The sequence below is a fragment of the Eptesicus fuscus genome, chromosome 13 (genome assembly GCF_027574615.1).
Source record: "Eptesicus fuscus isolate TK198812 chromosome 13, DD_ASM_mEF_20220401, whole genome shotgun sequence".
Classification (NCBI taxonomy): domain Eukaryota; kingdom Metazoa; phylum Chordata; class Mammalia; order Chiroptera; family Vespertilionidae; genus Eptesicus; species Eptesicus fuscus.
Window position 1 is genome coordinate 54,622,995 of NC_072485.1, and position 63,517 is coordinate 54,686,511.

Below are 63,517 nucleotides of genomic sequence, written 5' to 3' on the forward strand. Positions count from 1 at the left end.
CACCCCGCCTTTCAGGCCCAATATAAGTCCCACTTCCCAAAATTCTCAAGGTGGAAGAAGATTCAAAGTGCATACATATTAGTTGTAACCTGGACCTCTGGACATTTTCAGCACTGGAAAAGGAATGGTTCCTCTCTTGAAGCTGCCCATTCTACTTCTCCAGCTCTCAGTATTATAAGGTCTTTTTTTAAATATTGGGTTGAAACTTGATCACTTATAGCATTTACTAAGTATTCCTAACTGTGGATTCTATAGTTTATGGGAATAAGTTTATTCCTTCCAAAACAACCCTTCAGTAGTTGAAAAGTGTTATCAGGTCTTCTAAATATTTAACATTCCCAGCTTTCCAATCATTTCTTACATGACAATATCCCAGTTCTTCTCTGTTCTGGTCAACCTTCTACACAGGCACTTTAGTTTACCTGAAAATGTGTTGCCTAGAACTGAACATAATACTCCTTTAGTTAAGATAACAGAATAGAGTAGAAACACTAACCTATTTGATCTCAACACTAAGTTTATATCTTACTACCTAAAATAGCATCAGATGTGTTTTTAAAATTGCCATACCACACTTTGATTCAACAGAGCAAGTAGTCAACTACAACTCAAAGAAATTTTCACATAAAATGGTCAGTACCTACCTAGACAGAGAATTGAGCTCAAATTGAAAAGTTGCTATTAATCAAATGTGACAATGGATATAAAAAGTACCTAGAAATTTAAAAGCTCTGTACAAACAAGAACAGTAGAATGTTGATAATTGTTAAAGCTGGATTATGTGTACATGAGGGTTCATTAAATTATCCTATTTTTATCTATGTGTGAAATTTCCTGTAAGTTTTTTTTTAAAAAAAGCTCTATATAAACCTTCAACAGCTACCCTTCTTACAGGAACTATGATCTTATCCCTATTTCTCCAGCTTCATCTTCCATCTTATCCTCTCTCCTCTTCTCCAACTACACAAAGCTATCTTTTGTTCCTCTTTCACTCTGCAAACTTCCTGTGCCTCCAGAATTTTAATATAGGCTGTTTCTTGAACCTCCCTCCATCTAACAAAATCCTATCTTCCTGGAAACTTAAGTTTAAATATTTCTTCTGTTAAGTCTGTCGCACCTCCAGCCTAGAAAAAAAAAAAAAAAACTAAGCAAACAGAAGGGGGTCATAAATGCTTACCAAAGTTAATGAAACAAATTCTTGAGGGCTTTGCTTGCCCAAGGTCACAGAGGTCTTAAAAGGTAGAGCTGAGACTAGCATCCACTTCTCCTGAGTCCAAAATCTAATCACCTTTCCATTTTGCTACAATCGAGTAGTAGGATCAAGAAAAAGTTTTCTCATCACCCTAGTACTGTATTCACTTTGCTAATGAACCAGCGTTTGCTGCTCACACCAAATCCAAATCACGGCATTCTCTTTTTCGCATGGGAGAGGAGGCAAAAGAGAAGAAAGAAAGCAAACGTTGAAGTTATTATGTGAAGGGAAAGTAGGAGATTGGGTCTTCCCACAAAAGAAGTAATAATCAGAGAACTCTTCACCGCAGACAGCAATGGCGACTCACTCAATTCACGCACTCAAGTATGCCTCGTACCCACGGGGGAGACAGTCCCTACAAGAAAACCTCCCCGCCTAGCGGAACTACTAACTTGAACAGCTAAACTCTAACACTGTCTTCCTATCTTAAGGGGCGGAGCCTCGGTAACCAATTCCCAAATCCAAGTCTCAGCCCTGCACCACCGCTATCTCCAGGACAGCGGCCCCCCGATTTGCAGCGGTTCACACCGTCCCTCCGGGCTGGGCGCCGGACACTCACCACACACTTAAGAGGCACCCTGCAGCTGGTCTCTCCTGTCGCCCCGCCCCTCACTCCTCCCCGCCCAGGCTTACGTCATCGCGGAGCGTCGCGGACTCGGGGACAGCGCAGTTAACGGTACTTCCTCGTCACGTGACGGGCTACGCCCCTGCTTCCGCGTGGTCCCTCCCCCCTCAGGCCGCCATCGCAATTACGCTCTCTGCGGCCTGCAGTTAGTGGGCCGCTGCTGGCCGAAGAGAAAGCGCCGACCGGGACCGGAGGAACTCTAGGCCAAAGGGGTGAGCCAGCCAGGATCCCGGGACCCTTCACCGCTGGAAGCCGGCGAGAGAAAATGAAACAGGCGGGTTTCGGCGGGGGAGGGAGGGAACCAGCGGAAGGTGTCATGGCGGCCGTGCTCTGGGGTCACGTGCTCCGCAGGCCCGCCTTGGCACTTCCGGTCACGTGCCCTCAGAGTTCTCGCAGCCAGCGATGGAGGCGAGACCCCCCAGTAACAGAGGCGGTGGCGGAGGCTGCGGCGGCTACTGGGTTTCAGACTCTTCCGGGCAGCGTCGCTAAGAAACGCAGCGGAACTCGGCCGGACCCATCCCACTTTCTCACTCCCTGCCCAGGGCCGTAGCTCCCACCTGGTAAGTTTAGACCAAAGAATGGGAATGGGTGGGTAGGTGAGTTGCTGACAGGCCTGGGGGCCGCTGGACGGCGCGGATTCTGCCCCTTTTTCCTGTGTCCCTGTCGCAGTCCCCACAACTCCCACGCCTGCATTCCGGGCAGCCCGTTATTATCCTGAAGCGGGGAAGAAGCGACCCTTAACATACTTGCCTCCAGGAAGCCTACCCCTCTACTGAGAGCAGGGACCAGAAGATTCACCCAAAGCCGGGACCGGACGGCTCATGAGAATGAAGGACGTGGAGGCCTCCCTCGCAAGGGAGCCCTTCCCGTTAGGAAATGAGCTGTTAAGTCTTTCGGTTTCTGTAAGAGAAAAAGCTTTCACCTCAGTGCCTGCAACACTGTGCTTCGCCTGTCAATCCTACCGCTTTTAAAACTTGAACTCGTGTGCCAGTCCACACACCCCTCCCAGTTTTGGACTGTGCCCGATTTGATCATCTTAAAAATAGACCACCAACACAGGGGAATACGTAATTATTGACTAAAGAACGTTTATCCAAATGACTCTCAAACATCCGTTTTAGGGCCTGTGAAATGGGGAAGGGGAGAGAGATTTTTTAAAGAGTAACCCTTTCCCCATTAGAAGATCCAATTTTAAAACATACAAAAGCATAGTGCTTTGACTCCAAAAAGAAGTGGAACAATTCCTCCCCATGAAATCTTACCAGGAATCCTAATATATAAAGCAAAGTCAAAACTAGAACAAATAAAATGTCACAGCTGGAGGGAAGATAACCTCTAGTATCAGGCCTATGGCTTGCAGAAAGACTGGGCTCTAGAGAGAACTTGTACCTTTTAGCAGACCTAAATCCCTCATTTGGAAAGAAGGAGATAATTTGGGGCCAGTAAACCTGTTCTGCTACCCTCAGTAAGCCAACATTTAGCATTGCAACAGATCGAAGGGTAATACTGAGTCTCTGCTAGGTAGTATTAAGTACATATGGTAGTACAAATGTAAAAAAAGAATCCATGCAAATGTAAAGACAGCTTTTTAAAAATACTAGGGAGATTGTTGCAAAGAGACAAGACTCGGTTAAAAGCAGTGAACCAAATGATCAGCTCCAGTCAGTTATGACTGCTTCCTGTGTGCACTGCCCTGGAGACATGTCTTCACCTACTGGTCTGTCTGTCCACCTTTTAGCCCTGTTTTTCTGTGCTGCTGGTTTTTTCCCCTACCATTGGAACGTTGCCCAGTGTGCCTTCTGCTTTCCTAGCATTCTGACCACTTTTTATCTCAGAGATACTGCTGCAAGAGGCATCTTGTGTACCCTTCCTCCTTCCTCTTTCCTACCACCCCTGGCAGTGTCAAGCATCCAATAGACCCTCATTTCCCCACTTTGATTGCCAACTGATTGTTCTCTCGACTTTGGTATTGTACTCTTGCATGCAGTATTTATGAGTTAATATGAGCATGTCTTTCGCTCTGTCTTAAATTTCTCTAGCATTTTCTCTTCCTCTCCTTGGACAAGTGCTCAGTCTTAAAATTGCTACATTAGTTATTCCCTCTTAATACTTGCTTTATGTGTGTAACTATCCTTAAAACAATACATTTAGGTTATTCTTTACATGCTTCTAAGGTCTTATTCCCTGTAATACTGAGTTGTTTAAAAAAAACTTGGATTGCCTAATGGCAAACAGCATTCCAAATCTCCATTTTGTATGCAGCAGGTATAGCAGCTCTTTTAGAGGGTGATAAGGAGTTTATATTTCACTTGTTACTTTTTTTTTTTTTTTGCCCCATTTACCTCTGCTATTGGAAAAGGGGATGTAGGTAATGGAAATGTAGAGATGCAGTAATTTAAAGATGTCTGCTGAATATTTTCAATTTCTTCCTATCCCTGTTTCCTTATAAGCCAGTTATTGGAATCTATGAAGAATGGTCCTCTGATTTGTGAGAAGAAAGTAATAGTGCTTCCTGGAATTTAGCCGCAGATGTATCTGCAAAGGTTTCTTGTGTCTTACCAAGATTGTATCCTTTTAATAACAAAGATCTTAAGTAGGTATCATAAATATTTATTAAACTCTTCCTATAGGCCAAAATAGGCTGCTGGGTGCTTGTATTGCACTGAACACAATACAGTAGTCTCTGCCCTTCTTTATGAAGCTTGAATTGTGTCAAGGAGAGATCAACATTAAAAGAATTACTTCAAAAATTAATTATAGTTGTGATAAGTGCTATAAAGAGAATAGGAGACCTTGCCTAATAACTTAGAGTAGGAAAAAAATGAGTAAAAGTTAGTTAATGGGAAGGAAGGAGAATGCAAAGGCTCAGTGCAAGGCATATACATTTAGCTTGAGGCAAGTAAATATTTCACTGAAAATGAATTAATGCCTTTACCGAAGGATATTGCTATTTAAAGAAGTCTCATGGCAGATTATTTCATAAAGTAAATCTTTTAAGTAAAATCAGATCTTCATCAAGCCAATTTGTTTAAATGTAACTACAATATTTCTCATAAATGAAATATTCTGTGGCTCTTATAGAACTCTACTGGGAAGTTTTTGCTACTGAAGGAACTACCTTCAAGAAAAGTATAGAAGCCAAAACCGGTTTGGCTCAGTGGATAGAGCGTCGGCCTGCGGACTGAAAGGTCCCAGGTTCGATTCCCGTCAAGGGCATGTATCTTGGTTGCGGGCACATCCCCACTAGGGGGTGTGCAGGAGGCAGCTGGTCGATGTTTCTCTCTCATCGATGTTTCTAGCTTTCTATCCCTCTCCCTTCCTCTCTGTAAAAAATCAATAAAATATATTTAAAAAAAAAAAAAGTATAGAAGTCAGAAGTTACTGTAGGATACCCCTACTGGTTCTATTAAACTTCCTGAAATTGGTCATAGTACAATTAAAATTGCTAACAGATAACCAGGAAAATTTGACAAGCAAACTTTATTCTCAAAGTTCCCCCTAAGTGGATTTTCATATAAATGGTTTTACATGCTTTATACCGGGTGGCGCAAAAGTTTGTTTACAGTTGTGAGTATGAAAAAGTTCATTATTATGTTATTATTATATTAATTTACATATGAACAACTGCAAAACTACTTTTGTCCCACGCTGTACATAGAAGCTGTGTTTTTCCCAATTGATTTAAATAGCTAATAAAGTCAATTCTATTCATCTAATTTTTCCTCCACTTCAGTTTATCTGTCTTAACTCATCTTTTTACCTTCCATCTCAGAAAAATTTTTTTACACCAAAGCTAACACTTATGTGTGCCTGTAACCCAGTTAACTGGAGACTTGCTCTATCAACTGTTCTTGCTCACTGCTTTTCCTCCATATATGAACATACTTAAAATTATCTTATAGTTATCTGCTTATCCTCCCTTCCCATCTTTCTCAGATTTTAATTCATACTTCCTAAAATTCGATTAGTGTGGTATACAGTCTAATTTTACATAGTTTATTAAAATGTTGATACTTACGTGTTTATTAAAATGAATATTAGAAAATGAATATTATTTAATGTTTCCATAGATGTAATAAATTTTCCTTTATGGATTAAATTTTTAAAGCTAAATAAAATAATTGATATACATATGTTACAGAAATTGAAAATTGTTTTAATTCTTACCTATACTAAGACACCTAACACTTTTCCATGTTTTCTTAATAAACATACATTTGATGGGGATACACTCACAAAGACATTTTTTTTTCTGCAAAGACATTTTTAAAAACTACTTTTCTCATTACAAAATATATATTTATTGTAGAAATCCAGAAAACAAAAGGTATGTTCAGATCTTCTGTAATCCTGTCACTGTAGGTAACCACTATTAAATTGGGTATATATCCATTCCTCCAATTCTAAATGTTCACAAAATAGCATAGTGGAACTCCAAGGCCAGTCTGACCCAGATTGAAACCCAGTTCTGCTACTCCTTGATGTATTGGGAAAGTACCTTGATTTCTCAGACCCAGTTTCCTTTATCCACAGAATGGAACTAATAATAGAACCTGTCTCAGGATTGTTAACTGGGAACTGAATGAGATAAAACCTATAAAGAATTTAGTCTAATACCTGGACATATTATTAAGAATTCAATAAAGCTTCTCTTGTTTGCTCAGGGCAAATTATGACACCTAGACATGTTCGCTTCTCAAAAATTATACTTTAAACTTCCCCTCCAGAGCTGGAAGAAGTAAATGCTTTAAAATTATATTTTAAATTGTTCCTTTGGGAATGAAAACTATTCATAACTTTAGAAATGGCATATATGTGGCATTTTTTATCACTATCAATCATGGGATCTTTCCTTAGAGTCCTTTTTGGCCTCATATCCAGACATTCACACTCAAGCCTCTAGCATTTGGGTTGGGCATTTAAGATTCCCAGGATTTAGAAGAAAGGTCGGAGGGCACCAGGCTGTTTCCTAGGTAACAAATTAGCCATATATACAAATGACTCTCCAAGATATGGAGAGCATTTGAAGACATTTGATTGATAAAAGATGGGGAAAGTAGCATCTGAAGTATTAAGTATTAAATTTTCAGTTTTGGGTTGTGGCACATTGCTATCATGGTGGCTGAGGAGAAGGACTCAGCTCTTTTGAGGCTTACAGAGCAGCAGCTCAGGCTTCTCTAACAAGGAGGAAACAACCAGCTGGAGGAGACCAGTCCCAGGGCCCTGGATCCTGCAAAGGCAGTGGGTGGTTGTGGGAACAAGACAGAGAAGTGGCTACCAGGACCCGTAAGCTATTTTGGAGCCTGACTGGCCCAGCCTTCCTCTACAGTCTGAGCAACAGACTAGGAGAGGCAGTGTTAAGACACCTGAGAAGCCTCCAAAGGAATTCAAAATGTGGAAGTCAAACTGCACCACCTTTGGAGACACACTACTGAGAGGAAACCTCCCCACCCAGAGCTGGATATGGCAATAAAATGGTCTAACATATATGACAGTGGTTCTCAACCTTTCTAATGCCACGACCTTTCAATACAGTTCCTCATGTTGTGGTGACCCCCAACCATAAAATTATTTTCATTGCTACTTCATAACTGTAATTTTGCTAGTGTTAATGAATCGTAATGTAAATATCTGTGTTTTCCAATGGTCTTAGGCTCTACAGCAGCGGGTCTCAACCTGTGGGTCGTGACCCACAGGTTGAGAACCGCCAGCAGGGTCGCCTAAGACCATCAGAAAACACAGATATTTACATTACGATTCAGTTATGAAGTAGCAACAAAAATAATTTTTTTTTATTTTATTGATTTTTTTACAGAGAGGAAGAGAGAAGGATAGAGAGTTAGAAACATCGATGAGAGAGAAACATCAGCTGCCTCCTGCACACCTCCTACTGGGGATGTGCCCGCAACCAAGGTACGTGCTCTTGACCAGAATCGAACCTGGGACCTTTCAGTCCACAGGCTGATCCTCTATCCACTGAGCCAAACCAGTTAGGGCAGTGAAAATAATTTTATGGTTGGGGGTCACCACAACATGAGGAACTGTATTAAAGGGTCATGGCATTAGAAAGGTTGAGAATCACTGATATGTGAGGACAATGGTGATGATATCCCAGGAAACAATAAGAAAGCTAGAAGGGAAGGAGATGGTGGAGTCAGATTAAAAAGATGAGCATACTTCTAAAAACCATATAATAGCCCTAGCCAGTTCACTCAGTGGTTAGACACTAACCGATAGTGTCAGCCTGTAGACTGAAAGATCTGGGTTCGAGTCTGATCAAAGGCATGTACCTAAGTTGCAGACTCGATCCCAGCCCCAGTTAGGGCACATGCAGGAGGCAACCAATTGATGTGTCTCTCTCACATTGATGTTTCTTTCCGTCTCCCCACTCCCACTTTCTCTTAAAAAAAAAAATCAATGGAGAGGAAAGGTGGGGGTAAGGAGGAGAGATCAACGAAAGGACCTCTATGAATGCATATAAGCCTAACCAAGACACACACCAGGGAGGTGAAGGCATGAGTGGAGGGGTGGGGGTGGGGGGGCAATGAGGGGATAAGGACACGTAATGTAATACCTTAATAAAGAAAAAACAAAAGAAAACACCACTTTAATTTTTAAAAATCCATGGGAAAAATATCCTTGGGTGAGGATTAACCAAATAAATAACACAAGGTAGAATCAGGAGAACCAACAGAGAAGAAAAAGTAGAAAACAGCAATGACAAGAATTTTTGCACTGTGAAACTTACCGAAATGGTTTTGTTTATTTGGAGGTTTTGGGGGGCAGAAAAGATGATACTGTAAATTATTGTAAAACATCATCTTCATGAAAGTGCATGTTAAGTATTTCATGAACTTTCCACTGTACAATTTATTTGTTCTTAAGAATTCATGGTGATTTGTGATTGTGAATTGGCATCACTTGAAAGCATTCTTGCTAACACAGAATTGGTGACATGCTTTAAGTTTTGTCACAGCCCTAGCTGGTTTGGCTCAGTGGATAGAGCATAGGCCTGCAAACTGAAGGGTCCCAGGTTCAATTCCGGTTAAGGGCATGTACCTTGGTTGCAGGCTCTTCCCCAGCCCAAGACCTGGTCGGGGCTCATGTAGGAGGCAACCAGTTGATGTGTTTTTCTCCCATTGATATTTCTCTGTCATTCCCTCTCTCTTCCATTCTCTCTAAAATTCATTGGAAAAAATATCCTCGGTGAGGATTAAAGAGAGAGTTTTGTCACATGTTGGCATGCCAATGTTCTGTGAGCCTTTAAAGTAAATATATTGTTATGTACTGTTAACTTGTAGGGTGCTACTCAGCAGTGTCTGTACAGGGTAAATAGATCATGAAAATTAAATTATTGAATATTGCTATTACTGCATAACATTAACATTTGAATATATCTGTGATAAGTACCCTTTTTGCCATGTGATTTTTTTTTTTCATTTTTAGAGAGAAAGAAGAAGGGAGATAGAGCAATTTGTTGTTCCACTTATTTTTTTTAAAATATATTTTATTGATTATTTTACAGAGAGGAATGGAGAGGGAGAGGGATAGAGAGTTAGAAACATCAATGAGAGAGAATCATCGATTCAGCTGCCTCCTACACACTCCCTACCCGGGATGTGCCTGCAATCAAGGTTCACGCCCCTGACTGGATTCGAACCTGGGACCCTTCAGTCCGCAGGCCGACGCTCTATCCACTGAGCCAAACCGGTTAGGACTGTTGTTCCACTTATTTATGCATTCATTGGCTGCTTCTTATATGTGCCTTGACTAGGGCTCAAACCCAAAACCTTGGCATACGTGGGCAATGCTCTAACCAACTGAGCTACCCAGCCAGGGCCACCATGTGATGTTTTAATAGTAGGTAATACCATTTAGGGAGTGATTCCTGTGTTCCAGGTGCATACATTATCTCTGTTCCTCAAACAGCCTAGTAAAGCAAGTGTTAGTAGCTTCATTTCATAAGGAGAGATTAACTTACCCAAGGTATCATAGCTAGTGAGTAGTGAACTCGGAATTTAACTCAGGACAATTGAACTACAAAACCACCTATCCAACAATCAAAATTTGGGAACTACAATTGGCATCTCTTCCAGGTACTCTACTGTGGTACTCAGTGGAGATTCCTCTCCTCGCCTCATTACTTGTCTTACTGTACTAGTTGTGTATTCCTTTATTGTGAAAACCCACTGTTTGCTCAAGATAAGGATCTTCTACAAAGAGATACCAAATGTAGCAAATGAAAATACACAAAATCCAGATAAGTTTGAATTTTAGATAGACAACAAATTATTTAATAAATGCAATATTTGGGAAATAGTTGCGCTAAAAATTGGTTTATCTGAAAATAAAATTTACCTGAGCATCTTATATTGTATCTGATAACCCTATTTCTCTATGCTTTCTCTTCACAGCTGCTATTTTAATACTTTTTACATAGTAATAATCAAGAAAACAGGATTGTAGTCAGGAAGATAATCTTTGATTTGACTATTACAGTCCAAAATGCAGTGCCATTATCTGTAACATTTTGAATAATAAAAAGGAGAAAAAATTTTTGACTCAGTTTTACTTTTTTCAAGCATACTGGAAGAAACCTAGACCAAGAATTAGGAAATGTGCATGTGGTTTCAGCTCTGGAAGTGGTTCTGGAATAGTCACAGAAAGCCTATGGCCCTTAGTTGTTTCAGTTGAAACAATTTGAACTAAATATTTATTAGACCCCAATTATTTATTGTAATTCTGAAGTTCTACAATTCTAAATATAGATTACATAAAAGACCTCATATTTGTAGTCAAATCATACATTTTAAGAGTTTTAAGAATATAACTGGGAAAAATAAAAATAAATTTTTTTAATAAAAATAATTTTTAAATAATCTGATTAGCATTTGTGGGAATGGTTTAAAAACTGCCAAATATTATAAACTTACGTAAATTCACACCTATGGTATGAAAAAAATGGAATTTGATTTTAAGGAATAATGCCATATAATTGTATTTTCAACTTTGAATGAGAGAAGTGATTTTTCCCCCTTCATTATTAGTTTAGGTTTTAGATTTGGAAGGGACTTCAGAAGTCAATAAATCAGATCGTAACTGAAATGTGAACTCTGTTTGTCTCCATTAGCACCTTCTAGCCATCATGGCAACTTCATCTGAAGAAGTCTTGCTGATTGTAAAGAAGGTGCGTCAAAAGAAGCAGGATGGAGCTCTATACCTTATGGCAGAAAGAATTGCTTGGGCACCTGAAGGCAAAGATAGATTTACCATCAGCCATATGTATGGAGATATTAAATGTAAGTCATATTTGTTAGTAATTTTAGAAGATTGCTTATAAAAATCTTTGTGGTTTTTTTATTTTAATGTTCCAAAAAATCAGCCACATAAAAATAATTACAAGTGGGATTACTGAATATATATTAGTCTATAAACTGCCTTTTGCACTTAAAAGAGTGTGTATATATGTAAAACGTTACATATGTAAATTTACCGCATGTAAAGATATCTATGTATATCTTTTTTTTAATATATTTTTATTGATTTCAGAGAGAAAGGGAATCAAGCCCATAATCCGGGCATGTGCTCTGACCGGGAATCAAACCGTAACCACCTGGTTCATAGGTCAATGCTCAAACTCTGAGCTACGCTGATTGGGCTATCTATACCTTCTCTTAAGCGTTGCATAATAATCCACCAAATGGGTGTACAATTATGTACTTAACCAGTCCTTTGTTGAAGGACATTTAGGAGGTTTCCAGAATTTGTTGTTGCAGATAGTTTGTATAGATCTGTGTACTAAACACCTTTGTGGGGTTGTATGTATGATGTATGGGATACATCTCTGCACTGGCTTTACTGATTCAAATGGTTCATGCACTTAAAATGTTGATAGATGATACCAGATTGCCCATTAATAAAATTGTATCATTTAAGCAAGTTGTCTAATTAATTTTTAGTTATGTGGCTATTGTCTGTTGAGAAGATATTCAATTTTATACTGACTATAGATGAAATACAGAGCACATTATTTCTATATTCTTTTTCTCTTTCCAAATTAGCAAGAATAACTTTGAAATATTACCCAAAAGGTTTGCTACTCTATGGCTCAATAGTAATTAGGTTTAAAAACACCAAGCGACGCCCTGGCTGGCTTGGCTCAGTGGATGGAGCGTCGGCCTGTGGACTGGGGGGTCCCGGGTTTGATTCCAGCCAGGGGCACATGCCTGGGTTGTGGGCTCAATCCCCAGTGGGGGTCATGCGGGAGGCAGCCAGTTGATGATTCTCTCTCATCATTGATGTCTCTATCTCTCTCACCTTCTTCCTTCCTCTCTGAAATCAATAAAGAAATAAATTTTAAAAAAACAACAACAAGCGAATCCTGAGATTGAGGACCTTTACTCTGAAAGGGAGTTCTGCAATTTACCTAGCTAAAGATCTTGAATAAGAGTGACTCCAAGGAAGTCTGGGCAACAAAGTCCTTGACAAATTGTGGTTATCTTAACTGTGACTATTAATATGGATTTATTTTTTTCATGGATATGAGATTCTTCACCTGGATAAAAATGTGCATAAATTTCAAGAAACATGACACCTCAAAAAATAGACAACTCTCAACTTAGAAGTGCTCAGTTTACAAATGTCCTTTGTGTACGAACAGTTACCCAAAGAATCTCTACTTGTTGCTGGAAATGGCCAAAATCTTCATCTTTCTCCAATGAAATAATTTAGAATCTTAATTTTCAAACGGAGATACTATTTAAAATCTATCATATTTCAGTACTGCCTAAACTATCCAGTCTGTCCACTATCCTGGTAGCATTACTTCCTTATAAAACTTTGTTTCTGTGGAAAAATGCCTCACCAAGTTCCTGATAATAGTCTTACAAACTATCATTTGTACTACAATAGACTCATAAATTAGGAACTTCCTGTATTAGCAGGCTAGCCCTTATAGATTTGTAAAATACACTCATTGTGATACCCCCAGTGTGCAATAAAGAATATGCCTACCTCCTATGTCTCCACAATTCTAGGCTATGGGGGAGGAGAACACATACCAAAACCTAGATCTGCTGCACCAGATCATTTTTCATTTTAAGTTGAATATTGATAGAATGCCCATTTCTGAAACTATTGAAAGTTATCCTATATAATAAAGAGGTAATATGCAAATTGACCGTCACTCCAACACACAAGATGGCCGCCCCCATGTGGTCAAAGATGGCTGCCCCCATGTGGACACAAGATGGCCAGCAGGGGAGGGCAGTTGTGGGAGATTAGGCCAGCAGGGGAGGGAAGTTAGGGGTGACTGGGCCTGCAGGGGAGGGCAGTTGGGGGCAATCGGGCCATCAGGGGAGCAGTTAGGCACCAATCAGGCTGGCAGGGGAGTGGTTAGGGGGTGATCAGGCTGGCAGGCAGAAGCAGTTAGGGGCAATCAGGCAGGCAGGCAGGTGAGCGGTTGGGAGCCAGCAGTCCTGGATTGTGAGAGGGATGTCCAACTGCCCGTTTAGGCCCAATCCCACTGGGATCAATCGGGCCTAAACAGGCAGTTGGACATCCCTCGAGGGGTCCCAGATTGGAGAAGGTGCAGGCTGGGCTGAGGGACACCCCTGCCCCTCCATGCACGAATTTCGTGCACTGGGCCTCTAGTCAATAATAGATACTAAGGTGAAATTTAGCAGTTAATCTTGTTTAAAAAAAAACTTCAGAAGTAGGCCTCTCAGAGGCAAGGGCTAAGCTAGAGCAAGGATAAAACAGTGACTGAGAAAAGAAGCCTAGGAGGAATTGGATACTGGACAGACTGGCTGACAGTGTAAATTGTTTCATATTGCTGCTTCTGGCAATAAGATATTTCATCTAAACTGTTGGTCTGGAAGCAGCATCTTCACTGAAAAAATTGGGCTGAGAATTCTAGGCAGCATGTTCATACTACCATGAGTCACCCACTTAATGGGACAAAGCCCCTTCAATCTGTTTCCTTTATAAAGACAAGCACCACTCGTTTTGGTTTTTTTTTAAAGATAGGTTTTTAAATATATTTTATTGATTTTTTACAGAGAGGAAGAGAGAGGGATAGAGAGTTAGAAACATCGATGAGAGAGAAACATTGATCAGCTGCCTCCTGCACACCCCCTACTGGCGATGTGCCCTTGACCGGAATCGAACCTGTGACTCTTGAGGCCGACGCTCTATCCACTGAGCCAAACCGGTTAGGGCAGCACCACTCTTTGAGAATACAAGTTCTCCATTATGTAGGTATATTGACATTCCCAGTCCCAATTTATTATGAAAATCTTCAAAGTTATAGAAAATTTTAAAGAATGGTACAACATATACTATATAACATATCCTGCCTAAATAGGACAGTTATTGCCCTAGCCAGATTGACTCAGTGGATAGAGCCTGCAGACTGAAGGGTAGGGAGTTGCAGGCTTGATCCTGTATCTGCGTGTGAGAGGCAACCAATCGATGTGTCTCTTTCACATCACTCTTTCTCTGTCTCTCCCCCTCCCACTCTCTCTAAAAATCAATGGGAGGGGAATAAAAATCAATGGAAAAATATCCTCGGATGAGGATTAACAAAAAAAAGTACGGTTATTAGTTTGCCATATTTGCATTATTGTTTATGTATACTTTGACTGCTTATAATATTATCACACCACCAAAATTTTAATATTCAGACCATTTTATATTTCACCTATTGTCCCAGTAATGTTTTTAGAATTGATTTTTTTAAACCAATATTCAATGTAGATTCATGTATATAGTTATAGCTTTTATATTTATACTAGAGGCCCGGTGCACGAAATTCGTGCACGGAGGGGGGTTGTCCCTCAGCCCAGCCTGTACCCTCTCCAATCTGGGACATCCCTCTCACAATCCAGGACTGCTGGCTCCCAACTGCTTGCCTGCCTGCCTTCCTGATTGCCCCTAACCGCTTCTGCCTGCCAGCCTGATCACCCCCTAACCACTCTGCTGCCAGGCTGTTTACCCCCAACTTCCCTCCTCTGCCGGCCTGGTCACCCCTAACTGCCCTCTCCTGCAGAGTTGATCACCTCCAACTGCCCTCCCTTGCAGGCCTGGTCCCTCTCAACTGCCCTCCCTTGCAGGCTGGGTGCCTCCCAACTGCCCTCTCCTGCTGGCCATCTTGTGGTGGCCATCTTGTGTCCACATGGGGGCAGGATCTTTGACCACATGGGGGCAGCTATATTGTGTGTTGCAGTGATGATCAATCTGCATAGTGCTCTTTTATTAGATAGGATAGAGGCCTGGTACAGGGGTGGGGGCCAGCTGGTTTGCCCTGAAGGGTGTCCCTGATCAGGATGGGGTTCCCTTGGGGCATGGGGCGGCCTGAGCGAGGGGCCTGTGGTGGTTTGCAGGTGGGCCACGTCCCCTGGCAACCCAAGCGGAGGCCCTGGTATCTGGAATTTATTTTCCTTCTACAATTGAAACTTTGTAGCCTGGAGCGGAGCCAAGCCTGGGACTCCCTCGAGGCCCACAGCCATTTGTGTTGGGGTTATAATTGAAACTTTGTTGCCTTAAGTGGGTGGGCCCGGCCAGGGTGTGCGGAAAGCTTTGCTTCCCCTATTGCTGGCGGCAACCCTGGCCTGCTCTCTCAAGCTTCATTCTGCCGCCATTTGTTTGAATTTGTTTACCTTCTATAATTGAAACTTTGTAGCTTGAGTGGAGGCTTAGGCCTGCAACAGCTGGCAGAAAGCTTGGCTTCCTCTGTTACCTAGGAAACCTTGCTCTCTGTGGCTGTAGCCATCTTGGTTTGGGTTAATTTGCATGCTCGTTCTGATTGGATGGTGGGCATGGCTTGTGGGTGTGGCTTGTGGGTGTGTTGGAGGTATGGTCAATTTGCATATTTGTCTATTATAAGATAGGATATATACATAGATATAAACACACACATACATATTTTCCTATATTATTGATTTCAGGGAAGAGGGATGAGAAATAGAAACATCAAAAATGAGAGAATGAATCATTGATTGGCTCTCTCCTGCACACCCCCCACTGGGGATCGAGCCCACAATCCAGGCATGTGCCCTGACCAGGAATTGAGCCATGACCTCCTGGTTCCTAGGTCCACGCTCAACCACACTGGCTGGGTGGTAATTGTAGTTCTTTAGTCTCTTCTCTGAGTATAGGGTTGTAGAATATCACATATTATGATTATGCCTAATTGTCTTAACTTGTAAGTGGTGGTGGTTACTTCCTATTCTATCACCTCAGAAAGCCTGTTGTGTCAGGTTGTCCTGCTTTGATCACTTGGTTAAAGTGGTGACACCAAATCTCTCAAATGTAAAATTTCATATCTTCCTTTGCAACTAGTAAGTAAACCATGGGTTGTGTTTTGGAATTTTTTGAATCATGACCAATTATCCTATCTAATAAAGAGGGAATATGCTAATTAACAGTCACACCCTCAAAGATGGCGGCACCCAGTCCCACCAGGACAGCAGGTGCACAGCAAGGCTGGGCCCACCCCCAGGCGGGCACGGCCGCTCCTCGCACCTGCCTCCGGAGTCCCCCAGTCCCCTCAGCCCCCCAGCCTCCCAGGGCCAGCCCAAGGCACAGGCAAGCCTCAGATGGCAGCTGCCCAGCCGCCCAGGGCCGCCCAAGGCTCAGGTAACCAGGGCCAGCTGAGGCTTGCGCTGCCAACAGAGGCAGCAGCAGAGGTGTGATGGGGCATTGCCTTCCCCTGATTGCCAGGTTGCCTCCCACCCCGAAGGGCTCCCAGACTGTGAGAGGGGGCAGGCCAGGCTGAGAGACCCCCCCCACTCCAGTGCCTGAATTTTCATGCACTGGGCCTCTAGTTTTTATTAATGATAATATTGATTGGAGGTAGCTGTTCAGGGTGGATTTGGGACTCCTATTGACTGTTTAAGAAGTTTTAAAGGTATCTGCCCCAGTTGAATGGAACTAAAAGCTCTTTAGTATCTAGAGGTGAAAGTGCCACACAAAAGGAATATTAAAGGAGGAAGCAGAGTGTTAGCAGTGTATTTGTTGAACTGTGCTCTGGATTATTTGAGAAGAGTGCATTTCTGCTAAGTAAGTAACCTGTTGTATGGCAGTTTCCACAATGTGTGTGTCATCTAATTAACCTCATATTTCCTTTTAGGCCAGAAAATCAGTCCAGAAGGAAAAGCTAAAATTCAGCTTCAGCTGGTTCTGCACGCAGGGGACACAACTAACTTCCATTTTTCCAATGAAAGCACAGCAGTCAAAGAGCGAGATGCAGTGAAAGACCTTCTTCAGCAGCTGCTGCCCAAATTTAAGAGGAAAGCTAATAAAGAACTTGAAGAGAAAAACAGGTGAAGGAGGGAAAGAATAGCCTTTTGAAAAACTAGGTTCTCTCCAGTCTCATAGAGTAATAGCTTGCTATTTATCATCCCTTGTACTTTGATAGTATAATATAGGAAAATATAGCTGTGGTATCTTTTTTTTTTAAATATATTTTATTGGTTTTTTTACAGAGAGGAAGGGAGAGGGATAGAGAGTTAGAAACATACATGATAGAGAAACATCGATCAGCTGCCTCCTGCACACCCTCAACTGGGGATGTGCCCACAACCAAGGTACATGCCCTTGACCGGAATTGAACCTGGGACCCTTCAGTCCGCAGGCTGACGCTCTATCCACTGAGCCAAACCGTTTAGGGCAAGCTGTGGTATCTTTACCTCTGTGTGTGTGTGGGGGGGGGGTTGTTTGTTGTTGTTGTTGTTGTTTTCAACTTTAGCTTCTTACTAGCTGTTTAGCTATGGGCAAATGAGAATGTATAAGCTCAGATGTTAATTAACTGCCTAAAGCCTAACATCTGATTAGGAACAGAACTGAGATTCAAAGGTGCTAAGATTCCTTAATTTCTTTTCTCAGATCTCTTCACAGAAAAGATACTAAATCATTAGAAGTGTGTTTGTAAATAAGAAACCTGAAGGAAATCATACTGTTAAAAAGTTGATTTTGTGATATCATTACTATGTTAGTACAGTTTTGGTAATATTATTATACTTAAAATCCTTTTATTCTTGAAAAAAAAGTTGAGAAAGCATGTAAAATGATGAGAATTTCTGATAAGATGAATTCCATCACCAATATCTTTCAGTCATCTGTGCTATGACTCCAAGAAGTCACCATGAAAAATTAGTTGCTGGAAAATCTTAAGCATACCTCCTCTTCTTCATTCGCCTTTATTTGTAAAAAAGAATACAGTGCAATACAAATACGGATACAATGACCTTTGTATTGCTGGGATATGGAAATGAATAAGACCATATCCATGCCCTCAAAGAGTTTTAGTCTTTGCTTCAAACTTCCATTTATATACACTTTATTTGTCCCTCCAAAAATGTGGGGTAGTTTTGGTTTTCTGTTTGGTTTTGTTTTGGCTTTTAATTACTAACAAATGAACTAAGTGGCTTGCTGCTGCTCAGTCATCACAAAATGAAAGTTGTGTGTTTCAGTATTTTGTGTTCAAGTCTTTAAAATTTTGCCTAAATGGTGTTTTGTTCTAGAAAGTTCAGTGTATTCAATATGTTCTATCCCCAGAATGCTGCAAGAAGATCCTGTTTTGTTTCAGCTTTATAAAGACCTTGTTGTGAGTCAAGTGATCAGTGCTGAGGAATTCTGGGCCAATCGTTTAAATGTGAACTCAACAGAAAGTTCTTCCACATCCAATCATAAGCAGGATGTTGGCATTTCTGCAGCATTTCTGGTATGTGACCCTTCTAGATTTCTGAAAAGGTGAGGGCGGAGGTTAAGGAAAACCCTGATTGTGTGTTAACAATGCCATTTCTTTGATAAATTTTAATATTTTCTTGTAAATTCATGGGCATTTCCATATTCATGGTATTCTTCTAAAATATTTTTAAATACATATAGTATTTTTTAAATTTGTATTTTTGCTATTTTTCTTGGTTTCTGGACTTGACCCTAACATGCTGGGAATCAAATGGACTTTTAAAAAAGAATCTTTTAGCAATTGGACTAATATTTATTTCCCCTAGTAATTTTAAATTTAGGGCTTTCTGATAACTTTTTTATGGTTGCTATATTTTACTTACAATAAAAGTTAAATGTGTAATAATTATCATAGTATAGAAAAAGTAAGGGTTTCAAAATGCATCTTAGAGAAAAATTGGGAGTACCTTACTTGTAGAATTAGAAAATGTCTCTCCTCTGGTGGAACCAAAACCGTATTTACACATTTAACAAAAATTTGAGTATACATTTGGCATCTTTCTGTGTGCTTAGTATTTAATTAATAAGGCCTTCCTTAAATAAACCAGTCAGATAATATTTGTTTATTTAGTAAGTAAAATATGTTATAGTTTTGGTAACTGTAGAAGTTTATGATAAAGCTCCCATACCTATCTGTTTTTGGCCACACATAAACATGCCTGTTTGACCATGTAGGATTTTCAAGGAAGCAGATTTTATAGGTCACTAAGATTATATGAAACCAGGCCAGGCTTCTTTGTCTCTCTGCAAAAGTAAAGGTGAGGGATTCCCTTTGCCTCTGTAATTCATTCAGAAACTCTGTTTTTCCACCTTTGTCCAGTGTCTGCTGTGTGTTTAACATCTTTCCCCACTATTTTAATGAATATATATTCATTATTTTAGGCTGATGTCCGGCCCCAAACAGATGGATGTAATGGTCTGAGATATAATTTAACCTCTGATATTATTGAGTCCATATTTAGGACCTATCCCGCAGGTAAGACGAATCACTTCTTTCAGATAGCTAAAATATTTATTTGTATGAATTCAGTAATATTTCAATGAAAAACAAAAAGTTTACTTTTTATTCCTGATCAAGTACAACAAAATATGTGAAGTACTGTACCTAGTTCCTGACAGTGGTAGATATTAAAGTTTTTAGTATATAGTGTATTGTCATCAATTCATTGGTATGACGACTTTCCCATTCTTTCCATCAGTAGCTCTTAAACTTGATTTATCTTTAACCATACCTGAGCAGATGACATCCTCCAGAGGAGAGGCATCAATAAATGAGTCTTTAGAGCACTAACTCAAATCATCCTTTATGCTTCCTCCAGGGTGACCTTTCTAACTTAGAAATCCTTTCCCTTGCAGAAACCATCCTAATAGGATCACCCCAGCCCTGATGATTTATGATGTGCAGCCAAGGTTGAGATCCGCTGCTTTAGTCATTTTTTAACCAACCAGTGCTCTCTTAAGCCATATACTGTTCTTCTCACTTTCTCATTCCTGCACCTTTAGTCCTTAGGAAACATACCTCTCCCACAAGACTCAGCTCAAGCCCTAACCGGTTTGGCTCAGTGGATAGAGCGTCAGCCTGCAGACTGAAAGGTCCCAGGTTCGATTCCGGTTAGGGGCATGTATGTACCTTGGTTGCGGGCACATCCCCAGTAGGGGGTGTGCAAGAGGCAGCTGATCGATGTTTCTCTCTCATCGATGTTTCTAGCTCTCTATTCCCTCTCCCTCTCTGTAAAAAATCAATAAAATATATTTTTTTAAAAAACACCAATAAAATATATATTAAAAAAAAAAAAAAGACTCAGCTCAAGCATTTCCTCATTACCACCTCTGACTTCTTCGGGCAGATATGAGCCCCCTCCCCTTCTGTAGGGCCAGTGTCTGCCTCAGAGTTATTACATTGTAATGTCATTATTTGCATATCTTTCTGATAACATAATGGTGTGCCAGACACCATTCTAAAGCCTCTGTGTATATTGACGCATTTATTTATCGCAAATACCCTATGAAGTAGGTACTATTATTAAAACTTGTCAAATCTAGTACAAAATAAGCTTTTGTTTGTAATGGTTAAAATTCATAAAGGTAGTACCTCATCTTATCTCTCAAGTTATATTTCATATTTATAATTAGATTATTATATACAGAATATATAGTTGAAGTTTTATACTCTAGTTTTTGCTATTTATATTTCAACTAATTTGAGGTTTTAAGAAATGGATATGCAGCATGTAACTGTTATGGTTTTTCTTCCACAGTAAAAATGAAATATGTAGAAAATGTTCCCCACAGCATGACAGAAAAGGAATTCTGGACACGTTTTTTTCAGTCCCATTATTTTCATAGGGACCGGCTGAATACAGGGTCAAAGGACCTGTTTGCAGAATGTGCCAAAATAGATGAAAAAGGTAATTGTTTACCCCTGACCCACTCTCTCGTTTATTTTGCTGTTCTCTACTTATTAGTGATGTTAATAATGAATTTTTTAATTTCTGAAAAAGGTAAGACTTGATCGACTTTTTATTTCATTTATTTTCTAGGGTTAAAAACAATGGTTTCCTTAGGAGTGAAAAACCCACTACTTGATTTGACAGCTTTGGAAGATAAACCATTAGATGAGGTAAGTTTTGGAAAAGGATTTATGAGAGAACACAGTCTTTTCCTTGTCTTCAGCATTTTTATAATTCTAAAATTGCCTTAAGTGAGGATGTTTTACTTGTGAGACTGTAAATCAAACAAAATACTTTTATCTTGATGACTTATCAGAAGTGCTTTTTGGTAGTACTGTTGACTATTAAAATTGCTTGGAAAACAAATTCCTGTATGAGTTGCTAAAACTTTTTAAAAGAATTTTCTAGCTCTCCCATCAACAATTCTCTAGGGTAATAATGAAAGCTTAACATATTGATGAGTCTGGCTTTATGCTCTAGCTAACAGTCTCTATTAATGTGGATAAATCTTAATAGACAAGGGAAAGGTAAGCTTTTGCTGATTGCCCATTATTTACCCACCATGAACTCACTCATGATCCTTACCCACACTATCCCCAATATGTTTCAACAGGCACACTTTCAAATATGAGCTACCTACCTTAGCATCATAACTCTAGATTTGCTTACTTATCCAGTCATAGAAAATGAGGTTATATCTTCTAGTCAAACCTATCTATCTATATCTTATGGAGTAAGAGGAAACTGCCTTCTCACACTTATATTTTAATTTTCTTGCCCATTTTTTTGCTCCTTTTCTGCTGGCCATATACACATGCTCCCACCTACCTATCTTTTTTTTTTTCCCCCTAACTTTTCCTCTAATTTTAAGTTAGTGTATTTACTCACCAAGTGAGAAGACCAATGTTAAAATTTTGTCCTATAGTCTAAATTACATATTAATAGAATATAATTTTTGGTACGCATGTGAGTCTTTTCCATAATGAAATTAAGCTTTCTCTTGGTGATTCTTAGCACTCAGTCCCTTCCTTGGTGATTCTCAACATATTACAAATAGGACCCTCTTAATCATCCTGACAAAAATGAAGTATAGGGAAGCTTAGAGATTACACCTTACTTTATGTGATGAGAAAAGACATTTTAGGGCTTTTTTTTTTTTTTAATAGAAAGATGGTATATTTTTACATACATATGTGTAACTTTCTTCTTCACTTTGCCTATTACCAATATCAGTCTAAACTAAATATACCATAATTTTTAAGTTCATATACTTTAAAACCAAATTAGCACCTGGCTGTGGTGACTCAATGGATTGAACGTTGTCCCATGGACCAGGTTTCGGGCTCAATCCCCAGTCTGGTATGTGCAAGAGCCAGCCTATCAGTGATTTTTCTGTCATCATTGATGTTTCTCTCTCTCTCCCTCTCCCTTCTCTTCCACTCTGAAATAAATAAAAATATTTTTTAAAAAATAAAGAAAGAAATGTTAATTGATTCCTTTTTTCTTTGGTGCCTCTTCTTCCCCTGTCATCCTCTAGTTGTTACTGTCCCAGGATATTGTCTTTGGGCCTCCTCCTGAATACATTCTCTACATGCCTTTGCTTGAAATACGAAATATGTAATGATGAGCCCTAACCGGTTTGGCTCAGTGGATAGAGCGTCGGCCTGTGGACTGAAAGGTCCCAGGTTCGATTCCAGTCAAGGGCATGTACCTTGGTTGCGGGCACATCCCCAGTAGGAGTTGTGCAGGAGGCAGCTGATCGATGTTTCTCTCTCATCGATGTTTCTAACTCTCTATCCGTCTCCCTTCCTCTCTGTAAAAAATAAATAAAATATAAAAATAAATAAATAAATATGTAATGATGAATCCCAAATAGCACACTGGTCTGTCAATCCCCGAACTCCAAAATCATATATCCTACTGACTACTTGATATCTTCACTTAGATAGTTCACAGACATCTCAATGTAACATGTCCAAAATGGTACTTTTGATTCCTATCATCATAAAGGATTTCTTCCTGGGTCTTTCCTATCTCAGTTAAAGAACATACCATGGACTCACTTGCCCAAGCCAAAACCTAAGGGTCTCCTTGATCCCCCTCCCTCCCATCCTTTACCTTCAACATTCATTTTGTGTTAACAAATCCTCCACAATACATCTCTAATCTGTCTACATCTCTTGACCTCCACAGATACTTACTCCCTCTTGCTGTAGACTACCACCATCTCTGGCTTTCATTGCTTGCATTGGCCTTTTAATTGATCTTCCTAATTCCACTTTTGTTGTCATAGATCATTCTCTCCTAGGAGTAAGAGTTATAAATCAATTCATTATGTTCCACTATGTAAAACTCTTCAATTTCTTTTTATTGAACATAGAATAAAATAAAAACTCCTACAAGACCCTTCTTGATTTGGCCTCTACCTCCTACTTCTCAACTTGGGCTAGTTCCTCATTCATGCTCCAGACATAATGACCTTCAGATCTGTCCCAAGCTTTTTCTACCCCAGAGTCTACACCTGCTGTCTTTCTTCCTGTTCTTCTACCTAACTAGCTTCCACCCATCTTTCAGATATCTATTCTAATGTCACTTTTCCAGAGAGACTTTTTCTAACCTCCCTATGTAAAATAGCTCCTCTTCCCAATCCAGTTGCTACATTATCACACCCTCTTTTTTTGTTTATAACATTTGTCTCCAGATACCCATTTTACAGAGCTAGCCGAGACTTCACATTGGAAAAGTGATGAAGTCAGAATTTCATTTCATCGCTATGCTTTTTTCACTGTATTTTGTTACTTAATATTTTGCTAACTCCAAAATTTCTCTTTAAAAATGAAAGCTCAAGTTAAGATTTTTTGTTGATGGTAAATGAGTTAGTGGTATTTCTTAATTTTTATGTGTATATTGTCACTTACTTTTAAATGTTGACCTATAAATATTTAGTAGTGTTCAGAATTAATAAACTCCCATCATACAGAAATTTTTTTTCAGCTAAATATGTCTTGTAACAGATAAGAAAATTAGAACTTTATTTTGATTTTTAATCTACTAAATTGTTTCTTGTAGGGCTATGGCATATCCTCTGTGCCATCTACTTCTAATTCTAAATCCATAAAGGAAAATAGTAATGCTGCCATCATCAAGAGATTTAACCATCACAGTGCCATGGTCCTAGCAGCAGGTCTCAGGAAACAGTTAAGTATACATGCAAGGTGCAGTGACTGAGCTTTCCAAGATAGTCAAAATTAGTTGTGTTTTTGTTCTGTGATTTTTAACATCACTTTCTTTTTCTTGTTTTTAGAGAAGCACAAAATGAACAAAATGGTGAGCCCAGCAGCATTGATGGAAATTCCAGAGATGCAGACTGCTTTCAGCCAGCAGTCAAAAGGGTATGGGTAAAAAGTTGGGAACGTGTAGGGCTCAGGTTTCTCCAGCTACCTTATGTATAACTGCTAGTACTTTATGTTGACACTTGATTATATCAAATGACTTAGTTCTTCTAACCAACACGTTAAGCATTTGGCTTAAATTGAAGAACTTTTTAAATTTGGCTTGCCAGCCAGCTTTCCATGGACTCAAGTCTGTTAACTATTTTTATTGTTTGTGTTTTCTCATGCACATACTGACATATAGTTCTATTTTCTGGGAGAGAGTATTCAACAAAGGCAGTGTGAGAGAAAGAAAAACTGAAGGTTTATGTATAATGTTTTTAAAAGATAGGATTTGGCCCTCAGATTAAACCTGGCATTTCAAGACTAAATATGTCTTCTTATTAAGTATTGACAGTTACCTACTTGCATATTCCTTCTTTCCTTGCAACTTTACCAGGTGACTCTATTCCTCTGTTTTTGTTTGCTTGCTTATCTTTGTTTTTTTTTTTTATCCTCATCAAAGAATATGTTTTGATTTTAGAGAGAAAGAGAGAGAGAAATATCAATGTGGGAGAGAAACATCAATTGGTTTCCTCCTGTATGCTCCCAACCAGGGATCGAACCTGCAACCTTTTGGTGTGTGGAACACTCCAACCAACTGATCCACCCTGCTAGGGATATTACTCTGTGTGTGTTCTTAAGTTTCTCCCTCCCCAGTTACAAAAATAAATTACAATAAAGCTTTCTTATAGGGCAATATGTATTGAAATTTTAAAAGTTTATGTCCTTAATTCTACTTCTGAACATTTATTTTTTTAAAAATAAAGGTGTGCAAAAATTTAGTTACAAATGCTCATTATAACATTACTAGAGGCCCAATGCACTAAATTCGTGCAGGAGTAGGCCTTCCTTCCCCCCGGCTGCTGGCACCTGCTTCCCTCTGGCACCCAGAACCCGGGCTTCCCTCACCGCCCCAGCTTCATCTGGAAAAACGTCCGGTCTAATTAGCATATTACGCTTTTATTATAGATAACAGAGAAAATGGCAAACATCCTAATATCTGTGGTACATCCATATAATGAAGATCACTGCAGTCGTTACAGACTTTAAATGGTTTAATCATATATTGAATTAAAAATAGTTAATATATGCTATAACAGTAGTTCACTTTATAAAACATTAAATTCAAAAAACTGTTGAGTTGCCTAAAATATTAGATGGTGGGAAACAAAATGAATAAGACAGTTCTTGTATTCAAAGAGTTTAGTGTCTGTAGGTAAGCCAAACATCAAAAAAATAATTACAAAACAAAATTTAAAGTATACTAGTTGTGTTATTTACAATAGGAACCAAAGAGAATATAAAATGAATGAATGAATAGAGTAGAATAGTTCACAAAGTAGATTGTATACGATAATTTCACGTGGGAGAAAAAGAAGTTTATGGACTTGAAAAAGTCCTTTAAAAGAGCATGCTAAATGGTAATCTTTCTGTAAAGGGGTTGTGGTTGAGTCTTATACTATATTTAATATATTTTTATAATATGTTTGTACAGGTATTTGAACCTTTAAAATTAACAAAGCCATTAGGAAATTTTTTCTAAACTAAGAAAAGTGAAACTAAAATGTAAGTTATAGGTATTAAAGAAGAAATCTAGGAAGTGATGCTTTACTTTGCAAACTCTTGCACTAAGTAGAGTTGATTCTTGATAGGCAAAGAGTTGTCACAAATCACTGTGGATTTTCATAATGTTGAATAATAAATGCTAATTCTAGATATTCTTTGAAGTCAAGAGTTGCCTCTGTTCTACAGAGGGTTTTGTAGGATGAGAGATTCAGAAGTATTGATAGAGTTCTTACATTTATGGAGCTTTCAGTTAAGTATGAAAGTGTGACTTAACTATGCTCTGGCAGAAGTTTAGGATTTGGATTATTATGGGAGGTTTGATAGGGTCACAACTTAGGTAAGGCAACAGCAGGAATCAAAATGAGGTTGGCATATGTGAAAAGTAATGACATTAATATGCCTTGAAGTTGGCTAAAAGGTATGGAGTTGAGAAAGTATAAAATAGGCTGACTCTAAGTAAGGGGGGACTAATGGATGTATTACTCTGAATATGCTGAAGTCAAATTTATTCCTGTACTACAAGAGAACTATTCAGACTCTTAAAATAGGGGCAATTTAAAATACTAAATGTTCAAATTGACCTTTTTGTGATATATTTAATAACCTAGAATTTTTTAATTAATCCTCACCCAAGGATATGTTTCTCTCTCCTCCTCCCCAAAAATCAGTCAATAAATTTAAAAAAGAAAATTATTCTTTAAAAAGAGTTCATAGTCCTATCTGGTTTGGCTCAGTGGATAGAGCGTCGGCCTGCGGACTGAAGGGTCCCAAGTTCGATTCCAATCAGGGGCATGTGCCTTAGTTGCAGGCACATCCCCAGTGAGGGGCGTGTGGGAGGCAGCTGATCAATGTTTCTCTCTCATCTATGTTTCTAACTCTCTATCCCTCTCTCTTCCTCTCTGTAAAAAAATTAATAAAAAAAATAGTAAGTTCATAAGTAAATCCAAATATTTGGAAGAATTAAATATAAGATAAACATGGCATTTCAGAATCAGTGGAGGGAAAAAACAGATTATTCTACAAATGGAGTTGGGAGGACTCATTAATAATTTAGTAAAAGAAACTCAAATTACCCACTTTATTCCTTATTCCAAAATAAATTCCAAGTGGATTGAAGATTTAAGCAAAAATTAATTCACAGAAAAATAAGCAAAAAGGGAATAATTAAAAAACAAACACTAAATTGGAGAAAAAGTATAAATTAGTAATTTATTGGGGGGGGAGTATTAAAATACACATTTTTACCTACCAAATTGTCAAAAATTAAAAGTTTAGTAGTAATTAGAATGGTTGGAGTGTAGGAAAACAAGTGTTCTCTCTAATTGGTGAGAAAATGGGTTCAACCACCTGTACAGCATCATCTCTAAAGTGAAGTTCATGGTATGAAGACTTCATACAGTTTTACTTTTTCAGTCATGTTCATTACTTTTACAAGGGAAAGTTATGATTAAAAGTGCTGTGTTAATAATTACAGGCGAAGTTACAGGAGTCCATTGAATATGAAGACTTGGGAAAAAATAATTCCATAAAAACGATTGCACTAAACCTCAAGAAGTCAGATAGGTAAGTTTGGTCAATATTAAATTAAGTTGAGGCAGGATAGTTATATAACACAAGTTATTACAGAATATATTCTGTAAGTATAGTATTCAAATTTAATTAGTTTGTTACCATAAAAGTACAGTATTCTTTTTTCTTCAAAATGTACTTTGTGCATCTCAGGAAAGGATCCTAAATTATCAAAACCAAGAAAGTAAATTTTGGCTCTCTGTGCTGTTTTCATCTTATTGTCCTTTTATGAAGTAAATCATCTTATTGAAATCTCATTAACTGTATTATTTTCTGCTTTGAGGGAAATGTACTGAGACTGCTAAAATATTTAAAAGACAAATGTTGAGCACCTTTATTCTGTGTAATTTCTTTCTTCTTTGCTAATGTTTAGGTATTATCATGGTCCAACTCCAATCCAATCACTACAGTATGCAACAAGTCAGGATATTATTAATTCTTTTCAAAGTATTAGACAAGAAATGGAAGCTTATACACCCAAATTAACTCAGGTAGGTTATTTATATTGTTTGAAACCAGAATTCACACACGATTACTTCCTTATTTTATGTGCACAACTATATAACTAATATTCAACTATATAACTAATATTTTAATTGTGTTTAAAAACATATTTCTGCTAAATAAATTGAAAAAAATCAAGAGGTAGAGAGAAAAGGTATTTGGCTTATTCAAGAAGCATTTGAAGACAAGATGGTAATGAAAAATAATGACTTTTGTGATTGCTAATTTTTCCTTCCATATACACAGTTTTGTTGGTAAAATCTTTCAAAAAAAATCTTCTGGTCATCACTCTTAACTATTCTGCATGACCTCAATATAAAATAAATATGTAAAACATGATCTATTCTTCATTTTTCCCCACCCTTATTTATACTTTAGTTGATAATCAATTTCTGTCAAGCATTCAGTATTTTTTTATTTCATCACCTTGTTTTATACAAACCTGATCAGTTTTCCACACTGCCATTACAGCTATATTTCTAAAAACATAAATCTGATCTTATCACTCTGCAGCTTAAAAACCTTCGGTGTCCCCCTTTATTGCCACAGTAATTATCTGAATGCCTTTGTCTGGCATGCTAGATCCTTTACAATCTGTCCCTAACCCACATCTCCAGTTCCACCTGCAGCTATATCTCCACCATTCCCTTCCACACATAACAAAGAGTCCTGTGCTCCAGCCTAACACACGAGACTACCCAGAGTTGTTTAATCATACTATCTTCATGCTTCTGTGCTTTGGCTTATGCTTTCTCTTTTCTTAGAATGCCCTTAGCCTGTTCTGCCATGGGAAACTAATAATAATTATTCAAGACTCACCTTGGATTTAATTGCCTCTGTAAAGCAATCTTTAACATACCCCGTAATGAGTTTTTTCCATTTCTCTTTTTATAAATACTGACTTTATTGTAGTTCTTATCACATATTGGGACTTATATTTACTTTTTATTTTGAAGTAATCAAAATAGATTGACAGGAAGTTACAAGAAAAATGTTTTCTGGCCAATTTTGAGAGTTGATCCTTTTATTCCTAAATATTTCAGTGCGTATTTCCTAGAACAAGATATTATCATAAGTAATAACAGTAAAGTTATAGAAATAATAAGTTAACATTAATAAAGTACTCTATAACCTAAAGTTCTTACAAATATCTCACCAGTTGTACCATTAATGTCCTTTTTTGCAAAAGAAGACTTGTTGGTCCAGCATCCAAGTCAGGTTCATGAGTTGCATTTAGCTCCCATGTCTCTTTAGTCTCCTTTAAAATGGACTCATTTTTCAATCTTTCTTTGCCTTCCTGACCTTCATATTTGAAGAGTACAAGCCATTTTTTGTGGAATGCCCTCAATAGAGTTTCCCTAATGTTTCCTTAACATTGGATTCACATTATGTATTTTTAGCAGAAACAACACAGAACTAATCTGTAAATGATGTGTCATCCTCACATCAGCAGGCACATATTTATTTGTCCTAACTTGTGATATTAACTTTGATCACTTGATTAGAGTAGTATTGGCCTGCCTTTCACAAGTTTTTGGTTTCAGTGCATTGTAAACACTCTGACAAAAGAAAATAGGAGCAAGTAAACTTCCATGTCCCCTTGACTTGTGGTTATGTGCTGTACTCAATACCAAGCTTAATTTTTTTTCTCCAGCCCATACATACATGGCTTTATACTTGTAAAAACTCCATTGAAAAACTTTGAACACACTAATCCTGTACTTGAAGCTGTTCAGCAAATGATTTGTTCCTTTCTGTGGCCACAGTGCCTGGTACTTGTGGGTGCTCATTGAGTAGATATGTCAGTTATGTCCCTGAATGTTGATACTGACACAGTGCAGAATACATTTTTTCCTATTTTAGCTACGTATATTCACTTCTTTGATGACAAATGATGTATTTCTGCTGTGTTGGTTCCCCTTCCTCACCCCTACCCCCAGCTGCCAGCAAGGATACATGTTGTTTTACTTGTTTCTTTTCCTTAAATTCAATTTTACCTTCAATGGTAAGAGTTCACAAGTTAAGTTGAATTGGTGCTTAAGAAAAGGTTTGAGCCGAAACCGGTTTGGCTCAGTGGGTAGAGCATCGGTCTGCGGACTGAAAGGTCCCAGGTTCGATTCCGGTCAAGGGCATGTACCTTGGTTGCGGGCACATCCCCGATAGGGGGTGTGCAGGATGCAGCTGGTCGATGTTTCTCTCTCATTGATGTTTCTATCCCTCTCCCTTCCTCTCTGTAAGAAATCAATAAAATATATTTTTTTAAAAAAAGAAAGAAAAGGTTTGACAAGGCAAAAGTGTGAGTTCTGGGGTACCTGTGGACTTGCCTAGTATTCCTGGAAGATTGGTATGTATTCACTTTCTACACAGACCGTGTTTCTGTGTAAAAAGTAGTAGTTCGCTCTGGTTGCTATAAATTATATATTTATACAGTAGTAAGACTTACTGGACACTTTGCTATAAAACTGAAATGTTAAGTAAGAAAGATGGCAAAAAAGAGGGAAACTACTTTCTGTGCTTTCTTTCAGGTTCTCTCAAGTAGTGCCGCCACTAGCACCATCACAGCACTGTCACCTGGAGGAGCACTTATGCAGGGAGGGACACAGCAAGCCATAAACCGTATGTGCTGGATCACCTTCTATTGCTGTCTAAAGAGCAATTTGAAAGGAGGGGGCTAAAATTTTATTGGTGTTTCTTTGGAAATTTTCTGGATGTTTTTTGTTGTAATTTTTATGCATCCAGATCCTGAAACATATCTAGACAATAACTTTGATTTCAGAATTGTCTTAATTTTATAAAACGTGGCACATTCGTAGTCTCCCTATATCATCCTAAAAGCTTTCCTTTTTCCTCACCTACCTCTTAGACTAAAGGGAAACCTTAAAGTTTTTCCAGAATCCCAAAGGATTTTAAATTATGTGATCTGTCAGCCACAAAATCAGTAACATATCTCAGAATAGCACATCCTGGTTTGGCATTGGCAAAGAATGCATGTTCTTCTTTCTGAAACTATACATACGGGAAAATAGCTTTCATCCCATGGGCCTTTCTTTTGCAGAGATGGTGCCAAATGATATTCAGTCTGAATTGAAACACCTGTATGTGGCTGTTGGGGAACTTCTTCGGCACTTCTGGTCCTGCTTTCCTGTTAATACGCCATTCCTAGAAGAAAAGGTCAGAACCAGTTTCAAACACAGCCAGCTATTATAGTAGTGTGACTTAGTGAGGTATTATTTTGAAATTGGAAAGTTGTATTAAGTGTTTACCATGTGACAGACAGTGGGATAACTGCTTTGCATATGTTATTTAAGCCTCTCAGCATCCTGATGAAGTAGATATTGATACCAGTTTTAAAGATTAAGAAACTTAGGTCCAAACCAGTTCCATAACATATAATCATACATCTTAAAACTTGTATTTACCTCTAAGCCACTGGGAATGATTAAAGAACAGAGACCTAAAACAAGTCACATCAGTATAATTAATTACTTGGTACCCTTTTTAGGAGTAATGGAATCTAAGCTGAGATTGATGACTAGTATAGTATTAGCTATTTAACACTAAAACCTTGTTAACCAATTAAAGGAAAGTTGGCGTATAGGAAAGTACAGTATTAATGGTAGTAATTTTACTATATAGATTATTCTTTAAATTTTTTAAGAGAAAGACAAATGCCCTATTAAAAATAATAGGCAAAAGAATTTTAACAGACAACTAACTCACTAAAGAATGCAAGTGGCCCAATAAACATAAGAGGAAATTTTTATACTCACTAGTACTCAAATAAATTATCCTTAAAGATAACAGTGAGCTCTAACAGGTTTGGCTCAGTGGATAGAGTGTCGGCCTGTAAACTGAAGGGTCCCAGGTTCGATTCCGGTCAAGGGCATGTACCTTGGTTGCGGGCACATCCTCAGTAGAGGGTGTGCAGGAGGCAGCTGATCGATGTTTCTCATCAATGTTTCTGATTCTCTATTCCTCTCCCTTCCTCTCTGTAAAAAAATCAATAAAATATATTTTTTTAAAAAAAGATATCAGTGGAGGAACATTTTCATCTAAAATCTGCAAAAGAACAAAAAACTTAAAATGATCTTTTTTTTTTTAATGACTTGACCCAGCCCTAGCCAGTTTGGCTCAGTGGATAGAGCATCGGCCTGCGGACCAAAGGGTCCCAGGTTCAGTTCCAGTCAAGGGCATGAACCTCAGTTTCAGGCTCCTCCCCAGCCTGGGCCCTGGTTGTGGCTCGTGCAGGAGGCAGCCAGTCGATGATTTTCTCTCATCGTTGATGTTTCTATACATATATTTTAAATGATGACTTGGGTGAGTATGTAATGACTGAAAGATGTTCATATTAAACCTAGTGAAATTTTAAAATAGTAGGCACTGTGTATTTTCTGCATATATACTTTTATACACATGCACAAAAAATGTCGAGAAGGAATAGCTAAGATTTAGAAACAACCCAAGTGCCCATCAGCAGATGAGTGGATTAAAAAACTGTGGTACATCTACACAATGGGTTACTACGCCACTATAAAAAAGAAGGAACTTTTACCATTTGCAACAGCATGGATGGAACTGGAGAGCATTATGCTAAGCAAAATAAGCCAGTCGGAGAAAGATAAATATTACATGATCTCACTCATATGTGGGATAAAATGTTCAACATAATTTGATGAACAAAAATAGATCCAGAGACAAATGGCAGGGGAGGTGCAACCAAAGGACTTGCATGCATGCACATTAGTGTAACCAATGGACACAGACACTGGGGCTTGCCCGGGGTGGGAATGGCTGGGGGTGGGAGGGTATCAATCGGGGGAAAAGGAGACATATGTAAAACTTTAGACAATTAAAAGAAAAAGAAAAAATAATGAAATAAAATTTTAAAAAATGTCAAGAAGGATGTGAGTTATGGACCAAAGTGTTAGTGATCTATGAATGGTGCTATAATAATAAGTATGTTTTTATTTTCTACCTTTTGCATTTTTAAAATTTTTCTATAGCAACCATTATTTTGGGGATAGATTTCTTTTACTTTTAAATTTTTAATTATCTTGCTTCTCTGCCTGGTGGAGCCAATTAATCTTTAAAAAAATAATAATAAAGTAACCTTCCTTTGTCTATTTTTATCTTGGTCTCTATAAATGCTTTGAGATTGTTCTGTAATTCATTATTTCTTTTACCTTTTGTAGGTAGTGAAAATGAAAAGTAATTTGGAACGATTCCAGGTTACAAAGCTCTGCCCATTCCAAGAAAAAATTCGAAGACAGTATTTAAGCACAAACGTAAGGCAACAATCTGATTTTGGCCTGATTTTCTTTTTCTATGTAGGAAAATGAGACTAACTTGGTTTTCATGTAAATGAGTAGAATACATTGTTTTTCTCTTACTCAGAATACTGTTTTTTAACTGTAAAATAATAAATATCTGTGTGCCCACCAATCACAGTAAGAACTAGAACATTTCCATAGGTATTCCCTGAGGGTCCCTCGCAGTTACCTACCCCTCACTCACACTCTCCCAAGGCCGTGACTAATGAGGCATTTCTAATAATCATCTTCATGCTTTTCTTTATAGACTTACAACCTATGTTTGTGTTCCTAAAAATTTATTTTTGCTCTGGCCAGTTTGCTCAATGGATAGAGTGTAGGCCCATGGACTGAAGGGTCCTGGGTTCGATTCCAGTCAAAGGCATGTACCTTGTTGCAGGCTCCATCCTAGGCCCTGATCCGGGCGCGTGTGGGAGGCAGCCAATGGATGTGTCTCTCTCACATCGATGTTTGTCTCTCACTGTCTTCTTCCACTCTTTCTGAAAATCATTGGAAAAATATTCTCGGTATAGGATTAATAACAACAACAAGAAAGAAATATTTTGAAAGCCAGAGTAGTAAGCACAAACCTAGCAACACAATGAAAGGCAGAATTGCTACTCTGTGATAGTAAATTCAACAGCCCCTGATTGTTTACATCAGGGTAGGGTACTGGATGAGGTACTGAATGAAAAGTGTCACTTTGTGCCCAGGATTTTTAGTTTTGTTTTTAATGCAAGACTAGAGCAACCACAAAAGATTGTTTTTGTGTATGTTATGCAAATCCTTTCAGAAATGATAGGAAAAAATAGTTTATACAAACTTAGAACTCATATTTCCATAAATAGGATAATCAAAAAGAGTTTTATAATTGAAAGCTGAAAAATCTGCATCAGTAAGATTTTTAGTAAGTCTTTTTTTTTTTTAATTTTTTTATTAAGGTATTATATGTGTACATATCTTACCATTGTCTCCCCCACCCCACTCCCATTCATGCCCTCACCCCCCCCCCAGAGTTTTGCGTCCATTGGTTATGCTTATATGCATGCATACAAGTCCTTCAGTTCATCTCTTTATCTCCCCCACCTCTCCCTAACCTGCCCCTGTAATTTGACAGTCTGTTTGATGCTTTACTGTCTCTGTATCTATTTTTTTGTTCATCAGTTTATACTGTTCTTTATTATCCATAAATGAGTTTAGTAAGTCTTTATACCCTAAACATTCTAAGCTGTTTTTCTCAAAATATAACGGTATTAGTTGCCAGAAAAGCAGCTTGGAGTATCTTTGAGCAGCAGGGCAAGGATGATTTTTGTATCATTTTAGTTCCAGACAGAACTAAATAACACACAAACACACACACACACACACGATGATAACATGTAAATAGGAGTTTTTTGTTTTTTAACTCTACCTCAGACTGGATCTAAGTCATTGACATGCTAAAAGGATTTAGGGCTTCCTGGTTTTTATCCCGATACTGCCAAAATGACTTGGAGACTTTAAAAGACTTTTGCTTCCAACCACATAAAAAATGTCTATATATTCCAAAGACATTCTACCTCTGGAGTCTTCATTAGCTTAGACCAGTGGTCGGCAAACTCATTAGTCAACAGAGCCAAATATCAACAGTACAACGATTGAAATTTCTTTTGAGAGCCAAATTATTTAAACTTCTTCTAACGCCACTTCTTCAAAATAGACTCGCCCAGGCCGTGGTATTTTGTGGAAGAGTCACACTCAAGGGGCCAAAGAGCCGCATGTGGCTTGTGAGCCGCAGTTTGTCGACCACGGGCTTAGACCAATGTGGTCCTATTGACTTCTGGTTACGTCCATGATGAGGGCAAATTTTTTTTCTACTCAAGATACATAGTGCTGGCCTAAGGTATGACCTAGTACTTGTGTGAAGCATTGAAACCATTTAGATTTTCTGTAATCTGAGTTATATTGGAATCCTGAAATGTTGGAGCTGGAAAGGCCCTAAAAAACATAGAAAAGTGCTTCACAAGATTGGCTATGCAGCAAAATTAACTGCAGGAGCTTTTGAAAATCAAAGATTCCTGGGTCTCATCTCAGACCTGCTACATCAGAATCTTCAGGGGAATGAGGCATTTTCAAATGTTCTGTAAGGTAATGCGAATGCCACTGTCCTGGCCTCATTTGACAGAAGAAACTAAGGCCTACTACACAGTTAAGACTTTCAAGTTGTCCTGTAACTGGTTAGTGACAGGGCAGACATTACAACCCAGACAGAACAGGTGAATTTCCAGCCTCTTCTCTACCCCATCATCTCAATTTTCTGTACAAAATGTGTCTGATAACACCTTCACTGAGGGCTTGCACGTTGCCTTATTGGGAAAATGCAAGTGAGCTTTGAAACTGTACTCTGAAGTACATGCCAGATCTGAATCAGAGGCATTGACTTCCCAGCCCAGTTGAATAAATGTCCTGCTATGTTTTTCAGTTGGTAAGTCACATAGAAGAGATGCTCCAGACAGCCTACAACAAGCTCCACACGTGGCAGTCACGACGTCTGCTGAAGAAAACGTGAGGTGTCTGTGGCTCTTACAGGTTTTGTGAGATTGAAAGAACTGTGACCTGCAGTGACTCTGGAAACCTGGCCTGACAGACATGCAGATGATCAACAGAAGTGCAAGAAACGTCTGCACCACACCAACTCTCAGAGCTGGTGCTATTGTACTTGCACATTGTGAACTGAAAGGAAAGGAACTGATTAAACTAAAAGCTGGAGAGGTAAATTAAGGCAGAACCAAAATGAGCTAAGTTGCAAATATATATATATATATAAATATATTTTTTAAAAAGACACTGTTTACTGCAGTTACTCAGGAACTGCTTTTGATTCATATTAAGCTGCTTTCAGAAATTAAAAAAAACAAACACTTTTTAAAAGGGTGCGTTGATAAAATCTGAGGTTTTTGTTGTTTTCTGTGTAAATTTTTTTTCTAAGTTTATGGCACAGGGTACACCTTAAGTATTTCTCCTCCATCCACCACTTGGATCCTCAAGTTTGTACCTTACATCAGTAAGTTAAAGAGAGTCCTTTAAAGAGGGAGACTGTTGCTCAACCATCAGGAAACAGTTGTGCTCAGAAGACATCATTGGTCCTGTGTTTCCTACGGAAATGAGAAACAATAAATATTGCACTGAATGTTTGTGGTTTAAGTCCCTAAATGATAAAGAGGGAACAGAATTTGCAGAAAGTTGTGTGGGGTTTTATGCAGAATTTTGTCAGAAGACAATGGTGCTGCATGTTCTTTGAGTGCAAATGTACATTGCTAAGATTTTTTTTAAGATGGCATGTGCTTTGAAAAAAGGAAATTGCATTTTTAAAGTTTAAAAATCTTATGAGTGAGAAATATAAGAGATCTTACTTATTTTCACTTCTTTAGAAAAATAAAAGATGTTTCTCATATCTCCTTTTCTCCAGTATCTGACTGTTACTATCTTTGGCAAATTGATAATCATTGCTGAAAAGCCTAAATGCAAAAAAAAAAAAGATGTGTTCTTGTTTCTGAAATCCATGCTGTGCCCTATTTTGTCCCTAATAGGATCAACTGTTTAAGACTTTAGATGTCTTATATTAAAAGTTACGGGAAAAAAGTAAAACTTTTATAGATGCTCTTTTAACTGTAACACATCTTGTGGTTTCTCATTATGTTTTATATTTACTTGGGTGCACTGCATAGGGCTACTCATTCTTTTTTAAAGCCATTATATAAGCTAGTTACCTTTCATATAATGTCTACAGTAGGTCAAACCCTGTTCAGACTTTGAACTAGTAAAAGGAAAGAGGCAACATCACTTTCTGCTTCATTCCTCCCAGTTCTTTCATATCAGGATAGTAATGGTGCAATCCCTCACACCTTACAGTTTTACAAAGTATTTTCAAAATGTGTTATCACCACAAGCATTCTAAATAATAGCAATGGAGCAGATAGAAAAATGTTTGAAATAGAAGAGTATGGGCCCTGGCCAAGTAGCTCAGTTGGGTAGAGCATCATCCCAATTCACCAAGGTTGCAGGTTTAATCCCCGGTTAGGGCACATACAAGAATCAACCAATGAATGAGTACATAAGTGGAACAACAAATCTATGTTTCTCTGTCTCTCCCAACTTCCTCCCTCTCCAAAAATCAATAAATGAAAAGAAATAGAAGAGTATGTCTGTGGGAAAGGCAGATGTAAAGAAGTAAAATGCTCTGTTAAAGATTAAGTGATAAAGACAGTGAAGCCATAAAAAAGAAACTGGGGGAGCTGAGTAGGCTTCACTGAAGAGGTAACAGTGTAGTCGAGCCTTGAAGATTGAATAGGGAAAAGAACGATGAAGGGATGAAGGCTTGGAAAGACCCCAGTGTGTTAAGGGAACAGTGTGTTTATTAGATTGAAGGGTCAGTGGTGCCAAGAGGCTGGAAAATCAGTTTACATTAATGGCTCTGTATGTGAAGGTCAGAAATTGGGACCTTACCCATTAGGTATAAGGGGTCCCCTGGGAGAAAATTTGAGCAAATATGTTTTTTTCTGAAGGTCTTTTGTGGCTTTTTGTTAGGGTTTTTTTCGATAAAAAGTCTGGCAGTTAGGGAGGCCAAAACCTGGAAGGCTTTTGCAACAATCCAGACTGGAAACTGGTCTGGATTAGATTAGAGTTCTGGTAAATAGAAAGAAGGGGACTGACTAACGGACATTCCTAAGGTATGTGACCAAGTCACTCATAGAGAAGGAAGGACTTAAGAGATTTCACCAGAGATAGCTCTCAATTTTATGTCTACTTTGCTTTTTAAATATTTGATCCTTCAAGTCCTTTAAAAGTGAACTTTGGCCCTAAACGGTTTGGCTCAGTGGATAGAGCGTTGGCCTGCGGACTCAAGGGCCCCAGGTTCGAATCTTCCGGTCAAGGGCATGTACCTTGGTTGTGGGCACATCCCAGTAGGGGGTGTGCAGGAGGCAGCTGATAGATGTTTCTCTCTCATTGATATTTCTAGCTCTCTATCCCTCTCCCTTCCTCTCTGTAAAAAATCAATAAAATATATTTTTTTAAAAATAAACAAAAAAAAATAAAAGTGAACTTTGGCCGCCATTTAGGCCTGCTATGGCCTTACCTTCCCACTGTGGAAAATGATAGCCTTTGGTGACTGAGGGCTGCTCTAAACCAGCATGTACCAAGCACCTTTCCTGCTGTCTCTCACTTCGTTCTCACAACAGCCAGTGCATCAGATGGTGCTATAGACTGTAAATGGTGTGCGCATTAATTTATCCACATTCACACAGTAAGTGGCAGAGCTGGAATTGACCCTAAACTGCTAAGCTTCTGTAGCCACTTAGGGATAAGATGCTTGTGAAGTTGGAAGCTTTGATTCCCCAGCCTGTGCTCCTGTTGCCTGGTTTTATTTTTGACTGCCCTGTCAGTCACTCCTGCCTCCAGTTCTCTTCTGTGCTACTTTATGGCAAAGCATATTTTGGAGTTAGTCTGCTTAGTAGGTCCCATTAGCCCAGAAGGCTGCAAATTATAATATAATGAAACCATGTCCTGCCTTAGGAAAATGTGTGTCTCCTGGAAAGAAGCATAAAGTCAGTAGTGCTAGTCTGCTTTAGACTTACACTGCAAAATGAGTAGGATACCTTGTGATAACCACAACAGTCTGGAACACCCCACCCCACCCCCACCCCCTCCCCCAAAAAAAGCTTCAACATCTATCTAGAAAGATAGCCTGAAAGTGATTTCCTATTGGTGTATGTACCGTCAGGAGCCAATAGTGGCCCTGGGGTGGAAGGCTGCCCATTTTAAACTTAGAGTTGCTGTCTCCAATGTCAAGACTTGCATGGGATTCCTCTGCATTACCTCTGCCCTTTCCCAGTTTAGCTTCTTCAAGACTCAGCTGTTCTCCCAGTTCCTGAGACCAGGATAATCTTAGTTATTTTCAGCTCAAATTGTCCAGAGCTGGAGCATTGCCTAGACAGAGCCTGGTCCAGGAGTGATCAGCCTTACTTTGTAGTCCATATCCTTGCTTGGCTGTGTATTAAAGTTACAGAAACAACTTTGGAATTCAAACTTTGTAACCACAGAACCCTGCTTTCATAGTCTTTCACAGAATCAATCACTAATACATAGGACCAACATGGAATTGCACCTGTGGAGGCGGAGCCAAAGACCCAGCTCCTCCCACCCCTCTAACAATACAGGATAAAAAATAACGCGCTCTGGCCACCTGGCAAACTGCTATTTTGTTGGATAGGCTGAGGCTGAAGTAGGTAAATTCTGGCTTAAATTTGTTTTTATTTTTTCTTAATTTTAGAGAAAGAGAGAGACATCAGTTGTCTCACTGTTGTCTCACGTGTCCTGACTGAGGATTGAATCCACAACCTGCGTATGTGCCCTGACCAGGAATCGAACCCACCACCTTTTGATGTACAGAATGATGCTCCAACTGAGCCACACAGGCCAGGGCAATTCAGGCTTAACCTTTTGCACTCGGATGTCGAGTGTGACTCGACATGGTTAGCATTAGAATAAAGGAATCGAGAAAAAAGCAAGCGAGTGCAAAGGGTTAAATTTAAAAGTTGACTTACCAGAAGTCATAGAAATAAATAGTAAGATGGTAGATTTAAAGCCAACTTATTAGCAATTACATTAAATGTAAACAAACTGAACACTCGATTGTCAGATTTGATAAAAAAAAAAAAAGATTCAACTAAATGCTAGTTATAATCACAGAAATGTCTACACTTACCTCACTGGACTTGCTCTCCCATCGTGTCAAATTCAGCTCACTAGGTGTTCCCATTCCAAGGCCTTTATTGCCCAAATTTAGTTCTGGTTCTAGTAGCTAAATGTCTGGTGGACAGAGCAGTGAAAAGGGAATGACAAGTACAAGATCTTTGACCATTAATGCCCATTTTAAAAAATTAAAAAAGTAGCCCCAGCCAGGTGGCTAGGTTGGTGGCTTGGTTGGAGCATTGTCCTATACACCAAAAGGTTGCAGGTTCAATCCTCGGTCAGGGCATGTACAGGAGGCAACCGATTGATGTTTCTCTCGCATTGATGTTTTTCTCTCGCTCTTTTCCTCTCTCTAAAAATCAATGAACATATCCTCAGGTGAAGATTTTTAAAAATTATAAAAGTATATTTTTTAAAGTTTAAGTAGTTCTGAAGTATATAAAATACAAAATGTTTCTGTACCCTTAACCCCAATCTCACTTTATCAAGGTTTTCTTCTGGACATTTTCTATGCACTTTAAATTATTTTCCTAAACTACAACCTGAGAATTTTCTGGCAAAGAGGCACCTGTGCACATATTCATGCCTTTGACAATGGGGCTTATCTCCATTTGTGGCCCTATCCAATTTTCTGTGAATTGTGGTCCTAGCCATTAGTATACTGTTCCTGGCATTTGATGATCCATAAGAACAGGCTAGGTCTGGCCTCAATACAACAAGTTCCTGGAATTTTACATGTACAGTCAGATCTCTATCACCCAAGAACAGTTAGACCCACAGATACAAGGAGTAGAGAAAAAGTAGTGTTCCAATATGCCTTCCTAGGGTGGATTGCAACCTCACAATAGTGGAGACGTGGTATAGCAGAGCTGTTAGAGCACAGACTAGGACCTAGGCTGTTTGGGTTCAAATCCCAGCCTTGAGCAACTTACTGAATCTGTGTCTCCGTTTCTTCATCAATAACATGGTTCTTACTTGAAGTCATACTTGACTGATAGGTTTATTGTGAGGAGTACAGATAAAGAATACAAGGCACTTGGTCACCTGTGTCAGAACTGCCCGTGGCACAGCTCCAGCCCAGACAAGGGGGAGTAGGTTGCGAAGCAGGTGGTATCAAGGCCTCTCCTGGCTCGTGGGGGCCAACCCTCTTCTTAGATTGGACTCTTAAGAGCTTCCCAGATTTTCAGTTCAACGTTCCAGATTGTCCCAAAGGGATGGAAAAGGGGACTAACGTTTATTGAGCACCTACCTGGTGTGGAGCTTTACATTTAAGCCTTGATTCAACGATGGAAAAGGAGGAAACTGGTAGCCCCTCCCTGACCAGACCAGCCATGTGTATAACTGACTGTAGTGCTAAATAACAAGGCAGAAAAGTAGGCATTATGTGCAGGTTCTGGAACAGCCCTCACCTAAGGAAGGGGTCAAGGCTAGGCCTGATGCAAGGCTGAGAATTCCACGAACCAGTTAGAGTCTGAAATAGATGAAACAAACTGTCAGAACAGTGACCACAACTTGCCTCTTTCCTCAGCACATTGCCTGAGATAGGAATATTGAGCAATTCCCCCATACCAAGTCATGTTGGTATTGAACCTATTAGGTGGGCACTATTATTTTTCCTATTTCACAGACGCATAAGGCTTAGAAAGTGACTTGCACACAAACATACAGACAGTAGGAGCAGAGTCAGGTTCGGAAGCCAAGTCTGTCAGGCTCCCAAACCTGAGGTTCCCACTGAGACCCTCTTTCTGGGTGACTGTTTGGTGCAACATAGAGGAATGCAGTGCAGATGGAGCCCTGCTGTCTACTCCTCCTCCCTTAGATGTGAAGAGCGTCTCTCCAAGTGGTGGGGGCGGAAAGGGGATGTCTAAACCCTGAAAGGCCTGGACAGAAAGATAGGAAGATGGGGGTCTCCTTAGAGGGGGTCCCTCTGGGCTTTTTGTTCCCCACCCTCTCTGCCCCCAAGACTTAACAATACATCACATCACAGAAACAGGCTGGCAGGAGCTGCCCAGATGGTCACTTGGCCCCAGAGACACATTCCTGCTGCTCAGATCAGTGAGGGAGCAGCCTCCATGCAGATGCCTGTGTAAACCTCATTGATTTTCTGCTTCATTAGGTCAGTGAGAGTGTGCAGCTCCTGCAGAGAGCCCTCTCCAGCAAGGTCCAGCAATCTCCTGGAGAAAGGAACTCCCCCTTGTCCCTGCTATTAGGGGCAGTAGCTGCTCCTGGATTCCAAGCCGGGAGCCTGCCCAGACGCCACCTGGATTTCATGAAGCCTGGCTACAGCACATCTGGGTGTGTGACTCTGGACAAATGTACCTCCCTAAGACTCAGTTCCTGTTCCTGTAAAATGGGGACAATGATGTCCGCTACTCCGCAGGGTAGTTGTGAGGATTAAATTAGATAATGCAGGAGTGCTGGTACATATTAACTATTCAGACAGGGGAGTGATGATTATTGCAATTCGCACAAAGTCCAGACCCACGAAGTTTGGTGTCCCAGCACTGACTGAGAAGCATCCTTCAGCAATCACTAATAATTTCAAAGTAGCTCAAATCTCTGGTTTGCCCTCTGACAAAGTGAGCGTGGTGATCACAGTGACGTCCACAGCAGTGGTCACCAAAACTCCTCTCCTCTCTAATCCACTTCCATCAGTCCACAGAAGTTAGGGCATCTCTTTCCAAATCTCCCACAGCCTGTGGACCAAAATCCTTCTCCCACCTACCATCTCTCTACCAGATACCTTTTCTTTTTTTTTTTTTTTGAGAGAGAGAGAGAGAACCATCAATTTGTTGTTCCACTTATTTATACATTCAGGAATGGAACCTGCAACCTTGGCATATCAGGATGATGCTCTAACCAGATGAGCTTCTCATCCAGGGCCCCACCAGGTATTCTTATTTCTGCATCACAAAAGCTCAAATAACAAACTTGAGCAAAGACCGAACTCCCCATAGAGATTGGGAAAGAAGTCAAACAGGAAAAAATAAATACCCTAGGGATCAGGGAAGGCTGTGACCCCTCACCAAGTACAATATCTTTACAATTGATGACAGGCTCACTCCTGTCCTCTTCCGCCAAGCCCAGATGCTGTTGTTGGGAGCAGAGCTGTGCACAGAGGGCTGAGAAGGGGTGGGAGGAGCCAGGAGCGATTCCCTTTGCATTCTGCTTTGCATTTATACTGGAAACAGAATCTCTCTGAGGAGACCTTCCCAGTTCTTGAGATTGTGGCAGTGAGGTCAGCTCTATCCCTGTTCCTGGGGTGCCCTGCCAGCCCCCTGCCTCCCTGAGGAGAACCCACAAGGAGCAGGTCTGTCCACCCTGTCACTCCGGAGTCTCTGACTCCACATCAATAAACACCCCCACCCTGGATGAGAGCCTTCCAGCTCCCCAGCTGCCCCAGGGGTTATTTTATGGGGTCAGGGTGGCAAGGAACTGGGATTATTGCATAATCCACTGCAATCTATCTCCCGAACCACCACCACCCACCCCCTCCACCAGGGAGAGCAAAGTCTAAAGCCAACTAACACACTGGCGCTGTCACCTTTCACCGATTGCCCTGAGGAGGGTTTAAAACGAGTCCCGAAAGCCTGTCCCCACAATCAATTCCATGTGGGAGGGAAGGGACAGCCTCCAAAGGAAGGCCTTCCCAGCCTGCCCCATTTCAGGACCTGCCCCAAAGAACTCCTGCTGGGTCTGTAGTCTTCCGGGCAACCCATCTGGGCCCCCTCCCTAGGCTCTCCACAAATTTCAGGGATGACAGTGGAGTGTGATGGGCCTGCAGCCCTCCAGGAGTCTGCAAGGGAGCCCTGCCAAGGGTACTGGCTCTGGATCCTTGCCCAAGGCAGGAAATGGTGGCCCTGGTTACCATGGAGAGGCTGGCAGAGCCTGTGCCCATCTGTGGTTGACAGCCTCCCTTAGGAAAGGAGGAGAACTTCGGTTGCTTGAGAACTAGCTGAGCCTGGGGGGTAGTCTGTGACATCATGAGCCAGCCCCTGAAGGGGCAGGAGAGGAGAGTGAGGCTGGGAGCTCTGGGAGAACGAATTCCACTGAAGTGGCCTCCTGCCAATCCTGCAGCTTTAATGGCCGGGGCTAGCCTCTGGCAGAGTAAGGCCTCGCTGCCAAGCTGCCAACCCCAGCAAGGGCTGTTAGAAGCGGTTCTGACACAGTGGAAAAACCCAGGAGTCAGAGCCGGAAGCGAGAGCCACGCCCACAGGAAAGAGCCCCGGCTAGTGGAGAAGGTGTCTGGTGCAGAGGAGAAAGCACTAGACTAGTTGGGAGGTTCCAGTCCCTGAGTCACCAACTCTGAATCACTGAGGTAGTCAAGAGCACTCTCCTTCCCCGAGCCCGAGATCCCGGCTGTGAGACTAATGTTCGCCCTGTGGACTGAGTAGCTGAGAGCCCCATCCCTCCTGGCAGTGTTAGCAGGTGTCAGGGGCAGGTGGTCTCCCTCTGATTCAGCGAGTAAAGGAGGTCTAAGGCTGTGAGGGCCTCTCCTGGGCTTTCATCCCTTCTGTGGCTAAAACTGGAGGATGAGCTAAGTTAAAATGTCCTTTGAGAGGGCCTGACGCTGCAAGTGTGCTTGTGCAAAGGGCAGAGCTTGGCCCTAATACACATGGCTGTGCAAGGCTAGCGGAGTGCCAGGGAGAGGGAGGCTGACCGGATAGGGCCCTGGAGCAGCCCCGGGGGCAGGTGAGCTGCCTGGACCTTCCTGTAGCCCTGGGCGAGGGTCTCAGGAATATCCAACACATTTGCCTTTTGATATGCAGGGAACAAAGGCCTAGCTGTTTGGAAGCTGTGAAGCACCTTCGGAAAGACTGAGAGGCAGAGTAGTGCAGGGGAAGGAAACTGATCTGGGGACTCGAAATCCACCAGGCTGCTTTCCAGCTGTGTGGCCTGAAGCAATTACATTTTTCGAGGTTTGGTAGTCTAACCAGTAAAATGAGATAAAAATTCCTGCTCTGCTTTCCTCTCCTAGTTGAGGTGGAAATGCCATAAATGAATAGAAATGGTGCTCATTTTGGCAGCACATATGCTAAAATTGGAATGATGCAGAGATTAGCATGGCCCCTGTGCAAGGATGACACACAAATTTCTGAAGTGTTCCATATTTTTCATTTATTTATTTTTTTAATTGGTACATTTATTAAAAATATAGACTAATGGTCCTGTGCTTAAATGTTGTTGTGGATGTGTGCTGGCTTCCATAAGACATAACTAATCATAAGGAGCTCTTCAATATACTCCTGACAGAAGTAAAAAGGTCACTAGAAATGACTGACAAGACAGGGCCACTGCAGACATAATTCCCTTATATAATTAATAATTGCTAGAAAATGGAGTTTGACGTTATTTACAATTATACCAACATCCATGGAGGCTGAGTATCACCGGCATAAGAAATGTGTTTCCATGTTTCCCAAGTAGTTTTCTGTTTTAGCTATGAAGGTCAGTTACCACAACCAAACTTGTTCTTCACAAGTAGAAATTTTATGTCCATTCAACCAGAGTCTCTTACATCTTTCTGGGCCTATTCATTTGCAGAGTAGAAACTGTAACCAGGTTCTTCATATCATGCAGTCACATGTAACGTCCAATCTTTATATGCTGTCCAATTTCTTGATAAAAGGAGTGACTCTCAGCAGGGCTACATAGATGAGGAAGTTCCGTATGGAGGAGATCACATCCTCGCGCATCTTCCATTTCATCTCCTGTTTCATCTTCCATTTGCCCTGTGGACTGAGTAGCTGAGAGCCCCATCTCTCCCGGCAGTGTTAGCAGGTGTGAAGGGCAGGTGGTCTCCCTCTGATTCAGCAGGTAAAGGAGGGCCAAGGCTGTGAGGGCCTCTCCTGGGCTTTCATCCCTTCTGTGGCTAAAACTGGAGGATGAGCTAAGTTAAAATGTCCTTTGAGAGGGCCTGACGCTGCAAGTGTGCTTGTGCAAAGGGCAGAGGTCCAGCTTCGGTGCGAGGCCCTCAATACGGAAAATTGCGGCTCTGCCTCACCGGCTTCCACCAGCCGCGCTGTGCTCTTTTCAGCTGTAGCCTCGCGCCCGGAAATAAGCTCCATGTTCCATATTTTTTAAAGGGGTCAAATATATAATGATGAAAGATTTGACTTTGGCCCTGGCCAGTGTGACTCAGTTGGTTTCAGGGCACTGTCCAGTGCACTGAAAAGTTTATGGTTTGATTCCTGGTCAGGGCACATGCCAGGTTTGCAGGCTCAATCCCTGGTGGTGGTAGGTGGGGGGGGGGGGGCATGCAAGAGGTAGCCAATCAATGCTTCACTCTCACATCGATGTTTCTCTCTCTCCCACTGTCTTCCTCTCTCTCTAAAAATCAATACAAAAATATTTTTTAAAAAAAAAGATTTGAAAAAAAAAAATGGATTTGACTGCCCTAGCTGGTTTGACTCAGTGGATAGAGTGTCAGCCTGCGGACTGAAGGGTCTCTGATTCAATTCCAGTCAAGGGCATATGCCCAGGTTTCAGGCTCAATCCCCAGTAGGGGGTGTGCAGGAGGCAGCCGATCAATGATTCTGTCATCATTGATGTTCTATCTCTCCCTCTCTCTCTGAAATCAATAAAAAAAATACGTTAAAAAATAAAATAAAATAAGATTTGACTTTGGGTAGTGGGCAAATAATGCAATATACAGGTGATATATCACAGGATTGTATACTTGAAACCTATATAATTTTATTAACCAATACAACTTTTTAAAGTTTCTGAGGTAGATTCTGTTATTAACAAATGTTACCCCAATTTTTTTAAAAAAGAATGATTATAAAAGCCACCCTAAGCTACGCACAAATGAAGGAAAAGGGAGCTTTACCTAGCTGAGAGCGGAGCCTTCTCCTTGTCTGAACCAGCCCCACCACAGCCTGAGATTCCGCCTCTTAACGGAGTCCCAGGCTCCCCTTCTGATACCCTAGAAAAATGAGGTGGAGGTACCTTTTCACTCCTGCTTTGTGAGGAGCGAGTCTGTACAGCAGTTTAAACAAACACCCAGGGCCCCTCTGCCAGGTTTCTGTGAGGGTGCTCTGCAACCAGCAGCTGCACAGCTCAGACTCCCGTCCTCTCCCCACCCAGCCCCAGGACATGGCAGTTTCCTCTGCTGTATTCCCACTTGTAATTGCTTTGATCTTCTTAGAATTTTATAGGTAATTACTTTTCTTTTTCTTTCTTTCTTTCTTTCTTTCTTTTTTCTTTCTTTCTTTCTTTCTTTCTTTTTAAGCTAGGACTTGGAATGTAATTCCCCATTTGGTAAGGTTTAAAGGTTTAAAACTACCTACACAGGAGTCAGAGAGATGGCTTCTGTTATCAGTAACCTGCTTTCAAAGCCCAGTGAGACTGTATCTATACACAAATTCAACACCCAGCAGTGCCTTGGGAATTTTGGATCCAGTTTGGAACTAATATAGGGGACAAGAGAATGGTAGGCATGGATTTCCAGGGTGGGGCTGGTTCCCTCCTTGACTGCCTCTACCCCAGGAGCAGCCCTAATCATTCCCCAAAAGTGGGAGGAGGGAGGAGAGAGAGAGAGAGAGAGAGAGAGAGAGAGAGAGAGAGAGAGAGAGAGAGAGAGAGAGAGACCCATGTGATTGGTTGCCTCCTGCACGACCGGGGCCAGGAATTGACCCTGCAACCCAGGTGTCTGCCCTGCCCTTGACCGGGAATTGAACCCAAGACCAATTTTTCCTGAGGGCTGGTGCTCTAACCATTGAGCAACCCGGCCAGGATGAATATGGAGTTTCTGAGATGGATTTTGCTAGGGGGTCGTGTGAGGAATGAATTCTGGGGGTAATGACAGTCTAAGACAAAAAGGGAAATAGAGGCAGCATCTAGTACCTGAAGAGAAGCCCAGCCTAGAGGAGGGGAGGAGATGGAGAGGCGTGGGGTGGGGGGACAGGTGGGGAAGGCACCCAGGAGAACTTGAGGAGTGGGGCGGAGTCTTTGGCTTCCACTCCCATCGTGTGAGAGATGGATGAAGTTGGGGGGTGGGGGGATGACAGCACCTCCTCTAGTACCCAGGGGAGGCGCCTGCTGTCTTGCCAGAGAGAGAAACCTCTGCTTTGGCACGTACACATCAGGCCCTGCTGGTCAGGGAAGGAAACAGATGAGGCCATCTGCATCCTGGGCCCTGCAACTCAGGAAAGCCATCAGCTTTGCAACCATGAGAAAGGTGAAAAAGTCAGGCTGTCAGTGAGTGTTCCGAGGGGCTGCGGGGCTGGTGGGATGTGTCAGAGAAATGTGTGTTCTATGCCCAGGTGGTTGGAGCTGTATATGTTCTGAGCTTCTTATCAATTTCTTATCCTGGCGTTTAAAGCTAAAGATGCACCTGACACATCTTAAATTTTCTGCCTCCCTGCATTTACTCATGCTGTGTTCTCTGCTTTCTCAACACCGGATCTTCATTAACCTTTGTCTAGGCTGAGCTCAGATGCTACCTTTTCCAAGAAGCTTTCTTTGGTATCTCCAGCCAAGGAACCCTCTCTCCTCTGAATGCTAGAGCCATTCTTCCGCCTCTGTTGTGACAGTGTTGCATTCTATCTTGCATTTTAACTATTGAGGGGATGCTGTTGGTCTCCCCCCACTAAATGGTAAGTCTTTGAAGGCTTATTAATTTGTCTCATTCGGTTTTGTATTCCCACCACCTAACACAGTACCATTTACATAACGGGCACGTAATTCAAAATACATTTATTAAACAAATAAATGTATATGCTGGGGATATGGAGACAAATGAGAGTGTTTCTGTCCATTAGGAGAGTGAGGAAGAGATGCACAGCTATAAGAATCAATTTAATATCAAGCCCGAGGAACAGTATTTGGCCTGTAGAGATGTGGGGTTTGAGTGGGCAGAGATGGTGGAAGGGGGAGAACATTCGGGTTGAAGGAACGGCCTAGGTGGATGTACCTGGCACAGTTGGGCAATGTGGTAAGTAGCCTTGGGACTGGCATATAGGAAGCACGAAGGCAAATAGGAGATAAGGCAAGAGAGGGCATGTGGGCCCTGGATCATGGAGGGCCTTGCCGGCCTTTCCAAGGAATTTGGATTTTATTCTGGAATAAAATGGAATGAGGAACCATTGAATGCTCTTGAGGAGGAGTGTGACAAATACTTAGTGAGTGGAGGACTGAATCAGCACTGTGTTTTGGGTGGACAGCATTATTTATCCAGGTCCATTTTAGAAAAATCTTGTATTGGGTGCTGAGCAGCACCCATCCTCTGAGGCCAAGGATACCCTGATCAAACCACTTTTGTGAGATTTTCTCTTTTAAAGAGGACACCCCCAAAGAGCACTTAGGTTGAGAAGTCTGTTTTGCCCTTTGAAACAGTGTTTCCTGACCCATCCTATGGGTCCCCCCCTCTGCTTTGGCTTTACTACAGAAATTCTTTCCTTTGGATTACATTAGTCAGGGTCTTCAGAGAAACAGTGTGTGTGTGTGTGTGTGTGTGTGTGTGTGTGTGTAATGAGATTTAATGTAAAGAATTGGTTCATGGGACGATTTTGGCGGATCTGTCGTTATCTGTAAGCTGGAGACTCAGGAAAGCAGGTGGTATAAATTCCCACCTGGTGATGGGAAAAGATCAATCTCTCAGTTCAAGCAGACAGGCAGAGATGCCCACTGATACCCACTGTCTCTCACTGAAAACAACTTTCTGAAGATGGGTCTGGCTTGAACCTCCCTACATAATTTCTTCACCTTTGTGGAATGGGGAGTCAAGGAGTGGGGGAGGGACATCATATAAAGAAAAAAATCATACACTTTGGAGTAAAGTCAGTCCTGGGTTAAGTACCTGCTGAAATCCTTATTAGTTCAAAGTCATTAATCTCTCTTAGCCTCAGTTTCCTTATCTGAAAAAAAATGGAGATAATTATGACTGTTACAAAGAATTAAAGTGAAGATGAGCATGGGGATTGCCTAGCTTGCTGCCTGACACATAGGTGCTCATTGAATGGTATTTGTTTTATTCATATTTGCAGAGTTAGAGACTATTTATTGTTCTGTATAAGAAAAGGGAAGTGTGCTTGGAGTGAGCTATTGTTAAGTGTTTTAATTTAGGGGACAGCAAACTCTTTGCCCAGATTATCTTCAGAGGTCATTCCAGAGCCCTTCTGGTGAGGGTTCTTACCTGTCTCCTTAGCCTAATACCCGCTCTCTGAGCTCTGGCCTCCTCTTCCCAGCAGCTGTGGTCATCTTTGGTAGGCAGGCAGGCAGGGGCCCAGCCCTAACTGGATGAGGACATTGTTGCAAACATTGGGGAACCACAGACACTGTTGCAATCGGCCCTGCCCTGAGGAACCCTAGAGAACCTGTGGCTGGCCCTCAGCCCTGCCAGCTGGGTGTTTCTGCGAGCGCCTAGGTTTCTGGGCCTTAGAGTGATGGGAAAACTGTTAGAACATGGTAGAGAGATGCCTTGCTTTTCTAGAGATGAGGTTAGAATTTTCCCTTCACAACCAAGAAACTCACAATTTATGGATTGCTCTTGGAGCTGGGTGCTTAGGCGATGCCCCAGGTGCAGGGAGGAAATAGACTCATTTATACCCTTGGACTCACTGTCAGGTAGGAGAGCAGAGCCACACACCTCTACTGCCAGAGGGTTTGAGGGATGCACAGACCAGTGAGGCAGAAGCAGATAGGAGGGAGGTGCCCACGCTGTGGGTGTATGGGGTGGGGAGGTTAGGGGAGTACCAGGAGATTGGTAGTTTGAAGAAGAGATGGAAGAGGAAGTCAGGACAGGCAAAAGAACCAGCCTGAGCAAAGGCTTGGAACGGAGGTAAAAGTAACATGTTTAAAAACAAAAACATAAAAACAAACAAATAACGCTGACAGTTCTTGGGTGCGGTTGGAATGTTAGGTGCTGGGTGGGGTAGGCCTGTAGGGAGAGCAGACCACAGAGGCTGAGTCCTCACTGTGAGTTGTGGGGCTTAGAAGGTTTAGCAGCGGGGGGAAAAGCAGGTCAACCTTTGGAGATCATTCGACTTAGGTGAGAAAGACAGACTGACCCTGTGCTAGGCATTTTCTTTCAACAAATAGTTGTCGAGTGACTATCTCGTGCCAGAAGTCCTGGGCACTGGGAAACCAAGCTTCAAACCAAGCCTTCTCTGAGGGTAAACTCCACATTTTACGGAGGAGGAAATTAAGGGTAGAACTGACTCCAGCTGGTGGCTCCGGCTGGGGTCTTTGTGACCGGAGGGCCGAGCGGCTCTGGGCGGCCAGCGCACGTGGGTCTGCTTGTGGGTCGTCTGGCTGCGCGCGCCGCCGGGGCCTCTGCACTGCCCAGCCCGGCTGGGAGCCCGCCCCCAGCCCGACCCACACGTGGGTTCCCGCACGTCCGCCCAGCTCCCCGCTCCCTCGCTCCCCGCCCCCCTGACGTCAGCCCCACCCTTCCATTTAAGGCCCCTCCCGAGCTAGGCTCCAAGTACCGGAGCTGCAGCCGCCAAGTCCGGATCCTACATCGCGCGCCACCGACGCCCGCCCCCCGTGTACCCCCGGTACGGTAGGGCCCGGCGCGCTCTGCGCCCGATGGGGCGGGCAAGCGAGCTGGCCCGGGCCTCGGTGGCCTGGCGCTCCCTGCTAAGGCTTAGCAGCTACGCAGTCCCTACTCCCTGGGGATGTAGGCGCTGCTTTCCAGAAGCGTAGTGGGGAGACCTGGGCGGTGGCCCCCGCCCGGCCTGGGCGCGGAGCCCGCCGCTCTCAGCTTTTGCTCTAAGTGGGCACTATGGCGCATCCGGCCTGGCTGGGGAGCCCAGGAGGTGGCCGCACCTAACCTGGGGTGGAAAGTCCAGGTGGATGCGGGACAAGGACGGGTCTGAAGGGTGGGGTGAACCTCTGGGCTGGAACTCGGCCAACGGCGCAGGACTCGAGGTCCGGTTCCGGACCCCCTGGAGCCAAAAAAAAAAAAAAAAAAAAAAAAAAAGCCTCAGCAGCCTGGGTGGGTTCCTGGAAGCCGGGAAGCCGCCGAGCAGCTCCTTCCCGAGTCGGATTTTAACCCGGGGACTCTGGAGGAGCGGGCTCCCTGGGAGTGGCCGCTGCCTGTAGATTACAGAGCGCCCTTGGCGCCCATCGCGTGTATGAAGCAGCGACAGAGGTAGCTATGCCTAGCACCGTGCGTCCGCTCTCCCGCGTTTCACACGGTCTGTTGAGAGGAGAGTCCTCCGGAACCGTTCCTTCTGGCACCTGGCGGACCCTAAAGCTAGGAGAGGGTTGGGGCATCTCTAAGGTCACAGGAGGTGGCCGAGTTGGGGAGTAGACCCTCTTTCTGCAGAGCTTCCTCTCCCACACGTGTCCCCACATTGAAGGAAGCGCTGGAGCCCAGAGCTTAGGTGTTGGTGAAGCCAGGAGGTCTCTAGGGAGGAGGAACTGCTCCCTTCCCCCTGCTAGGCTGCGGGAACCCTTACAAGGCTGTCCAGAAATAGCAGTGATTTGTAAGGAGAGACCCGATTCCAGCCTGGCGACCCCGGGCTGCCGGCCTGTAAGCCCTCTGGGATATGTGCCCTTTGGAACGCTGTCAAAACTAGATCCAGTGAGTGCAGTGCCCCGGGTTAGATGAGCAGAGTCTAATGTTTGTTTCCCTCCCAAGCTCTGGAAATCGCGGGTTCCACCAAGTAGTAGTAACACTAGGACTCCAGGCCTCAGGCCTCTGGCCTCTGAAGCTATTTCCGCACTTCCTGTGCTGACAAAAAAAAATTTCCGCATACCGGGCCTCACTCCTTTGCAACAAGGAGCACTGCAGAAGCCACGCCGGGCACCTCCCTCCAGGGCTGGTCAGCAGCCCCTGGTATTGCAATTTAAAGAGTCTGGGCTCTGGCCGTGCGCCAGGCCCAGGAGGCTGCCAGCCGGGCTTCACGTGGCTCCGGTCTGCTTCGGAGCTCTAAGTCTAAAGTCTGACTCCGAGCTTGCGCCCTCTGACCCTTAAGGGCGGGAGAGTTTCTAATCTTTTCCGCTGACGGGCGGGGCCCGTGCCCACCTCTTCTACAGCCCTCGGCCTCTGGACCACGGCAGTCCATTCCCAGCTCTCTGAAATGCGCAAGCGCTCCAGGTGCGCGGGGCGGGGGAGGGGACAGCTGCTAATCTTCCGGGTCTGGGTGTTACTACCCGAGGGCGCCTGGGGACCCAGCAGGCAGTCTGATCTGCCCTTGGGGGCGGGGGGAGATGAGTGAGCGCGCATGAGCAGAGCTCCCTGCCCGCCTCGCAGCCTCGGGGTTGGTTGGGGAGTGAGGCAGTTAAGCAGTTAATGGTACTTTTTGCAAGTACCTCTGGAGTAGACGGCTCTTCTTCGTGATCTTGTTTGAGCAAAGGCCGGCCCAGCTTGGGGTTAATAGAGCAAGATGGGTGAACACTCAGGAGGCTGTACTTACACTCAGACGTCAATATTATTTTTACATGCGAAGGTGAGGTTTTTCCACACCCAAGTTCCTAGCCAGGCCAGGCCAGACCAGACCCTGGCATTAGGCCTTTCCACTCTCCTTTGGCTGTCTTTGGGTTTTTCCTCTTCCCCCTTTTTAGTCATTCCTTGTGATTTCTAGTGGCAAAAGGAAGTGAAGTGAGCTTTTTCCGAACATGTTTTGGTTAGTAAGTGTGCAATGACAGTTCGTGTTTCTCCCCCCACCCCCCATAGGTTCCTTTTGGTTCTAAGTCCAAAATGGCAACACTCAAGGATCAGCTGATTGTGAATCTTCTTAAGGAGGAACAGAGCCCCCAGAATAAGATTACAGTCGTTGGGGTTGGTGCTGTTGGCATGGCTTGTGCCATCAGTATCTTAATGAAGGTAAGTGAGAGTCCATCACTCCGCAAGGCAAGGATAACTTGGCCCCACCCACTCCTCCACTCCCTCATAATTGCTTGATCACGTTGTATATGCAAATATTGAGGTTCATGCACTCATTTCAAAGAACTTTATGTGAAGTAAACTTTTGAAATATGCTATGCTAAAAGGATATCAGAACAAAAAAAAAACCAAGGTTATTAGGCTGGCAACACAGTTTCTTAAATTCACTCTGCTGTATTAACATGCATGAATTGCCTACAAATGAAAGAGTCCCTTTAAACAAGCTAAAATTATTTTAAAGTAATTTTTGAAGTGAAATGATATATACTGTGGTAAAATGAAAGTCACACTGAATGTGGGAAATTTATTTTTATTTATTTATTTATTTTCAGTAAAGAGGATGGATGTTTTTATTTTTTTACTATTTTATTAAAAAATTTTTTTAATTTTATTTTTGACTGTAGGAAATCTTAAAGTCTTGCTCCCATGTAAGTCACCATTGGCCCTCGACTTGGATAGCAATTTTAGTATTAGTTTTGGAAGCTAAAGTTTAATTAGAAGAAAAAAATGTGTGAATGAATAAAAAGCACTTTTTACTGTAGTCAAGCCAGGTTTATATAAAACCGAAATTGAGGCAACTTATTAGTATTAAAATATTTTTAAGTTCAGATTTGGAGTTCCTAATAAGAGTGGTGGGCACACAGTGCAATATACAGATCATGTATCATAGAAATGTACACTTGAAACCTTTATGATCTTATTAACCAACTAGAGGCCTGGTGCACGAATTCATGCACCAGTGGGGTCCCTCAGCCTGGCCTTCAGGATCAGGCCTAAACCAGCTCTCCAGCATCCCCCGAGGGGTCCCGGATTGTGAGAGGGCACAGGCCAGGCCAAGGGAGCCCACCAGGGCATGATTGGGGCTGGGGAGGAATGCAGGAGGTTGGCCAGCCAGGGAGGGACCACGGGAGGGCTCCAGGGCATGTCCGGCCCATCTCTCTTAGTCCAGATTGGCTGGACCCCAGCAGCAAGCTAATTTACCGGTTGACTGTCTGCCCTCTGGTGGTCAGTGCACATCATAGTGAGCAGTTGAACAGCCTAAGCATATCATTAGCATATTACGCTTTGATTGGTTGAATGGATGACCGGACATTTCGTATATTAGGGTTTTATTATATAGGATGTGACCCCAATTAATTTAATATAAATAAATAAATGAAATTATGAATTCTGGGTTTTAAACAGAAAAGGATTGAAAGCAGAAATGAGCTATGCAGATGTTGCAGAGCAACATAGTTACTCTCTCTGTGTTCTTATGAAAGGCCACAAAGTATTCCAACTCTTGTTCCTTCCACCACTGAATCAGAAATGGATGCCATCTGTTTTCCCTACACTACCTATGGTCTTTTTCAGTGATGCCCTCTAATTCAGGTGTGGGTAAGAGTAACTGCCAGCCCACTCATTACACTGTAGATGATTTGGGGGTAGATCTGCAGCTCAGCTAGTACAACCTCTTTGGTTATGACGGTCATGTCCTATTTGTATTAAAACTATTGTTGGTGCTCCTGGTCGGATGCACCTAAGGACTTTTATATATTGAACTGAAAGGATATTTTTCACGAATAATTTAGAATGCACAAATCTATCTATGTAAAGTTGTTATAGCTCTTTAATATATGGAAACATAACCAGGGAATGATCCAGAATATCACTTTTTAATTCTAAGTCTTTTTAAAAAATATATGTTTTTATTGATTTCAGAGAGGAAGGGAGAGGGAGAGAAATAGAAACATCAATGATGAGAGAGAATCATTGATCTCCTGCCTCCTGCATGCCCCTCAATGGGGATCAAACCCACAACCCGGGCATGTACCCTTGACCAAAATCGAACCCAGGACTCTTCTAAACACTACCAATCCAGTGTTCTATTTTAACATGGGGGCTCCTATGCCAGAAATATGGAAATTTTGCAGGCCCATCTAAAAATTTGGAAGTAGCAAGTTTGATTTTCATTGTTGTTGTTGAAAATGTTTTATTTTTGAGGTGGTACCTTTGGAAGCAATTTTGATTTAAGAAAAATTTTTGTCTTTTAGGACTTGGCAGATGAACTTGCTCTTGTTGATGTCATGGAAGACAAATTAAAGGGAGAAATGATGGATCTCCAACATGGCAGCCTTTTCCTTAGAACACCAAAAATTGTCTCTGGCAAAGGTTAATTTCAACATATTTATATTATAGTCCATGCTAGACTTAATTGTTTATCAGGCTCAAAATCCCAGCTCTTCAAACACTTTTTTATACAGGATAAGAGAGCTTTTGAACAATTTTGCATCGGTACCTACTGATATTGAAGTTTCAATTTATTTACTTTCCATACTTTCTTTTGCACACTAACATAATAATAGTATCTGTTTTGACACTTGAAAGTCATTGTCAACTTGAAAGTCATTGTCAACTTACCTGATAGGTATCTTCCTTCATTATCTTCATCCCTCACTTAACCATCCTGTGCCATAGGGATCTAGAAGCAAGATGTACTTGACAAGTGTAAAGCTGCCTCTGCTTTTTAAAAAGAAAGCCTGTTCCTGGGCTGATATGACCACAATTAAGTATTTAAGTAGAAGCAGAAGTATGGAAGCATATGAGCTTTGAGCTCAGGTGGCCAAAAATTTGGCAATGTATCTCGTTTGATACGATAATCTATTAAGTTTTATTCCTTCCAGCTCCCCCCAGTTGCAGTTATATAAAGTCACAATGTGACTAAAACAAAAAGGGGGCATTGATGTACTCTTCATCCATGTTAGTGGCCACCGTGATAAAACTCCAAAAACTAAAGGAGAGAAGTCTGGGGGGCATTAAGGACTTGTTTCTGCCACATATACAAACCACTGTCCCCCCCAAAAAAGTTGATGGAAAAATGTTTTGCCGGCTAGGTATTGGAGATCTCTTAAAGGCCTTAACCTAATTATTGTTTTCTGTTGTCTAGACTACAGTGTGACTGCAAACTCCAAGCTGGTTATTATCACAGCTGGGGCTCGTCAACAAGAGGGAGAAAGCCGCCTTAATTTGGTCCAGCGTAACGTGAACATCTTTAAATTCATCATTCCTAATGTTGTGAAATACAGTCCCAACTGCAAATTGCTTGTTGTTTCCAATCCAGGTGAGGTTGTCAATTGCGTAACAATAGATGAGCTCGAGTAAAAGTGACAGTATATATTATATTCTGTATACACATACTTATTTCTCATCTTTCACTTTCTTCCTGGGAGTGTATTTTTCTTCTCGTAAGATAGTTAAATTTAAAGCATGAAAGAGGATAGGATACAATACCTCTGGATGTAGTTGGAACTTTAAAATTAATTATTTGTGCAAGAAGACCTTGGATAAGTGTGGCTAATGTGATATTCTCTTAATTGATGCACAGCTTATTTTGATTAAATTACATTTCTTGAATACTTAATGGTTTGCTATATTATACATATTATAGAGGTTTACAAATATTAACAAAAACCTTGACCACAATCATAGTCAAGATCCATACAAAGCCATGTGTCTTTTTCTCTCTCTCGAAAGTTTAGTCCTTGGGAAAGGGAGGCAGGCAACCCCTGCCACCTGCTGAGGGTGGCACAAGCCCTCCCTGTTTCCCATGGTGTTGATGGGAGGTTCACGTGCTGGGGGAAGGCCAGGAAGACCTGGAGCTTGGGCCAGGCACTTAGGCGAGCCAGGTAGGCCAAGAGCAGGGGGAAGGAGTCCAGGCAGTGGGTGGCCAGGGCCTGGTGATTCAGCAGCAAGTCCAGCAGGTTGTAGTCTGCGAAGGAGATCATCATGTTACCCATGGTTCTGGACAGCGAGGTCTCAAAAGACTTCAGGTGCCCAGACAGTTCCTCCACAGAGTCCTCCTTGCCTGCCTATTAGTTGGTGTAGATGAAGGTGATGTATTTGCAGCAGAGGTTCTCCATGCTGTCATTCACTACGCCTACCAGGGTCGCCTCCTGAAGGTCCTTCCCATGTAGCCCAAGGGGAGCAGCTTAGATGGTACAGGATAGCACTGGACTGGTACAGGGTGAGGTCTCTGCCCTGGAACTTGGGGAACTGCCTGTACATACAGGAGGTCTTGAGGGAGCCCTGCAGCCAGGTCTCCTTAGTCACCACCTCTTCCTTCCAGCTCTGGCCCTGGACAGCCAGCAGCATGTGATGGCCTTGCAGCACCCTCAAACAGGGAAGTAGACCATGGTGGAGGGCAGCATGGTGGAGGTGTAGGCAAAGGCGGTGGCTACACCAGCAGCAGCAAAGCTCAGGCAGGACTCCGCCATGTATCTTCAGTAGCTAATCATTGTCTTAATCATTCACCTGGTATCTTTGCCTCAATGTTTTCTTCACAGTGGATATCTTGACCTATGTGGCTTGGAAGTTAAGCGGCTTTCCCAAAAACCGTGTTATTGGAAGTGGTTGCAATCTGGATTCAGCCCGGTTCCGATACCTGATGGGGGAGAGGCTGGGAGTTCACCCATTAAGCTGTCATGGGTGGGTCCTTGGGGAGCATGGAGACTCTAGTGGTAAGCATGCCTTATTTCCTCTTTCTGTTTTCAAAAAGACTGTGTAAAAAATTGACAGTTTTATTAAATTGGAGCCTAAATCAGATATCCATTCATCAAGGTAGAATCATTTTCAGAAATCTATTTTTTGTGTAATTTAATGTTAAGAATTGTTAAGATTTTAGCCATATTACATGACATTTATCTGGCATGCAGGATGGGGAATGAAATTTATTGTACTTCTTAACCATGGACATGTTACATAAGACCTCAGTCACTTAATATCATAGCTGTTTATAATAAACCTGCACTGTTTGGCCCTGAAAAGGTTAGTCAAGTCAAATGGAGAGTATGAAAAAATCCTATTATCACAGTAGAAGTGTTATAATTTTTGCAGATTCTTAGTTCCTTATGCCAAGATAATTTTCCTTATAATCTTATACTATCTTTATATCCCAATATATGTCTATTAAACCTCCCAGTAGGTTAGGAAAATAGGTTAGAATTTATAGAAATTCTTACTTTTATAATAAAAGATAAACAAATGGAAATCTAAAAGTAAAGGTATTGCAGTTTTTGTTTTTTTTTTTTCATTTCTTTTTATTTTAGGTATTGTAGTCTTGAGTATCTACTAAAAGGGGTAATACTCCCCAGATAAAAGAGAATTAGAAAAATGGGTTGGAATTACTAGTTGCTGACTGATGCATGGAAATAAGTGAATTTTGTACTGTTTCTTTTAGTGCCTGTATGGAGTGGAGTGAATGTTGCTGGTGTCTCCCTAAAGAATCTGCACCCTGATTTAGGCACTGATGCAGATAAGGAACAGTGGAAACAAGTTCACAAGCAGGTGGTTGACAGGTAATATGTCTCATAATTTGGCAGCATGGGAGGTTAAACTTTATTGTTTGTATTTAAAATATTAAAAGTTTAGTAGTATATGCATTTGAGTATATTTTGTTAGAGAAAAAAACTTGTTTTCTAAAGCTTTGTTAAAGATCATACTATAAAAAGAGGTAAAGATATTAAAAATTATACTTTTATTAACGCTACAGTCTATCTTTTGCCATAATTCCCAACTTATAGTATGATAAATCTTTCTGCTTATATTGTAAATTATTAAGTTAGATTAAGTCTAGTCTGCTGGTGCTTGGAAATGAGTGAATTCTCTGCTTCTCTCACTCATCCCTCCACCCCCCAGCTCCCTTCACTCTTGAGATAATCCTAAGTAAGCATGTTTATGTATTCTTGGATTTATTTTAAATCCAATGTTATATCTTAAAGTATCATCTATTTTGTTGCAAGGTACTATAGTTATTTGTTTTGATAGTTATGTAATATTTCAATGTATGAGTATACCATAGTTTATTCATTCTTCTGTTGGAGAGAATTGGGCTTGTTGTCAGGTTTTTGCTATTGCTGGCAATACTATTGTGAACATCCCTATACATAATATCCTTGTATACATGGAAAGGTCTACTCTTTTTATTTATTTTTTAACATATTTTTATTGATTTCAGATAGGAAGGGAGAGGAAGAGAGAGATAGAAACATCATTGATGAGAGGGAATCATTGATTAGCTGCCTCCTGGACGCCTCCTACTGGAGACTGACTGAGCCCGCAACCTGGGACCCTTCAGTCCACAGTTCAACGTTCTATCCACTGAGCCAAACTGGCTAGGGCACAAGGTCTACTCTTGTGTGTATAATGCAATTTTGTGGCATTATCCTATATAATAATCCTATATAATAAAAGGGTAGTATGCAAATTGACCCAAATGGCAGAATGACCAGTTGCTATGACTATGATGTGCACTGACCACCAGGGGGCAGACGCTCAATGCAGGAGCTGCCCCCTGGTGGTCAGTGCACTCCCACAGGGGGAGCTCTGCTTAACCACAAGCCAGGCTGACGGCTGCGAGTGCAGCGGTGGTGGCGGGAGCCTCTCCCACCTCCTTGGCAGTGCTAAGGATGTCTGACTGCGGCTTAGGCCCACTCCCCATGGGCTCCAGGGCTGTCATGGACATCTCCCGAAGGCTCCAGTGCTGCCAGAGGGATGTCTGACTGACAGCTTAGGCCCGATCCCCCGGGGAGTGGGCGTAAGCTGGCAGGTGGACATCCCCCGAGGGGTCCCGGACTGTGAAAGGGCACAGGCCGGGCTGAGGGACCCCCCTGAGTCCATTAATCTCGTGCACCAGGCCTCTCATTCACTATAAAGTTTATGTTCAGTAAAAGCTTTGTGTATTGTTTTTGTTTGTTTCTCCTATCTTACTTTATCTTGCCCTTCCCTGTGATTTCCTACCCTACAGTGCTTATGAGGTAATCAAACTGAAAGGCTATACATCCTGGGCCATTGGCCTATCTGTGGCAGATTTAGCAGAAAGTATGATGAAGAATCTTAGGCGGGTGCATCCAATTTCCACCATGATTAAGGTAGGTCTATGTAGTGATATGTTGTACTTGAATGTCATTATTTACATTTTTAAAAAACGATTTCTTTTTAGAAAGCAATTAGATTAATGTACATCCTCAGTCATTGATTTAAGAAATTAATGCACCTGCAACTTTCTTTTTTGGAAGAAACATGGGCAAGCATTAAGATTAATGTCCACTAGCACTATGTTTAGCACATAGATACTTGATAATTTGTTGACTTAAAATCTACTCAATTATGTTCAAATGGGTGGAAGAATAAAGAAACAGAATTTCTTCTTTTGGGAAAAATGGAAATCACACTCAAGTTACAGCTACCAAAAGTGTTATACACTAAAAATTGGAAAGTAGTATGGATAATAGCAATAGTTTAGATTTTCTTTTAGAATAGAATTTTAAAATTTTTTTTGATTGATTTCAGAGAGAGATAGTGAAAGAGAAATCTCTATTTGCTATTCCACTTATCTATGAACTCACTGCTTGCTTCTTGTATGTGCCCTGACTGGAGATTGAACCAGCAACCTTGGCATATCTGGACGACTCTCTAATCAATTGAGCTATCTGGCCAGAGTCTAGAATGGAAATCTTGCTGCAATTTTAATGACTTTATTTTACACTGTTCATTACATCCTAACTGAAGATTTGGAAAGGAATTTCTACTTACCCGTTTATATCAAAATAAGCTTCATAATTGTAGAGAATGAAAGTCTTGGGAGACCTCCCCAAAATGTATAGAAAAAAACAAAATATTTTTCATTTTGTCTTCAGGGTCTCTATGGAATAAAAGATGACGTCTTCCTTAGTGTTCCTTGCATCTTGGGACAGAATGGAATCTCAGATGTTGTGAAGGTGACTCTGACACCTGAGGAAGAGGCCCGTTTGAAGAAGAGTGCAGATACACTGTGGGGGATCCAGAAAGAGCTGCAGTTTTAAAGTCTTCTAATGTCAGACCACCTCACTGTCTAGGCTACAGCAGGATTTTAGTTGGAGATTGCATATTGTCCTTTTTATCTGATCTGTGACTAAGAACATCAGTTTCCTAAAGATATAGTAATGGTTCATAAAACCCAGCATCTGCATCCTGATGCTGGATGGTCCTTATCTTGTGTAGTCCTAAACTGGTTAGTGTGAAATAGTTCCACCTCCTCAAAGGCACCACTGCCAATGTTCCTCACACTACAGTTGCCCTTCGGACTAGATGTGTGTTCACTGTGTGTTACATAACTTGTGGTTCCTTTTTCTCCTGGGATCCAATGTAAATCCAATATTGCATGTTTTGTGCATAACTGTTCTAAAGGATCTTATTCTGTGTACTGTATGTATCAGATTAGTGTACATTGCCATATAATGTAAAAAGAAAAGTCTACATATAAATAATACAGCCAACTATCCAAGTGTCATACCAACTAAAATGCCAAATAAACCTTGAACAGTGACTACTCTGTTAATTTATTACCATATAAAATCATAAAGCTATTATTCATTACATTATTGGGAGCTACTATGTTACTCTTGGGCAGCTGCAATGATTTTTGTTTATTGGTTGATTTTAGAGAGAAAGAAACATCTATTTGTTGTTCTAATTTATGCATTCGTTGGTTGATTCTTGTATGTGCTCTGACTGGGCATTGAATTCAGCCACAACCTTGGTATAGTGGGATGGTGCTCTAACCAACTGAGCTTCAATGATTTTTTTTTTTAAGGGATATTTACTATTGATCAGACTTTAGTTTAATCTGAATGAACAGATTAAGGCTGTGGCTAGATTGATTAGGTTCTTTTGGTACCATTTCCATTTTAATCAGTTTTAATATACTAAGCCCCAAGGTATTACATAAGATAACTTGATAGAATCTTTGTTTTCTAGAGGCCAGTAACATAATGGTACAGTAGTCCCCCCTTATCCATGGGTGATACATCCAAGACCCCCAGTGGATGCTTGAAACCACAGACAATACCAAACCCTATGTTTACCATGTTTTATCATACATATGGAATATGATAATGTTTATAATTAGGAGCAGTACCCTGACCGGTTTGGCTCAGTGGATAGAGCATCGGACTGTGGACTGAAGGGTCCAGGTTCAATTCTGGTCAAGGGCATGTACCTCGGTTGTGGGCACATCCCCAGTAAGGGGTGTTCAGGAGGCAGCTGATCAATGTTTCTAACTCTATCCCTCTCCCTTCCTCTCTGTAAAAAAATCAATAAAATATATTAAAAATAAATAAATGAATTAGGAGCAGTAAGGAACTAATAATAAAATAGAACAATTATAACCAAAACTAAAAAGTTATGAATGTGGCATTAGGTCAAATAAAAGTTACTTGAACATAGCACTGCGATATAATAGTTGAGCTGATAACCAAGATGGCTACTAAATGACTAATGGGTGGGTAGTGTGTACCATGTGGATAATCTCCACAAAGGGATTATCGTGGCTCAGGCAGGATGAAGTGGAATGGCACAAGATTTCCTCATGCTACTCAGGATGGTGTGTAATTTAAAACATGAATAATTTCTGGAATGTTCCAATTAATATTTTCAGACTGCATTTGACTATGGGTAACCATGGAAAGCAAAACTG

At 41.2% G+C, this 63,517-nt stretch overlaps 2 protein-coding genes and 1 non-coding gene across 6 annotated transcripts; all 3 read left to right on the forward strand.

Annotated features, from left to right (window-relative positions):
* The first annotated feature begins 1,981 nt into the window (after window positions 1-1,981).
* Window positions 1,982-36,891, forward strand: GTF2H1 (general transcription factor IIH subunit 1). 3 transcript variants are annotated; one of them, XM_054725014.1, is made up of 16 exons: window positions 1,982-2,437; window positions 4,328-4,470; window positions 11,008-11,176; window positions 17,008-17,200; window positions 18,435-18,600; window positions 19,509-19,602; window positions 20,885-21,034; window positions 21,167-21,246; window positions 24,146-24,273; window positions 24,381-24,468; window positions 27,551-27,639; window positions 28,019-28,136; window positions 30,675-30,765; window positions 31,205-31,320; window positions 33,342-33,434; window positions 35,920-36,891. In XM_054725014.1, the coding sequence occupies exons 3-16, from the start codon at window positions 11,023-11,025 to the stop codon at window positions 36,004-36,006; spliced, it is 1,647 nt and encodes a 548-aa protein (XP_054580989.1). In that variant the 5' UTR covers window positions 1,982-2,437; window positions 4,328-4,470; window positions 11,008-11,022; the 3' UTR covers window positions 36,007-36,891. The 3 variants fall into 3 exon arrangements, with proteins under 3 accessions (XP_054580989.1, XP_054580990.1, XP_008147222.1); XM_054725015.1 differs by having other exon boundaries at window positions 4,332-4,470; XM_008149000.3 differs by lacking the exon at window positions 4,328-4,470.
* Window positions 36,892-45,201: 8,310 nt separating this feature from the next.
* On the forward strand, window positions 45,202-45,305 carry LOC114234272 (U6 spliceosomal RNA). The gene has a single exon (XR_003620458.1). It is a non-coding gene; the product is annotated as a U6 spliceosomal RNA (small nuclear RNA).
* A 6,301-nt stretch (window positions 45,306-51,606) lies between these two features.
* On the forward strand, window positions 51,607-62,368 carry LDHA (lactate dehydrogenase A). 2 transcript variants are annotated; one of them, XM_008148995.3, is made up of 8 exons: window positions 51,607-51,691; window positions 53,818-53,967; window positions 56,061-56,178; window positions 56,954-57,127; window positions 58,350-58,523; window positions 59,243-59,360; window positions 60,809-60,932; window positions 61,701-62,368. In XM_008148995.3, exons 2-8 carry the CDS (start codon window positions 53,842-53,844, stop codon window positions 61,863-61,865), a joined length of 999 nt encoding a protein of 332 aa, XP_008147217.1. In that variant the 5' UTR covers window positions 51,607-51,691; window positions 53,818-53,841; the 3' UTR covers window positions 61,866-62,368. The 2 variants fall into 2 exon arrangements, with proteins under 2 accessions (XP_008147217.1, XP_008147216.1); XM_008148994.3 differs by lacking the exon at window positions 51,607-51,691 and adding an exon at window positions 53,498-53,590.
* Window positions 62,369-63,517: the final 1,149 nt, after the last annotated feature.

Bases quoted from the DNA above. Each gene is read 5' to 3' on its own strand.
- GTF2H1 (XM_054725014.1), top strand. From the start codon at position 11,023: ATGGCAACTTCATCTGAAGAAGTCTTGCTGATTGTAAAGAAGGTGCGT. The intron at 21,247-24,145 runs GTAAGTTTTGGA...TGTTTCTTGTAG, and splicing joins AAGATAAACCATTAGATGAG to GGCTATGGCATATCCTCTGT. The intron at 31,321-33,341 runs GTCAGAACCAGT...TACCTTTTGTAG, and splicing joins CGCCATTCCTAGAAGAAAAG to GTAGTGAAAATGAAAAGTAA.
- LDHA (XM_008148994.3), top strand. From the start codon at position 53,528: ATGGGTGAACACTCAGGAGGCTGTACTTACACTCAGACGTCAATATTA. The intron at 53,968-56,060 runs GTAAGTGAGAGT...TTTGTCTTTTAG, and splicing joins CCATCAGTATCTTAATGAAG to GACTTGGCAGATGAACTTGC. The intron at 60,933-61,700 runs GTAGGTCTATGT...TTTTGTCTTCAG, and splicing joins CAATTTCCACCATGATTAAG to GGTCTCTATGGAATAAAAGA.